General features: G+C 35.7%; 4 protein-coding genes across 6 annotated transcripts; 3 read left to right on the top strand and 1 right to left on the bottom strand.

Moving 5' to 3' along the window:
- Positions 1-7,424: 7,424 nt before the first annotated feature.
- LOC146160288 (uncharacterized) lies at positions 7,425-12,072 on the bottom strand. Of its 2 annotated transcripts, none has more exons than XM_083385361.1 (3): positions 11,925-12,072; positions 11,310-11,464; positions 7,425-8,274 (listed from the first exon to the last, which is right to left on the bottom strand). In XM_083385361.1, exons 1-3 carry the CDS (start codon positions 11,954-11,956, stop codon positions 8,033-8,035), a joined length of 429 nt encoding a protein of 142 aa, XP_083241487.1. In that variant the 5' UTR covers positions 11,957-12,072; the 3' UTR covers positions 7,425-8,032. The 2 variants fall into 2 exon arrangements, with proteins under 2 accessions (XP_083241487.1, XP_083241486.1); XM_083385360.1 differs by having other exon boundaries at positions 7,431-8,277.
- Positions 12,073-24,470: 12,398 nt separating this feature from the next.
- On the top strand, positions 24,471-42,316 carry LOC146160287 (protein cramped-like). Of its 2 annotated transcripts, none has more exons than XM_083384263.1 (13): positions 24,471-24,612; positions 25,473-25,675; positions 28,638-28,831; positions 31,069-31,216; positions 31,404-31,487; positions 32,384-32,521; positions 32,941-33,067; positions 34,900-35,113; positions 35,240-36,316; positions 36,662-36,815; positions 36,902-37,638; positions 38,076-38,239; positions 41,976-42,316. In XM_083384263.1, the coding sequence occupies exons 1-13, from the start codon at positions 24,599-24,601 to the stop codon at positions 42,220-42,222; spliced, it is 3,501 nt and encodes a 1,166-aa protein (XP_083240389.1). In that variant the 5' UTR covers positions 24,471-24,598; the 3' UTR covers positions 42,223-42,316. The 2 variants fall into 2 exon arrangements, with proteins under 2 accessions (XP_083240389.1, XP_083240388.1); XM_083384262.1 differs by having other exon boundaries at positions 28,635-28,831.
- Positions 42,317-43,103: 787 nt separating this feature from the next.
- On the top strand, positions 43,104-53,633 carry LOC146160286 (uncharacterized). Its single transcript, XM_083384589.1, has 10 exons — positions 43,104-43,240; positions 43,455-43,529; positions 46,239-46,312; positions 46,447-46,650; positions 46,721-46,883; positions 47,032-47,178; positions 48,034-48,226; positions 48,296-49,085; positions 49,286-49,375; positions 52,989-53,633. Exons 1-10 carry the CDS (start codon positions 43,126-43,128, stop codon positions 53,454-53,456), a joined length of 2,319 nt encoding a protein of 772 aa, XP_083240715.1. The 5' UTR covers positions 43,104-43,125; the 3' UTR covers positions 53,457-53,633.
- A 9,006-nt stretch (positions 53,634-62,639) lies between these two features.
- On the top strand, positions 62,640-71,455 carry LOC146160285 (uncharacterized). The gene is made up of 11 exons (XM_083385497.1): positions 62,640-62,754; positions 62,857-63,199; positions 63,707-63,821; positions 63,997-64,168; positions 65,070-65,151; positions 65,281-65,475; positions 66,095-66,250; positions 66,670-67,528; positions 68,204-68,446; positions 69,425-69,583; positions 71,178-71,455. The coding sequence occupies exons 1-11, from the start codon at positions 62,694-62,696 to the stop codon at positions 71,283-71,285; spliced, it is 2,493 nt and encodes an 830-aa protein (XP_083241623.1). The 5' UTR covers positions 62,640-62,693; the 3' UTR covers positions 71,286-71,455.
- Positions 71,456-72,089: the final 634 nt, after the last annotated feature.

Below are 72,089 nucleotides of genomic sequence, written 5' to 3'. Positions count from 1 at the left end.
AAAAAATGTATGTGTATGCAAATAGACAACGGGCGAAACGCATATGTCATCGACTCACTTTAAGTTCTAGCAACCTAAAGTCCATTAGACCAGTGCTTCTTAAACTTTTTTAGTTTTGTTCACCCCTAGCATCTATCTTCAGATTTCATTCACCCTTGTCTAAAAACAAATTCTTACCTGTTCAGTGTTCACTGAACAGGTTGAACACCCGGCATATCTGCCCAGCTCGCAAGCTATCATTGATTTCTGACGGTTCACCCTTATTCACCCCTTTTGATTGGTTCACCCATGCAAAAAAAATATTCACCCTGGGGTGAACCATTCACCTGATTAAGAAACACTGGATTAAACAATACTGACTGATAGGGTTGTTCGAAACATGTTATTTCATTTCAATACCTATACAGGTATTTCTGAGGGATACCTAGTGTCGTAACTATGATCAAAAAGGCAAAATTAATTAAATTGCAAAGTGTCATGGTGATGATCTTCAGGGTATTAGACCGAAATTAGCTTTTGCGCTGGCAAGTATATTTATTTTATATTTAAAATGTCATATAGCATCTCGGAAATGTGTATTTAAAGGTAAAAAACTACAGGTTGGATCGCAAAACATGGCTGTAATGCATAAACTAATTTGATATCGAATCGGCACCAATACCACACTAGCATCGAACAAGTAGCGATAGTATACCACTTGGCATCGGTTATCGGCCCCGGTCCGATTAACAAACAATTTTGTTTTTAACTCGTGCGCAAATATAAAAAAGCCAGCCTAATCGCGCGAAACGCAAAAACATACGTATCGTTGGTTTAAATTGTCAAAGCTTTTGGTTTGAGCAAAGTGGACATAAAAATAGTACATATTGTTAAAAATACCGGCATTTTTACACTCTAAGTTAACAAAAATTTGACTTTATTCAATTGGAAGCCGAAGACTACCTGGCCTATAACATAAAACGGTACGGCCACTCAACAGTCGTATTATCCTAAACCAGAGATGGCGAACCTTTACATCGCGCGGGTCACAAACATAACCTTAATTCTTACAAAATTCACAAGTGGGTGATATATTTAATTATATGCTTTATAAAATGCGAAACTTTGCTGCTTCGTCGTTTTAAGTGCTATGCAGCGTTTCTCAACCGGTGCGCCGTGGAAGGTTGCCAGGTGCGCCGCGAGAAAATGAGAGAAAAAATGCTACAAAAATTTTGTATTATTTTTAGAATTTGCGACTGATAGTGGATTCCAGCAATAAGACCAAAATTAGGAATAACATCAACGTCGGAATATAACACAGTTCGGAATAAGATCGAAAGAGGACCAATAGCTAACAAACCCAAACCCCTATCGGACCAACAGTCCAGTGTCAAAACAGCGTCTACAAACGCCGCCGTTTAACAAACATGGCCCTTTTAAGGCGGTGGCGGCGCCTAGTAGTTTAATACCAATTTCCTGCGGATCAAGATGTCATTTAGGCCAATTAAATCTTATACCAAAATATATATTGGGTTTTATTATGGCGTTGGTCAATTTTGGAATTCAAAGTTAAAAATTTAAATGACATATTCCAACATTTGAGTAGTTTAAAACTGTCAATGCAGAATCAAACTGAAAACACTCATCCACAGATAAAATTAAAGCTTTTCTTAAAAAATAGGAGAGGGAAAGTTAAATTAGGCTGTTTGGAGATGATTTTTCAATCAAAAATGACCATTCAGATTTATCTTTTTTAATAAAGGACTATGTCTGTAAATAAACTCTAGTCACTATTTTCTGTGAATAAACACTGAGCAATAGGACTGGATTCGTAACTCTTATTGAAGTCCCAATGGTTGACGTTGGCTCTTCGCTAACAAAGAAAGAGGAACTATTGCAACATATCTAGCGGGGCTTCCGCCATAAGACCGCGATTAAAACAACATCAATTTCGGCATAAAAAACAGCTCGGAATAAGACCAAAATAGAACTAATACCTAATACTCGTAATAACGTTTAAATCAAAATAAGACCTAAATTCGTCTGAATAAGGCCTGAATTGCAAGAATAAGGCCTTTACAACCTTTTACTTAACCCCAAACCCCACCCATAACTTCAACACTAACTCCCCTAATAATTTGAACCATGAACTAAATTCTAATTCTACCCATAACATCCAGTGCCAAGACAGCGGCGCCCTAACGGCGCCTTTTAAACTAAGGCACCCAAACGTCGACACCAAAACGGCCGATGCCAAGAAGATGTCCCTTGAGTTTTGGGCTTATTTTAAGAGTTTTGGGCGTTACTTTGTCGATTTAGGTCTTATTCCGTTAAATTTTGGATTTATTCCGAGTTAGATTTTGTTGCTTAGGGGGCTTATTTTGTGTTTCCATCGAACTCTAACTAACATACCGTGTGTTTTCATAATTTACAACACGAAAGACCTATTTAATTTTTTTGCTTTTTTTAGGCTTGTCTTATTGAGCACATCGAATTTAATAGCAGGGATGTGGAGTCACAGTCAAATTTGGGACTTGACGTACCGTAGTCAATTTGTTTTGCTGAAGTCGGACTGCCTGAGTCCCGTCCGACGTGCGGAGTACCAATTTTAAAACTGTTAATGCCGCCAACTGCAAATTGAAAAGGCGGAATAGCATATCGTGGATATTTTCGAGCAATGTATTGTGGGTGGATGAGATATATGACACCCCTATGAGGGGATTGCTGAAAATCCACCTTAATTTAGTTACGTAAATGGGTGAAATAAAGGCTGTAGGGTGGCAGCCGGACTAAGAATTTGACGAAATCGCTCATTTGGCCGGAGTCGGAACCCGACTCGATCGTCTGGTGCGCCGCTAGGTTTTGAAAGGTTTACAAGTTCGCCCTGGGGTGAAAAAGGTTGAGAAACACTGTGCTATTGTTTGGGTTGGTAATTCAAGGTTTTTGGACGATTTCCAAATTCGGATTCCCATTATCTATGTTCTCATAATAATCCATACACGCATTTTTTGAACTGCAGGTTAATGTAGGCCAGGGCCAGGGGTCGGCAAACCCCTGGCACGCGATATTGCATGGCACGCCAAATGATTTAACGCGCACGTTATATCACCTTAAGAAAGTGCAACCATTGCATCACTACCACATAATTATCATTATTATTACATCACTAACACTAGCATTAACTAAATGGTTGCACACATTGCCAGTTCATGTCACAAATAAGTGTCTTCTGTTGTATCTAATATTATTGTTGTATTTAATATTATTTTTGTCGGCGTTATACTTGTTGTTTACCACTAACCGTTCCTATTACGTCACAATGCTCCAAATTTGGCGTAACGTTTACCGTGTTAAAGCAGGGCATTTTACATCAGTGGTTCTCAAATCTCAACCGCCGCTCCGCGTCAACTTTCCTGCCAGTCCGCCAAATATGTTACAAATTTATATCTCAATTGCAAAAAGCAAGATGTTGAAGGCGGCTTGTCCATCAAATTTAGAACTTAGCCAGTTCCGTAGTTTGCTGCATTGTGACGTAACATAGAGTTAATGGTCTACGTTGGACTTTATCGTACGTTCAATGCTACAAGTGTTGTGCCCAACTGTTTAAAAGTAGTCTACAACTTGTTTAAGTCTTAAACTTTAAGTTCAGTTGTACTTGAAAAACTTCAATAGAACCACGTATAACACGTATGATATCAAAAAGACAACAGGAAATTTCTCATTACATCGAAGTTTTCGTTATTTGCTTTTAAGTTGCATACTTTTGTCATAATTACATTTTGGGTTCATTTTAATTTTTGCAGGACACCGGTCCGCAAAAATTGTTTTAAAATTTTACCGGTCCGTAAGCTAAAAACGTTGAGAACCACTTGTCTACATTAAAAGTAAGAACGTGTGTTTTTGTGCGACTGAGAAACCAACAAAAATCGAAACTGATAGTTAAAACTTCTAGGTATCGGCTTAAAAGCATCGAAGTATATTTCAAAAAAGATACGTAAATTAGATGTCAGATCACAACAGGGCTGCTGAGTCGGACTCGGGACTCGAGTAAGACCAGGTAAAACTACCCGTCCGACGTGTGCGCATGCGCAGTACCAAATTTCGAAACTGATAAGGCAGCAAACTGTAAATTGTTATGGTGGAATAGCATATGCTCGTGGCATATTTTCCATGACCCTATGAGTGGATTGCGGAATATCCACCTTAATTTAGTTACGTAAATTGGTAAAATACAGACGCTGAGACGCGATGAATCCTCATATTCAGCCCGAGTCGGACTCGGGATTTTTTAACCAATTCCGCAGCCCTGATTGCCAGTGCGAAACCAAACATAGAAAAATGTTTGGAACTCGAGTTGTTAATATTTTGACATTATTCATAAGCCGGCACACTACGTACGAAAGGTTGCCGACCCCTGATGTAGGCCTACTCGCCCTAAAACCCTTTTTTTGCACAACCAATATTAGGCAGCCCTGATTTAAACAGTAGGCTACAGTGCTATCTTACGAAGAATTGTTTTTTTACATTTATTCTTTCCTGAAACTGATTGACAATATTTCGGTATTTCTAAAGTGCAAATGGGTCATTAAAATCTGTGGTTGGTCACTTTGTGACCAGCGGGTCAGTGGTTAGACATTGTAGAGCGCACGACTAATTACCGACTATAAGTGTTTTTGTGTTTACGGTGCAATTTACGCTGTATCGGCTTATGCCCCAGATTTATTGTCTACTCGCACCAAAATAAAGTGCTTACTGGCATAAAATATTTTTATTTCATTTTCTCTGTGCGGTCAACCTAGGGTTTTGTGTACTTAAGCCCCCTATCTGCTTGTAAACGACCTCTTGTCAGTTATCGTCCTGTGGTGTTGACAGCGCTGTGCTGTCGACAGTGTTGATTGTCCGCCTACTATAGTTTGAACTGGCGACCCGACGTGTCTCCGAACACCAGTAACAATAGAAATTTTTCGCTACCATTAAGCGTTAAATTAAGGGTTAAACCACGTTGATCTGGGTTACCCTAAGGCGGAAAGAAGAGTTCAAGAACATCTGTTGTGCGATTAAGCCGTTTGGTTATTTTTGCAGTACCTTGAACGAGTTGTTTCTTGGCAAATTTTCTTAAACTTGTTTCAAAAAGGGTAAGATTTGTCAGAAAATACTACGTCCTGGTATCATCCGCAACAACTACTATTCCAACGCTCGTTGCTATTAATTTAACTAAGGACGAAACCTTTGGTTGGACAAACGAAGCCTTGGACCTTAACAAACTTTCTTTCGAACTTGCGGTCATGTTTGGGACTTGCAAGAAGCTAGCTGTTGGAGGAACTGATCTCGTTGAAAGATACGTCACGAGACGCTCCATGGCATCATCAAAGCATTTGCTTAAAATACGGAACGCCATTGATGAAGTACGGTACAAGCTGAAAAAAGCGCTGCCTATGGAGGACAAATCACCACGCAGAATTATGGCGAAAGCAATTTGCCGTTCAACATGGTTTTTACAATAACTGATTCTGCCGCGTTAACCAGATGAAAATACTTTTAAACAGGTTTTTTTTTAAGGTTTGGTTTGGGTGACCGCTAAGTAGTTTTAAGAGACCGCAAGTGTTTCATTTAAATACCAAAAAGTTGCAAGTCCAAAATTTGGGAAACCGCTGAAGAAATTTGGGGGACCGTTTCGGTCCCCCAAAACACCTTAAAAAAACACTGCTTTTAAAAATATTAAAAAAATATATAAGTTAAAATCCGAAAGGTCTGTAAATTTTTTTTTGTGTACGAATTTAAATTGAAACGCCGATCGAAAGATCTCTTGATAAATTTTAAAAGCGCTTACTTTTTGTGCTTGGAGCTTAATAGTTTGAAATCAACGCGTTAAACTTGTGAATCACGATTTAATATTGTTGTTGCGCACGAATTATTTTGTGTTAAAATTCCAAATTATTTTAAATATTTGGTACGTTTTTGGGTTTTAGTTAGGGAAGTCTGAATCAAAGAACGCACAACGCGTCTATAGTTAGGTAGAAAAAAAAACACGAGACGAAAAAATTCCTCGTTAAAAGCATAATGATTTCTCCACGCGCGACACATATGCTTTAATTCGTGCAAGTCCAAACACGAATTTAGGGATAAGCCCATTACGAGTGCAAGGGTAGGCCTATGTATTGCACAAACGTTCCAAAAGTAATACTATAGGTACACATTTTTTTTTATTAATGTACGGGTTTGAATAATGTATGCTTTAGCAATTGAATATCGATTTATTGCAATGGATTTTTCTGTAAATCTCTTTTTAACATGAGAGCAATTTCGGGTGTCTATAAACATTCAAGTAAAAGTTCTTGCACCTCTTCCACGATAAAGAATTACCGGTATTTTAAGTGTTGACGATTTTAGTAGGCACTACCTTTTAATGAGGTTAGTTAACTATACAACCAAGACGTGAAAAAGTTAGGAAGAGCTGCTAATAACAACATAAATTAATATTTTTTACCAACACACACCACAGAAGGCTTTTAGTTTTCATACTTTGGTACTACTGTCGGATATCTTTGCAAATCATGGGACGTGTAGCAAACCAGCGTCTGTATTTGTTATTTACCGTGCCGTACTGTGTTTGTTGTGCGTGTGCTAAAAGTCTGCTAAAGTCTTTCTGGCGTATTTCCTGTTTTCTGCTCGTTAACTGACTAGTTTTAATCCCCAACGCATTCTGTTTTACTGCAACGTTAGTTGTATCCGAATTCTACAAAACGACAGTCAACAATGCACGCCTTACTGGCAACACGTGTTTTTACTGCGCTGTAAGCTCTTTTGTTGAAAGCGAAATATGCTAGATTATGTGAATGTACAATAAATCTATAACCTGACAGTATGCTCTTTAAATTACAATGAAAGTTTGTTTTAGTTTCGATTTAGTGGAGTCAGATAGCACGGTGGTCATGTCTTACCTGTTGAACTATACAGACGCAAAATCTAAAATATTTTTGTTCATGTTTTCGTTAACGCTCGTTAACATTCGCTAAATTTACTAAGCTTCTTGCAACCAGTCTTAAATCCGTTTTTTTGTTTGAAGGCAGGTTTACAATATTTTTTTCGACATTTGCTTTCCACCAATTTTAAATTTTTGAAAATGAAGCTATTTGTTTCATTTTTTGTGTTCGCGATGCAAAATATTGGTCAGAATGGAAGGTGTTAACCGTTTTCAGAAGCTTAATATACATTTTGATGCAAATGATGTGACATAAAATTGCCCTGTGTCACAAATGACTTGGCACTAAACGTGATATTTGTTAAAAATGACTTTACTTGGACTTGAGCTATTTTACAAAGACTGGACTGGGAACTGTCCTCAACATTGAACCTATACTAAAAGCAGTTCAGTGGCTATGACATAATAGCACCACAGGTATAGTCAACAAAAATCAATCTTGCCTATGATCGCCCACCTGCATTTAATCTAGCAAAACGCGTTTGAAAATTAAAAGCTTTAAAGGATTTAGGGCAAGTACTTTTTTATTTCTCCATTGTTGCTACAGTATAGATTAAAGGCAGAATTGACATCACATTTTGAAAAAAAAACACTGGATTAGAAATACAGCTGATTTCATGGTAGAGCCACAGTGCATGCCTGGACTGCACATTTTGGTTCGATATTTTAAACATACTTGCCCAAAGTTAGAAATAAAGACATGCAAATTTTAAACATATAAACAAGTCTGATATACAGTAATTGCAGTAGATCAGCTTGGCAAAACTTCAAATGAAACTTAACGAATTTGCTACAAATAACACTTAACATATCCACCACAATCATCATTTTTGGCAAAGCACTTTGATTACAGCTGTCGTGTTTAATAAATGCTAAAGTCTAACCTTTGTAAAGCAAGATTTTCAACTAAACTTGGTAGCAACAGTTGTTTTTAAAAAACAAAAGAGAATCTACATTTATAAACAGCAGCAAAATTTAGCATTTGGAACAGGTGTTATTCATATTAAGACTTACAATATTTATAATTAACAGTTCATACAACTGAAAACACCTAAATGGATACAGGACAGTTTAACCAAAAGTGAAAGTGGAGCGACCACCAGGCGGCTGGGCACATCGTACACCAGATAAATTACGAACTGGTCCAAGATGAGGGTCAGCATTTTCATCAACAATGACATTTTTTTTTTCTTCATCAATACTTTGGTCTTCTTCGACTTTTTGTTCCGGACTATCACCATTTTGTTCAGATTGAGTTTCTTTTTCTTCTCCAGCATTGGCAATTATTTCACCTGTGATGGGATCACTGCGAGCTACTAACAAATAAAACAAGTTTTTCTCAATAAATTGAAACCATGACCAAAAATAAAATGAACCAGTTTGCTGCATATCTTGTCACATATTTAGTAACTAACACAAGTCTTCATATAGTCTTGTTTATTACAAAAAAAAAAAACAAGCAAAAAAATTTTAAGTGTATTTGGAACACATAGTAATAATACAATAAGGCATTTGCACTTAAACTAGATAAACATGATTCAGTTGACTTAATTTATTTCAGTTGTGACGGATTGAAGCCAGATGACCAAATAGGAGAATCGTTAGTTGGCTCACATGAAAACACTTGTGAATTAGAATGTATGTCCTTGTGCTGATTTTGATCATTTACCCGCATGCCTGAGGAGTTTTGATCACATGAAAACAGTAAAGGCTTAACATGACTTGTATCATTTAGACAGGTAGACGAATATGTTGCACTTTTTAACTGCTTTGGTTTCCAGTTTACCAGGCAAGGTGAACGGCCACTGAGTAACACATTGTTTTCTTTTGATTGATCAATTTTTGTTTTTGAACGCTGCTTTGAACTCATAATTGCTGCTTGAATATCAGACGAGAGAAGAGGTGCTGTATGGTTTTGACCCTTGTCAATTTCACAGGAGCTACCTTTTAATGTTTCTGGTCTATAATTGGATATTTTATATGGTCTCATTTTACATGGTTGTCCACTCCAGTTTGAAGTGAAATTTCTACTCGCAGGTTGCTTAGGTTTCAGTGGCTTATCAGGTGGTGAAAATACTGTACTTGTGGTATTATTGCGCACTTGGTTCTTTCTTGATGGTTTTTTAACCAACTGATCTGGTTGTTGACAAAATACATTTGACAACATTGTTGGGTTAGCTGGTTTGAATCCTGCACAACATAATGGTAAAAACTAGATCAATTGTTACTACTTTCAAAATAAGCTGTGGAAAAAACCATGATATTTAAAACCTGCTTTTTTTGGATTTTTCTGTCCAGGAACTTGGTTAGGTTCCGTGAGATATTCTGCGTAACGAAAAACAGTTGATTTTGATGTCGGATTACTTGACTGAGTTGGTGCTGTGGCAGGACGTGGCGAAACACGATCAAACATTGGAATGTTGCTAATTTTTCTAGCTGTTTCTAATGGTAAAAGTAAAGTGGGTTTAATTTGTGTTTTAACACTAAGGTCTGCCTAACTAACCTGGCCGAGACTGCTGTTCAATAGATGCATTACTAAATACAGTCGATTTAAATGTTGCAGATCCTGGTTTCGGCACAACTGCTGGGTCTTTTCTAAAAATCGAACTTGCATATGTTCTGCTAGCTTTATTGCTGGCTGGCTTTGTCTTGACTTTGCCGGATTCTTTTAAAATATATTTATTACAGAGGTTCATCAAAGAGTTAACTGGCTGCAAAATTAGGATTTTTATGTAATTTACTCACAATACTTATATTACTCTAAACCAGCGGTTCCAAACTGGGGTCCGCGGACCAAATGGGGTCCGTACAGCAGTTTCAGAGGGTCCGCAAGGAGAATTAGTCTTTTAAGTTTTTAAACATTAGTCTATGTTTTAAACATTATCTGTCATCTTTATTGTCTTTTGTTATGCTTTATTATTCGAATATAGCGTGTTTTATGATGTCTACATCTGATTAAAATTTTTGTCAAATACGCAAATTTTTTGCGCTTCCCGCAAACCCGTTTTCCCAGTCTCATAACATTTCATTTTATTTGCGCACAAGTTCGACGACAGAAGCAAGTTTCTGGAGCGTATCTCTCTTTCGATATTACTTTGTGACGTTATCTTAAAACATTTCATGCCTCGGGCAAACGAAAAACGTTGATCCGCTCCTGGTATGCATTTAGCTTACTTTATGTGGCCCGCAAAGAATATGCAAGAAATATTGTGGCCCTCGATGCAGTCAACCGTGGACCACCCTGAGTTCGAAGGTTGTTACATGAGAAAGAATCGTGACTGCACTAGTGTATTACAAGAAATATGGGTCAACTGACACTTGAAATTTTATAGGGCCGCGAAATATCAAAATCATTGCAACGGGTCCACCAGGCAAAATTTTTAAAAAAGTTTGGGAACCGCTGCTCTAAACTAAAATACTTGGCTACCATCACTGAGTTCTGACAAAATAAATTCAAATATACAAAGTATAGTATGTATATATATATATATATGTATGTATAATTAAACGATTTTTGTGCAGTCAAATCAGTATTGAAAAATATTGATGTCTGGCATTATAAAACGCAAGCCAATGTACCAAGTCTTGATGATGTCTGAAGGATTATGATTATGTCTCAGGAATATTTGTTTGGAAACAGATATCTTATACCATACCTGTCAATGGTACTTTAAATTGCCCGGAAGTCTAGTGGTTTTAGTAATATTAACAAACAAATAAATAAAAAAATTCTAGCAGACAAATAGTTTACAATGTATATTTTTGCATTTTGCTTCTGTAAATCTGAAGCTAGTACAGTTCAAATCGCAATTATACTGTTATTAACTGGCTCAGTGTTTATGTATTTCGTTAATTTAACCAACAGCAATGAGTGTGTGGGGAATTGATTTTAAACACTAAGGTTTGTTTCTTGAGAAGGAAGTACAATAAATTTGGAGAGAACATACAGGCCTGAATTATAGTAAAAATATTCTCAAAAATTAGTCGGGAAAAGATAACTAAACTGAGTCAGGTTGGGATCCACACTTGCCATTTGGGCATCATTGCTCTATGAACCGTGGCATGTTGGCTTAGAACAGAATAAGTAATATATTTCCACTCACATGCAACTTTAGTGAAAGAGGCAAAAACGCATCTTTTGAAATTCTAAATAGTTTTTTATATTGTTGTGACTGATCACCATTTATATGAAGTTTACAGACATCGTGCAGGTAAATTTGATATTTTTAAATTTAATACTTAACCCATGCTACTGCAGTTATTAGTAATTTTTATTTTAACTTAAATGTATTAACAACATTACACTGCTATACAGTTGTGTTTCTTACAAAAAAATCCGGTTTAATACCTTGGGAATTTATTTTAGTTTGGTCATCATTTCCATTAGCGGAAAAAACATTGCTTTGGTAGTTGGGGTTTCTACTTTTGTTAGGTGCTGCTTGTGTACTTGGTTCAGGAACTCCGAAAATGTTGCTTGATCCACCACCTGGAGGCCTTATAACCCTAGAAAACCACAAAATCTACAAATTTATACTTTTTTTTTGTTTGTATTTTAGAAAACTTATTTTGTTACTGTAAAAAAGAGGTTGGATTCTAGACCAGCGCCAAAAATTGGGCGCTCTTTCACTATTGTACGTAAAAATTAATAAAAAATTTTTTTTCTTTAAATGCCGCATACCACAACGCATATTGTTTGGGTTAGTGTTTAGTTGAGGGTGGGTCAAGTTATTATTAATAATAAACATAATATTACTTGACCCACCCTCACCCAAACGCTAACCCGCAACCCTAACCCAAACAATATGCGTTGTGGTATGCGGTATTATTATTTTTTTTTTGTGCATAACTTTTCACGTACAATAGTGAAAGAGCGCCAAAAATTGTTATACTTAAAAGCAGTTTGTTGTTTACAAATTCCCGCGTTAAGTAATCAAATAAATTTCTACGTATTTCCAATAAATACCTGGAAGATGGTCTTTTACAATCGTAGTTCATCTTTAGAAGCAAAGAGTCAACAATCACTAAAAGTACAAAGAAGTGTTTTGCTGCGACTTGAAGTTTAACAGTTTGCTGGTTAGAAATGGTAACATTGAATTTAATCCATGCTAAAAATTCGGAATTCGTCTGATATTTATTGTGACGTAATAATTCAAACAATTTTTCCCATTAAGTTAAAGTTTCTATGCTTCGTTTGCTTGAACAATAGTCTACTGAGAATCTAATTAAAATTAAACTGCTTTAAAACAACAGATGGATGTATCTATTTTTGTTTGTATTTTGTGCGATATAGTTTTTACCCAACCATTTTCTAAGTTGCAAGGACAAGTGCAAATGTGCGCCAGGAAAAAAACGCGGGAATGTACCTAAACTTACTGAATCTTAAATACCGTAAAACGAGGTGATTAGGGACGGTTTTGTTTGTTTTTGTTAATTTTACAAATGATACTAAATAAACTGTGGTATCAATGTAAGTTTTTTTATGTCCACATGTCTGAGCTAACTTTAAAAAACGTATTTAGATTTGCATTATCATTTCTATATCTTGACATATCCCACGAAAACCGGTATGCCTAATCACCCCAAAATTTGGGGTGAATAGGGACAATAGCGCATTTCGCCTATTAAACCTATTCAACTCGCCTATTGGTTTAATAGGGCCATTAGGCAACGAATATATATGCTTCACAAGTTCGTGTTTTTAAAATTTTATATTAGGAATTTATTGGCGAAATGATACTTCATTGGCCCAAAGTTATTGTACATTCAATTAAACATAAAAATCGCAACTTAATAGTACCGGTTGCTCAGATCTTAACAGGAATAAATTAAAATATTAAAAACTTGGGAAATTATAAAGGTTATAATTATAGATATCAGGCAGGCCAGCTAACAAGTAACGTATCAATGCAATGAACACCACATAAACAGAAACAAGCAACAATAAAAACTAATCAACACAAAACTCAATAAACAGAGTTCAACACACAATTTTGGGAAATGTCATTAATGTCTCCATCTAGCTCGTAATTCTGCCAATGCAACACTTTAGTTGTTTTGGGGGGTATTTTTTGTTTAATGTCTTCATTGTCATAAAGTATTGAATCTGTATCTTTTGGCCATTTCCAATTGAGACCACTCCTTGTCATGAAACGAATTAAGCATCCATAATTTTAAACAGATGTGATTTTTCCTGGAAAAAGTTCTTCTTCATATTGAAATATGACATAATCTTTAACGCTGTATGCACATGAATTAGCACTTTTTCTGCTGGTGGAGCCACGTTTATCAGTGGGGGAAACATCTGCAATTATTTTCTTTTTTCTTCTATTTTCCTGTTCGTCGTCACTTGAACATTCTTTGTCATCTTTTCTTGTGGCCCTGTTCAATGTATAGATCAACTCTTCTGAAATCACTGTCTTCATTGTCAAATTAAAATTTTTGAAAAAATCCAAGATGCTATTTATTCCCAATAGCATTGAATATAAAGACAATTAGAAAATGTGCGAAAGTAGTTTCAGAGGCATTTCGACAGAAAACACATTGGTGCGAGTCAGTTTTCCCGAAGGAGGTGTAATGCTTCGTTTGTTACTATCGCACGTAAGTTAAGTTTGATTTGAAACGAGCGTAGCTTGGTTTCAATTGATAAATTATATACATTACCATAAAGGCATAAGTCCCGCTCCCAATTTTTTTGTTGCTTTTCCGGGGGAACCGATGCATACTTCTTAATTTTATTGTAAAGAGCCTTTGAAGTGTCACATATTTGAAAAAGTTCCGTACATTTGTTTGAAAAAGTTCCGTCGAACTAAAGATACTTTGTTTTTCAAAATATTGTCAGTGTGGTCCCATTAGGGTAGTAAGGCAGCAAACATTTTAATGAAGGATTTAAAGTCTTCGTTATTCGGTTTAAAGTCGTATTTTATTGCCAATTGGTCATACTTTAGGTATTCTCCTTCAGAATCGAGTGAGTCTGAGTGTTCGAGTATTCCCGCATCAATGAGAGGCTTCACGTAAAATGTTTGGCTTTCAAATTTGACGCTCTTTGACACCCACAGTGACCTGCTGTCCGTTTTACTTGAATAGACAATTGGGACAGCATTTAGTTAAACCTTTCCAGATACAATAAGCGGACAGCGCCATGTAGTGCAACGGTCCCAGTAAATTTAGTCCGAATTTGCAAAATATCGCGTTTTTGTCGCTGTTTGAACAGTAAGCAATTATTATTTCAAACGGGCTACGGGTTTGTCTGACGTTGGACGCAGCTTTTTCATAACCGTAAAAATCAACTTAAAGTCATCACTTTTGCGAATTTAAAACAGTTCTTTTCAGTGTTTTCAATAAAGTGTGGAATTATAAAATGTTATCAGTAAATTTGCTAAATAGTTTAAAAAAAGTTATGTCTGTAAGACCGTCTCAAGAGACAGCCATCTCTTACAAATCGTCATAGCAATTTTCACTTTCAAAGGGTCGGCTTGAAAACTTATTTATTTCCTATAATATGTTTAGCCAACGTAAAATTTAAAAGAGTTCATAATATCGCGTTTGTTGCGGCGGTGAGCACCTTGCACTTCTTAACATTATACGGAGTTTTTATCACACAGGTCAAACAAATAGTGATACACGCCACGGGCCGTATATCCTAAACATACTTTGATTAAGCGTCAGGAAACGTACACGGAGATCGTAGAACAAAGCTTCCCGAGGACAATTTGATACTGATTGAGGCTAAAGCCTAATGCCTTCTTACAGTGTGTTTACCCACGTAAAATTTTGCAAGTAATCTCGTTTATGCGGCGGTTGAACCATAAGCATTTTTTTTATCAATTATTATTTCAAACGGGTTACGGGTTTGTCCGACGTTGGACACAGCTTTTGCGTAAAAAAACAAATTAAAGGTATCGCTTTTGCGAAGTATAAGATCTTTTATGCTCAGTGTTTTCACAACCGTGCTGCGAAACTATAAAGCGTAATCAGTAAATTTGCGAATTAGTTAGTGTAGAGTTTTTTAGAGCAATTCATATATTCGGACGTCTAAATGTTGCGTTTTAAGTTCCTAACGTGCATCGCCATGTTGCAACAAAAATACGTTGGAGGCCGTATGCGTTACCGCTTCTTTATTTAATCTACCCGAGAATTACGTAATATGCAATAATGATTAACAGCCCACAGCCTAATGAATTTTTTTATTTAGTTTACCCACGCAAATTACTGGTTAATTTCGCAAATTATCACACTTTAATTAAAATTGCTGGTAGAACTACATTAGTCCTTTATCAGTTAGAATTAAACCGGTATATACTTTATTTAGCCATTGCAACACCGAGTATTAAATCTAGTTTATATAAATACCCTGACGTCACGTAAGGTTCGATCCAAGCGATAAAATGCCTAAAAGCATAATGCGTTTCTCGAGGCAGGCGTCATCAGATAGTAGGTGGCGACCCAAATCTGGGTCTCGAAAACATTGCTACATAGAAAAACTAAGAGTAATTTACTATTTTTTTTCAGTTTTGATATAGTGCACACAAAATAGCCGTTTGTTTGTTATAGTTTTACTTAGGCCTACTTTGAGCACGGCTAGCATTAAAGATGTCCGATAATATCAGATCGCCGATACCCTGTGCCAAGTGTCGGTATTCATCCGAGGTGCCGATCCGATATCAAATGGAAAATTAATTAAAAACTAGACGGGGGTGCGGTTGTTGTATATTTTGTCAGGGGATATATTTTCAGGGCTTAGTATTTATTTTCAATTTTTACTTTATTTTAATTTTTTTTTTTTAATTTTTTTTTTAATATTTTGTATTGTGTACTTTATATTATATATTTTGTTTTTCATTTTCCTTAACTTGTTTCTGCAAGCAAAAACAGATATGGGCCGAAAACTTCCCCACTTAAAATATGCCTTTGATGCGAAAGGGGTTCAAATATGGCGTAGAATTTGGGGAATGATCGAAACATATATTTGATAACTAGAATTTACTTAGATAATGCATATGGCTATTTTATTAAATTTTGACCAGCTTACGTGTTTGAAAATCAAATATTATCATTCTCTTAAAGACTAAAAATGGTTTAACGCCTATGGTTTGCTATACTTTTGCAAACTTTCACTAGGTAATTTTTTACCATAGCTTGGTCCGAGCAATCACTGTTAAAACAGGCTTTAAATCTGTCGTTTCAAACAATATGAAAAACACTATTACGTGCCTAATACGCAAACTATTAAATCGAAAGTTTTGCTAGATAAGTTTAGGCCTGATGTTGGTATGCTGGTTGGAGCAAGATGCACAACAGGTGCTAACAGAGAGGCGTAGACTGCCTTAAGATTTCGCATTTAAACTTGCGGCGGTAAATACACCCTATTGACACTTAATTATTAGGCGAAGCTTATCGCGAAGTAATTGGTCGCCCCAAAAAATGCTGACGCCGCATTTAAAGCAAGCATTATAAATGTGTCGCCGATATTCTGCCTTGAACATCCCTACTCGACATGCTTTCCTCCGTTAATTGTACGGTGGGTGAAACTTTATTCACGGCCTTACCTCTTTGTGTATTACCGCGACAATACGATGAAATACGATTTGGAGAATATTGGAAACATCGTATTTGGAGAATATTTGCTATTTGCACCTGTTCTGTATGTTACTCCAATCCAACATATCTACACACAATTATAAGTTGTGTATAATAATATAATAACTTATGGCTTTGAAGCGAAGGGGGTTCAAATATGGCGTAGATTTTGGCAAATGATCGAAACATACATTTGATCAATAAAAATTTACGTAGATAATGCTTACGGCCATGTTATCACATTTTGGTCAGCTAGCATGTTTAAAAAGTCAATATTTTCATTCTCTCTAAATGATTTAACGTCTATGGTTTGCTATACTTTTTCCAACTTTTACTGTGTAAATTTTTACCATGCCTTGGTCTGAGCAATCACTGTTGAAACAGAGTTTAAATCTGTAGTTTTGAGCAATATGCAAACACGTTTATGTGCCTAATAAGCCACGTTTTATATTGAAAGTTTTGCCAATTTAAATCCAATAAACGCAAGATTTATTTATTTATGACGCCATGTCATGACGTAGCTTTGTAACGTCGTCGTTAAGAATGCGTTAAACTTAAGCTTTTTGTTGTTGCGGCCCTTGTATAATTATATTTGCTTAGACCTGGTGTTGATATGTTTGAATGGTGCAACAATTACAACATGTGCTAACAGAGATGTGTACACTGCCTGTGGGATTCGCATTTAAATTTGCGGTGGTAAAATATTTTGTGTTGTAAGAGCAATAGGTTTTTTTACTTAGAGAGGCCTCTTTATGAAAGGCAAGTCGCATGTGCATAGTTTTACTAGGCAAGCCACTTCCAACACAAATGTTGCACGCGCGGGACAATAGGGCGCAGCAGGGATGCCAGCAGCCGCCTCGTCGCGACGCGAGCTGGACAAAGCAAGCGAATATGAACGAATTCTGTATGAAAGTTTTTCTGCTGCTAGATGGCTGTCGTTAGCTACAAAGTGCTAAAACGCACTATTTCAGGTTTTTACCCCCCAAGCAAAGGCCCCTGGGAGTGCAGCCTCATAAACTTTTACAAAGCACCTACATACCACTCTACGCCATGTCTGAAAATTTGAAGGTTCTACGATGTCTACTTTTTCTATATAGCTTCGGACAAAAGTCGGTCTGAAACAAACCATAGGAAACCATAGGAAACCAAAAAAGAACTAGACGGGGGTGCGGTTGTTGTATATTTTGTCAGGGGATATATTTTCAGGGCTTAGTGTTTATTTTCAATTTTTACTTTATTTTAATTTTTTCTTTTTTTAATTTTTTTTTTAATATTTTGTATTGTGTACTTTATATTATATATTTTGTTTTTCATTTTCCTTAACTTGTTTCTGCAAGCAAAAACAGATATGGGCCGAAAACTTCCCCACTTAAAATATGCCTTTGATGCGAAAGGGGTTCAAATATGGCGTAGAATTTGGGGAATGATCGAAACATATATTTGATAAATAGAATTTACTTAGATAATGCATATGGCTATTTTATTAAATTTTGACCAGCTTACGTGTTTGAAAATCAAATATTATCATTCTCTTAAAGACTAAAAATGGTTTAACGCCTATGGTTTGCTATACTTTTGCAAACTTTCACTAGGTAATTTTTTACCATAGCTTGGTCCGAGCAATCACTGTTAAAACAGGCTTTAAATCTGTCGTTTCAAACAATATGAAAAACACTATTACGTGCCTAATACGCAAACTATTAAATCGAAAGTTTTGCTAGATAAGTTTAGGCCTGATGTTGGTATGCTGGTTGGAGCAAGATGCACAACAGGTGCTAACAGAGAGGCGTAGACTGCCTTAAGATTTCGCATTTAAACTTGCGGCGGTAAATACACCCTATTGACACTTAATTATTAGGCGAAGCTTATCGCGAAGTAATTGGTCGCCCCAAAAAATGCTGACGCCGCATTTAAAGCAAGCATTATAAATGTGTCGCCGATATTCTGCCTTGAACATCCCTACTCGAAATGCTTCCCTCCGTTAATTGTACGGTGGGTGAAACTTTATTCACGGCCTTACCTCTTTGTGTATTACCGCGACAATACGATGAAATACGATTTGGAGAATATTGGAAACATCGTATTTGGAGAATATTTGCTATTTGCACCTGTTCTGTATGTTACTCCAATCCAACATATCTACACACAATTATAAGTTGTGTATAATAATATAATAACTTATGGCTTTGAAGCGAAGGGGGTTCAAATATGGCGTAGATTTTGGCAAATGATCGAAACATACATTTGATCAATAAAAATTTACGTAGATAATGCTTACGGCCATGTTATTACATTTTGGTCAGCTAGCATGTTTAAAAAGTCAATATTTTCATTCTCTCTAAATGATTTAACGTCTATGGTTTGCTATACTTTTTCCAACTTTTACTGTGTAAATTTTTACCATGCCTTGGTCTGAGCAATCACTGTTGAAACAGAGTTTAAATCTGTAGTTTTGAGCAATATGCAAACACGTTTATGTGCCTAATAAGCCACGTTTTATATTGAAAGTTTTGCCAATTTAAATCCAATAAACGCAAGATTTATTTATTTATGACGCCATGTTATGACGTAGCTTTGTAACGTCGTCGTTAAGAATGCGTTAAACTTAAGCTTTTTGTTGTTGCGGCCCTTGTATAATTATATTTGCTTAGACCTGGTGTTGATATGTTTGAATGGTGCAACAATTACAACATGTGCTAACAGAGATGTGTACACTGCCTGTAGGATTCGCATTTAAATTTGCGGTGGTAAAATATTTTGTGTTGTAAGAGCAATAGGTTTTTTTACTTAGAGAGGCCTCTTTATGAAAGGCAAGTCGCATGTGCTTAGTTTTACTAGGCAAGCCACTTCCAACACAAATGTTGCACGCGCGGGACAATAGGGCGCAGCAGGGATGCCAGCAGCCGCCTCGTCGCGACGCGAGCTGGACAAAGCAAGCGAATATGAACGAATTCTGTATGAAAGTTTTTCTGCTGCTAGATGGCTGTCGTTAGCTACAAAGTGCTAAAACGCAATGTTTCAGGTTTTTACCCCCCAAGCAAAGGCCCCTGGGAGTGCAGCCTCATAAACTTTTACAAAGCACCTACATACCACTCTACGCCATGTCTGAAAATTTGAAGGTTCTACGATGTCTACTTTTTCTATAAAGCTTCGGACAAAACTCGGTCTGAAACAAACCATAGGAAACCATAGGAAACCATAGGAAACCAAAAAAGAACTAGACGGGGGTGCGGTTGTTGTATATTTTGTCAGGGGATATATTTTCAGGGCTTAGTGTTTATTTTCAATTTTTACTTTATTTTAATTTTTTTTTTTTAATTTTTTTTTTAATATTTTGTATTGTGTACTTTATATTATATATTTTGTTTTTCATTTTCCTTAACTTGTTTCTGCAAGCAAAAACAGATATGGGCCGAAAACTTCCCCACTTAAAATATGCCTTTGATGCGAAAGTGGTTCAAATATGGCGTAGAATTTGGGGAATGATCGAAACATATATTTGATAAATAGAATTTACTTAGATAATGCATATGGCTATTTTATTAAATTTTGACCAGCTTACGTGTTTGAAAATCAAATATTATCATTCTCTTAAAGACTAAAAATGGTTTAACGCCTATGGTTTGCTATACTTTTGCAAACTTTCACTAGGTAATTTTTTACCATAGCTTGGTCCGAGCAATCACTGTTAAAGCAGGCTTTAAATCTGTCATTTCAAACAATATGAAAAACACTATTACGTGCCTAATACGCAAACTATTAAATCGAAAGTTTTGCTAGATAAGTTTAGGCCTGATGTTGGTATGCTGGTTGGAGCAAGATGCACAACAGGTGCTAACAGAGAGGCGTAGACTGCCTTAAGATTTCGCATTTAAACTTGCGGCGGTAAATACACCCTATTGACACTTAATTATTAGGCGAAGCTTATCGCGAAGTAATTGGTCGCCCCAAAAAATGCTGACGCCGCATTTAAAGCAAGCATTATAAATGTGTCGCCGATATTCTGCCTTGAACATCCCTACTCGAAATGCTTCCCTCCGTTAATTGTACGGTGGGTGAAACTTTATTCACGGCCTTACCTCTTTGTGTATTACCGCGACAATACGATGAAATACGATTTGGAGAATATTGGAAACATCGTATTTGGAGAATATTTGCTATTTGCACCTGTTCTGTATGTTACTCCAATCCAACATATCTACACACAATTATAAGTTGTGTATAATAATATAATAACTTATGGCTTTGAAGCGAAGGGGGTTCAAATATGGCGTAGATTTTGGCAAATGATCGAAACATACATTTGATCAATAAAAATTTACGTAGATAATGCTTACGGCCATGTTATTACATTTTGGTCAGCTAGCATGTTTAAAAAGTCAATATTTTCATTCTCTCTAAATGATTTAACGTCTATGGTTTGCTATACTTTTTCCAACTTTTACTGTGTAAATTTTTACCATGCCTTGGTCTGAGCAATCACTGTTGAAACAGAGTTTAAATCTGTAGTTTTGAGCAATATGCAAACACGTTTATGTGCCTAATAAGCCACGTTTTATATTGAAAGTTTTGCCAATTTAAATCCAATAAACGCAAGATTTATTTATTTATGACGCCATGTTATGACGTAGCTTTGTAACGTCGTCGTTAAGAATGCGTTAAACTTAAGCTTTTTGTTGTTGCGGCCCTTGTATAATTATATTTGCTTAGACCTGGTGTTGATATGTTTGAATGGTGCAACAATTACAACATGTGCTAACAGAGATGTGTACACTGCCTGTAGGATTCGCATTTAAATTTGCGGTGGTAAAATATTTTGTGCTGTAAGAGCAATAGGTTTTTTTACTTAGAGAGGCCTCTTTATGAAAGGCAAGTCGCATGTGCATAGTTTTACTAGGCAAGCCACTTCCAACACAAATGTTGCACGCGCGGGACAATAGGGCGCAGCAGGGATGCCAGCAGCCGCCTCGTCGCGACGCGAGCTGGACAAAGCAAGCGAATATGAACGAATTCTGTATGAAAGTTTTTCTGCTGCTAGATGGCTGTCGTTAGCTACAAAGTGCTAAAACGCAATATTTCAGGTTTTTACCCCCCAAGCAAAGGCCCCTGGGAGTGCAGCCTCATAAACTTTTACAAAGCACCTACATACCACTCTACGCCATGTCTGAAAATTTGAAGGTTCTACGATGTCTACTTTTTCTATAAAGCTTCGGACAAAACTCGGTCTGAAACATACCATAGGAAACCATAGGAAACCATAGGAAACCATAGGAAACCATAGGAAACCATAGGAAACCAAAAAAGAATAACGGCAAAAACAAGATATGTCCCGAAAATAAATTTTCGGCCCATATAATAACGGCAAAAACAAGATATGTCCCGAAAATAAATTTTCGGCCCATATAATAACGGCAAAAACAAGATATGTCCCGAAAATAAATTTTCGGCCCATATAAATAGTATGTTAACAACTTTGGAGGTAATTATAAACGTTTATACCCTAAAGCAAAATTGGGCCTTGACTTCGGAACGTTGAGTGTTCATTTTTTTTGCTTGTTTTCTCTTAATAATGACGTCATTTAATATCGGATCGCGATACTTTTTGTCCAAAATATCGGGTATAGGTTTCGGAATGGAAAGTATCAGACATCTAAAAACTATCATTGTCACACAACACATACACAAGCCTCGAAAAATTTCGTTCTGTTAACAATTTGACGTTGCAACGACGTAGATTTTTGGTTAAGTTTGGTCGATAAGACATTGCAACCCAACGTCATATTTACGTAGAAGTGTCTATTCCAGACGACGTAGGAGGGGTCGGGAACCTTTTTAGCTGAAGGAGCCATAAAAGCCCAATTTTTTTGGTCGTATTTCCATGAGAGGCATATAATACTTTTTTAACATCTAGTTATAGGTTGGCAAAAAATAGTAAATTGATCCGGGCTGTTTTATTTTGTTCTCATTTAAATAAATTAGCTAAGTTTGCACAACTTTGATTACGAAGTTCCGTTGAAAGAATAGGGCATTTTGAATATTAAAAGATTTCTTCAAAAGGGGTAAGTGTCTGAAAAAATAAATAGGATTAGCGCGAAGCGCCGAAAAATTGCTACTATATGTAATTTGCTACTAATAAAAAGGAAGATATAAAGTTTGGAAAGCGGCCATGGTCGTGTGCAGTTTTATTTGAGATTCAGGCTGAGAAATGATAGCTTAGATTTTTCTGCAAACAAAACAAAAAGAGCCATCTATGGCTCGCAAGCCCCTGATCCAAGCGTTCTTTAGACATAACTACGAACATTTTAATTTACGTTTTTTAAACGTTTTAAAAACGATTCACGAAAAAATCTTATAAACTACGTTGTGCAAGTAAGTTGTTTATCCTACGTTTCTGTTGAACGTTACATTTACGTAAAAGTGTTACTCTAGATGACGTAGATTCGACGTTGTAAATTACTATGTCCAACGTACTTACTTAACTGTTTCATAGACGTTATTTTTACGTAAAAGTGTTGACTTCACACGATGTTAAAAATTGCGTTTTTCAATGACCTTTTTCATACGTTGAACATTACCGTTATTTTTACGTAAAGGTGTGGTTCAGGGCAGCGTACATGCGACGTTGGAAGTTACGTTGTGCGACCACGTTATTTATATATTTGCAGAAACGTTATGTTTACGTAAAAGTGTGTCAATTACTCAATTAGGAAGTTATTTTTGCGTAAAAGTTTCGACTTCACGGGTAACAAGTTGCGTTTCTCGATGACTTTGCAAATTACATTCGCAACAACGCTGTTTACACGCACAAATAAAGACCATAACAGCTTCTAGAACACTTATACTTGCTGTGACATAACTGACTGCAATCTTTTTACACTAGCAAGGTTTTACTGAACCTAATTTAAAGTTCAGCTTCTTCCCTAGTGTTATATTGGTAACAATTTTACCATGTCAGGCACGAGGCCTGGCACATCAACACTTTTTTGACGAAATGTGACTACCGAAATAGTCCTATAGGCTACAAAGTACAAACTCTTGGCTTAGCTCGAATCTTTTTCTTTCTAGTATGTTTTTATTCCCGTAAATTTTTTTTCATCGTTTTAGCCATTTTCATCTTCAGCCAAAGCGTCGTAGACACTTTTAATGCTCCCCATAAAATCTATCTATTTTGCTTAAAACGCAAATGTTTTATACGTGTACAAGAACATAGACTGCGAACATTAATTACCAATTTTAACAACGCAAACCACTTAACCAAGTTGATGTACGGTAGCCTAAATTTTCGCACACCTGACGACATAAACACATTACATTTTTATATGATTCACGCGCATGCGTAGCAAAAAAATCGGATCTTGAGGATTAGGCCTAGTATTTTAGGGACACGCCCAAAAGTATTTGCGGACCCTTACTCGAAAGCTCAAATGTAAATTTGTTTAAGAGACATACCGGTATATCCAACAAAACTCGCCCTCCCTTTGCCCGCCTGGTGCGCCACCACATGTTTAGGAATTCACAAGTAGGCTACGCCGATTGTAAAACACTGGCGTAAGATGACTACGTTTGCTTATGATTTATTTTGTGTACCTCACCATAAACATAATTTAACCGGTGGTTGTACCAAATCGCATGGCCTACAGTTTCAACTTAAATCTTTAAAGCACGTGGTGCTTTTCATATAATTTACTATCTTTGATTTACCATTTGGTGTCATTTAAATTGCCTAATTAAATTACTTCAAGCCCCCCCAAAATTAGGTTACAATCAAATTAATCAATCAATATTCTTGTATCTGGGGGTCATGACCCTATGGGGCTTATAACTTGGACCCTATATCTGTTCCCAAACAAGTCACTGTGTGTGTCCGAGGATTTTAGATTTCAAGCTCTGTGATTGGCTGGGTTTGTTCAGCATTGAACAGCCGCTGTGAAATAATCACTTCTAAGCTGAAACATGTAAGGTTGTAAGCTAAAATGAGCTTACGAAGCAGTATAGGAGTATAAAGAATAAAATGTGTTACTGTGTTGTTGATGTTGTGTTTAAGACCAATCAACCCAAATAATGCGTGATGCCAGGTAAGATAAATTAATTGTTATTTAGGTCTAAAAGGGGTTGGAAGTTTTTCGTCTAAATTTTTTTTTATCATTTATAAACCTAAAACAATTTTGGGCGCTGGTCAAGAATCCTACCACAGCGTTAAACAATTATTAAATCAACGCACAATATTCGGCTTGTGGTTCGGTTTAGGTTGAGGTGGGTCAAGTATATTATTATATTTACTATTTAGAAATAATGCCTCATGCGTGTGGGTAGGATTCTAGACCAGCACCCAAGTTGTGGTAGGATTCTAGACCAGCACCCAATTTTGTCATATTCTTGCTAACTCCATTTAAAAACTTTTAGAAAGAATAAAGCCAGTGTGCACTGTGTGAAAATGTACACTTGATTCTTTAAGGAAATTTGTGTGCATAATTGATTACACGTCAGTTGGTGTTGTAAAAGTAATACAGCTGAAATTGTTTAAATGGTTGTAAACACACTTTCTCAGTTTTTAATATGCAAAAATTGTTTTAATATTTATTTTAGAATTTTCACTTTAAATAATATTCAGACATTAACAGATACCATTACCTAGTCTGCATTCGGTGTCAGGTGAACACCCAATATATTTTTTAAGAAATTTGTATGCACAAAACTAAAATAGTATATTGCACATTTTACTTAAAAAAAGAAGGTTGAATTGTTAATGGATTTCCAGCCTTCTATGTGCAAAAAAAACATGATTGCACACCTGCACAAAATTTGGTGGTGAACACCTGAAAGTGATGTGTTGTGAAATGTAGACTGGACCATTAACCTGTTGTTTGATTATTATGGCCTTGTTTGTTTCTTTTAGCAATAATATATATTGATTATATACTTTGTTTATTTTAAGCGATAACACTCTTTGCACCGAAAGTGTGGTTGATTTATCTGCAAAGCTGCATAACATTGAAGATACCACTGAGAACCAAACGCCTAAAAAGGGACGGATTTGGCGAAGAAGAAATGACCCTGCAAACTGCCAGAAAAATGAAGGACCGGTTCTTCGTGCAACTGTTAAGCCAGTTAAACGGTTTCGTCCTGACTCAAGCCCAGGTTATTTCTTTAAACTAACCTGGCTTTCATACATTTAACTAGATGAAACCTAGTTTTACCACTTTGAGCTAATTAGGGTATTTGCTAATTTCAATATATAAATGTATCTAGTAAATCTTGGTATGATAAACATTTAAAAAATAGTATTTGTTTGCTGAGAAAGTGTCTTAATGGCCAATTTTTGAGTTACAAAACAGAGAACATGGACCTTGTTGTTTAGTAGTCATGGCACTGTTAAGGCTAGTACCAGTCCACTTTTCCCAATGCTTTTCTCTAACACGCTTCATGAAATCATACTGGCACAATCACTATTAGATTCACATGGCTTGGAAAGATGAATTTAAAGATTAATAAGCAAATAATATAAAGTAGGGTTGAGATTAGGCACTTGTCCCTATCTAGCTGAGTGTGAGTAAATTTTGCTCCGGGCAAGTGAACATATAGTAAATTATGTGAATCCTGATTGACCCCCCTTTGTCCATTTGCTTAGCGCCTTTTTGCAAAACTTTGATGTCATTTTTAGACTGGCAGTCTTTATTTTTCGACAATTTATACATAACATGACTGACTAGTGATTAAATGCTAATTATTGCATAAGTAGCATATAATTTGGGTGATTTTTTTTCAACTTTTTCAACCGATGAAATAAAATTTTGCCCTAAAAATAATTTTTGTCAAAAATTTATAACTTGAGAAATACATTGATTTGAACAATACATTGTTGTGTTGTAAAGTATATACTACATTAGTGTCTTTGCTTTGTCAGTCACTTGTTTTCAATGTTCTGGTGTCTTGCATGTAATATGCCAGCTCACAGGTAAACAACAATTTTTAAAAAGTCGACTACAGTTTTTGTTAATTTTGTAAACATTTTTGACTTTTGATAAGTAAGAAAATTTTGTAAACAAATTGTTTGCCCTTTGAGTAAATTTTTAACCTTTTTTGCAAAGTGAAAAAATATTCGCCCTACTTATGATACATCAGTGTTGGGATTTTGTACCTGCCCGCTTGTCAATGTGACTACAATTTGCTCCTAATGAGTGCTGGTGCCCACTTGCCCGACTGGACTTTGGTATAAAGTGGTTTTGTGTTTTTAGATCCAATGAAGGTATTTATTTACCAATCCGTAACAAATTATGTTTAACTTTTAACAGCTGAAGCCCAATTATTTTGTTAAATAGCTTATGATACAATCTTGTGCAAGAAATTGACCAAGCTTACATGGTAAAAATGGCTACGTATTCAATATTTTGATTAACAATCAAAACAGTCTTGTGGAGTAAGAAATAATTATTTAGCTAAAATTTGATTTGTTTAATAATTATAATTCTCAGGATATAGTTTTTGCTTTGAAAATGAATTAACAAAAGCTCACTAAATAATAATGGTATATTAAGGCCAAATAAAGTGAATAAAAAACCTAGCAGAAACATGCCAAATGTCATAATCTGCATTAATATGGCTTACATATTGTTGGCATCTGTAACTGTCCGCTTTTATCCCTTTTTATTTTCAAAAAGGTAGTATGATTTGTTTGCTGCATGTAGTAAGTTATATGGCACGATTCACGTTTTTTTAGCAAATTATATACTTAAACTATTCCTGAGGAATGATTTAAAAGAAACACTTTAGATTGATTATGGTATTACAGCAGCAGAAAATGTTATGAATCTAAAACTTTGTCCCGGACATTTGTAATGACTATAGATCTATGAGTGTTATCCAAAGTTTAATCTATTGATTAAATTCAAAGTATTGTGAATTTAAATACTTGGATATTTGTGGGCATGAAGATTTCTGAAAAAAGATAGTGTTGAACATTTAACTGCTCGATTTGTCTGCCCATGCATGTAAATAAACGCAATGATTTGTCTTTTTGGAATTATATATGTACACACTAAAATAGTAAGTCAGGTTAAATTATTGAAATACTACTTGGTAGGGCAGAATTCGCATGCGGCGTGACAGCATTTTCGGCGAGTGTTATATTGTCCGAGCATTTGCTGATTGGCAGACACTCACCCGAACCCCACTGGTGCTTCACATTTTATTGCAAGACCGACCCTGTACATGCTTGCGTAACTACAGCAATTAAAAAGGAAATAGCTGGTTGCCATGGGCCGCATTTGTATAATTAACATTTCGAAGAAAGAAGAGATGTTTGTTGTGAAAATAACAACTAAAAACTACTCAATAATAATTGATTTGCAGGACTTTATTCTCAATTTGATATACAACTTCCAATATGTCCAAAACACATGTTAATATGGTATATTTATCATATTGCCCAACAGCTTTCTTTAACGTTCAATTTTTATTCCTTTTGATTTTTTAGGATAAGACTACATAGCAGAGTATGATTTGTTTGCTGCATGCAGATATACAGAACTATTTTTAGACAAAAAACTAAAACGGTTGTAAAAGTTTCCTTTTTTAGTATTTAGGATTATTGTGGCACCTGTCATCACTAATAAAATAAATCTAATGTTTATTTGTCTCTGCATTTCTTGGTGATTTTATCAAAAAATAGTAGGTTAATAAAATAACTGAAGGTAACTAATCTTTTTGACACAAAAGTAAATTATGACCTAAAAACCTAGAAAAATAACCTTTGAAAAATAACCTTTTGTGCAAATAAAAAATACTAGGAATGGAACAAAGTGAAAACTTAAAAAAAGGTTATCCGCTAAGCCCATTGGGGCGATTTTGTTAACTAACTTTTATATTAATTTTATCAATTTTGATTATGTTTAAAGGTCAATATGTTTGGTTTTGCCATATGTTTTGCTATCTTAATTTATTTTAATAAACAAACACACCCTAACCAAACACTCTCTAACATGTTTTGGGCTAGATCAATATTATTTAGCAAATCTTAAAAATATTTAACACGTTTTATAAAAGTAGAATATATTCAACAGAATTATGTAAAACATATATATTTGGTTCCTTTGTTTAGCAGGTGTTTCAAACCCGCCAACACATCAAGGTCCTCATGTTCCGTCCACATTAAATGGCGACACTAATTTAGATAAACCAAAGAGACTTCACCACCATCATAGTCCACAAACAGACCAACAAAATTTGAAGAAAAAAAGAGTCCGTGAACAGTGGAGTGTTGAAGACAAAAATCACTTTTTTGAAGCAGTTGCTTTGGTATGAAAGTTCTATTTTAATGTGCATTTTTATTGCAATACTGTTAGCAAAATATATTGTTTTTTTTAATAATAATTTAAACTGATATTTCTCACCAATTGATTCATTGGTAGTTGGTAAATTTTGACCAATAACTTGCCAATAATTAATACTATGAAAATATTTTATTCTGATTCCTTAAAAACAAACAGTTTCTTTTTATCACTGATCGTTAGTGTGGTTCAAAAAGTAATTTCAGTTGACCTCTAATTTTTACCTTTGTCTAAATATTATTAGGTAGCCATAAATTGTTTTCTTGGGCTACCATGTAATGCTATGGTCTGCAATTTCCTTTAAATGCGTTAAGTTGCTTTAAATTGCTATAATGCTTTATATTATATCGTTTTTGTATGTTAATAAATACATGATTTAATTAAAACAAGTTCTAGGCGTTGGTTGCTCTCTTTTGAGTAAATATATGTCTAGTACTACAAAATATTTATCAACCTGTGGAATTTCAATTGAATAATACATTTTGACAGGCAACCAAATTCTCCACATAAATTAGCAATAAACTTTAATAGAAATGTATAATATGTATACTGCAAAAATCAAAGTTATATGAAAAGCACATTCGCAAGCACAATTATACATTTGGGAGACTGATTAATTAAACCAAGTCTAAAGCAATGCTCCGCAACCGGTGTGCCGCGACATGCCGGAGGTGTTCCTTTTCAAGATACATCAGTCTTATTAACGCAAAAAATATATATCTTACCATATTATACCCTATTACTGGAAATCAATATAACCTATGTTATCTTCTATGACCGGAAATCAAAATATGTTTAACTGACTTAACTACCATAGTATAAACATTAGGGATGTTCAAAGTGGAATATCGAATCCTTGAATCCCATCTGGATTCGAATCCAATTCTGTCGTTTATTTCGGGTAATTGGAACCAATATAATTTAATGTTTTACCGCGGATTGTTGCGCCTAATTGCACAAACGCATGTGGTAAGTTGGCCTGTCGCTGCGGCGACCAATTTACAGTGCTTGCTTTAAATGTAACCTGGTAGTGCAGTGTCAGCATTTTTTCAGGCGACCAATTACCGCGTCTCGCGATAACATTCGTCTAATAATAAAATTTTTTTTTTTTATTATGTACACATGTTAGAAAATTGTTTGGGCGATTTATTGCTGTAATTGTGGGCCCTGTAGGGTAGATTAAGATTAATCCCTTCCCCAAACAAAATCAAGGTTAAATAATTTAATAAAAATATACTAGGATTCGCTATTCTGGATTCGTTATTCTAGATTCGAAACCTATTATTCTAAAATACCTTGGGATTCTACTTTGAACATCCCTAATAAACATACAACATTTGTTTTCAAACTCTACACCAAGGTGGAAAGGGAGAGGGAGAGGGAGAATATGTTAAGCAAAAATACAAAGCACTAATATTAGGTTTAATATTTCGAATGCTTTCAAAATCCATCTGTTCTCTAATCAGCTATTGCGAAGGGGTAGAATTTTTAGGACTTCGAAAGGCTTAAGAAATTTTAGGTCTTCATAACCGCAAAATGAGAAAATAACGGAATACCGGTAATACATAATTTTTTGGCGCCTTCAGACCATTTAGTTTCAAATTGCTACTTTTTCTCTTGCCTGCCCAGGATATTGCTGCTGTTTTCTATTGCCAATAGACATATATTTCGTAGATGTGCCGCCGATTTGTTTTAGCCCTGTTGGTGTGCCACAAGTGAAAAAAGGTTGCGGAAAAGTACAGTTTATTGATATTGCAAGTTGAAGTTTATATATGTATCTAGGTCTATCTAAGTCGAAGTTCCGTTCTAAGTCAGAGTACTGTTTGTGCACATTTCGGAAAGTATTTTTGTTTCTTAATATTTTAAATAAAGAACTGAGACACAACAAAAATATTTTTATAAAACAGACTAAATTTGTAACAATGTGATTCACATTAGGTTTCATTTTTCTCAAATGGTCAAATGGTCAAATGGCAGATCTGTAGAATGTTAACCAATTGAAAGTTCATTGTCTTATTACAATATATAGATATGTTAGCAAATTATTTTGCTATTTATTATGTTTTGTTACTAAAGGGTTAATTATGATTAGCCCCTTTTTTCAATATTTTTGATTTGTCTTCTAGATTCAAAACCTATAATTATTTGGAATACCTTTAGGATTGTACTGTGAACATTCCTAAGATTATGACATATTTTTATCAGCATGGAAAGGATTTTGAAGCAATACAAAGGGCAATTGCACAAAAGCATAAGAAAAAAGGTGATGACAGTGCTATTAAAACAAAAGATCAGGTTCGGCATCTATATTACAGAACCTGGACTACGGTCAGCAAGTTACTAAGTGAACAAGGTAATTAAAACATAAAATATGTATATTGATAAGCCAATGTCAGAACTTAGAATGGCAATCTTGGAAAACAAAATAATTACAAATACTAATGTTAAAACTGCTCCATTTTTATGGTGTACCGTTGTTTTATATATATATATATATAAGTTTATTAATAGTAAAACTAACATGTGATGTGTATTTTCAGTTAATAGCCACCATGGGAGCAAAGCGTTACAAGAATTAAATGCAGTAATTAATTATGGAGAGTTATGGAAAAGATTTGGTGGCTGTAAGTATTTTTAAAACAATCATATTTTTTTCATGATATATTTATATTAAAATTAGTTACCATTTTATAGTTGTCTTAAAATAATTTAAAGATAATTAGATACTTTTGATGTGAGAATGGGTTTCATATTAAATAAATCTGAATTTATATACTGGAGTTAAGTTTTCCTACACTTGTATTACTGCATTTATAAGTATCAAACGCTGTGACCCGCCTCCGCAATATCATTACTTAGTTGGCAACGCACATGTGAAGAGGTTGCCCACCCCTGATCTAGAACAATCCGGTGTATACCACTTTGCGGTTATTGCAATGCTTAGCTATGCAACAAAACATAAGAAAATAAAAGGCTGGTGTCCAAAAATTTTACACAAAACACTGATTTGTTTAAGTGGTACTTAAAGATAAATAAACCAGCACCTTACTTTTCACAGCACTGTATTACCATTATATATTTGGACTGTTTGGCTTAGGCCAGTGTTGTACAACCTGCAGCCATTAATAGTAACTTATCACTGTTAGAACAGTAAATAATCTTTATTGCAGCCACAATAGCCAAAACGTTGTTATAACACACCAGGATGTCGCGACACACAAAATGAGAACCTCTGATATACACAATGCCCTGTTCTTAGTGTCATGTCTTGTGAGAAAAATATGGGCTCAACATTACAGTCAGTTAGTAGAAAATGCATAGGATTAAAAATGAAAACAGATTACTAATTGAATCAAAGAGCTTGTTCTATGTATTACATTTCCAAATAAAACTTTTGAATGTTGTATTTAGCCAGAACAACGACACATTTTGTCTTTTAAAAATAATTGAGATTTGTATTTTTTTCTATTTTGATTGCACAATGTTTCTTCTGTAACATTTACCATATTTTACTGATTAGATCTACTGAAAAAGAAGGAGATGCTAAAGCTTACAGAGCTTATCAATTTTGGTTCTACCAGTATCCGGATTAAAGGAAAAACATACAGAATAAAGACCCCAGCCTGTAAAGCTTTAAAAAAAATCCACGATAAAGAAGGTATAATATGCATCATAAAACAAGTAAAGGCGTAGATTCCTAAATTTGTTAAAAAAGAGTAAATATTAGAATTATTTATAATTATTAGAATTATTCAGAGGGATGAAACATAGCGGTTCTACCAAACTTTACAGAATTACAGTATTAACCAAATTTTGGGTAAACCTAAACCCTTTTGCTGACTATCAGTCAATTCTTGTATACAAAACCAGTTGAAAATTCATTGTCATTTTACACAAGAAGTATTTGATATTTAAATTATATATATATTTTTGTGTTTACTGTTATTAAGTTTGTAATATTGGAAATTTAGTAACATGTTAAAACTCCACAGTACACAAAAAAAAATTTGAGATATATATGTTGTAAAAAAATATAAACTGTAGAATTATTTATTGTTTTACTTATGATCCAATAAGCAACGAAAGGCAACATATCAGAGAGTCGCAGGGCAAAGCTTCCATTAAGGGTTGTCGTTGATTTTTATCCACTAACAATGAAGGCATGGCATAATGTTCACCTAATTGGACACAATCCGAGAATAAGGTAGTATAATAAAAATTATTTTTGTGATTTATAAAGGTAATCAAATTTTATGAAAAAATATGGTACGGTAAAATTAAAAGATTATTTGCCAAAACCTTTACTTATTGAAACATCTTATGAACATATAATATATTTATATACAATATTTATATATATATATATATATATATATATAAACATATTTTAATGCTGTTTTTTTTTAATTTTAAAACAAACTTAGTTTTATCACTAACTAATGTCAGATTCTTGACATTTTATTCCAATCATGCCCCCCTCACTATATGTTTTTGCTAACTTTAACTACCTTCAATGCAAAGAATCTGGACTTTACACAAAACTTTGACTTTGTGTTATGTTCTGGCCATGTCAAAGAAATCTTTTAAGCCATGAGGCGCTGTGTAATATTTTCACATTTTTTAGATGGTCCACAGCCTCGATTTGTGTAGATTTGGACTTGTTTATCTAGTTAATGCTTGCTATTGGTGTTAGTGCAAATATGTAAAGTCTTTACAATATGACCATTGTATCTTATTCTTCAGAAACACCTATTAAACTTTTTAACCAACATAAAACAATGTCTAATTTTTTGTACTTTTTGAGTGTCGGTACAGGTGCAACCATTCAGGTGTGGAGTCAATAGTAATTTTTTCATAGATCTGATGTATTAAATCTCCCATAAAAGTTTTTCAATCTTAAAACCAAATAAACCCTATTTTTTATTTTGCGCTTTTAATGAATTACTTTACTTCAGTTGCATAATATAACAGCGGGCCATTCAAGAACAATATGCTTGTAAAGATTAAATTATGTCATAACTTTGGACATCTTATTTAGAAAAATGGATTTCCCCCCCCTAACAAAATTCATGGGTCCACGCCTGGCCAATACAATGCCCAAACCGAAATTGATGGATTTGCAAGTTTTAAAGTTTTGATCAATAACCCTGAAAAGAATAATTCCAGAAGTTTTAATATAATCTATTTTGCTTATTTGAGCATAGTAATACCTTCATGTGGTATTGGATCGGTTCACTGTACATTTAGTTTAAAATATTGGGTATAAGAATCAATGTCATGTCCCTATTCATGACCGAATAATTTATTCAAAAGTTTCACTTTCTTCTGGCAGTAATGTTACCTGGTATTTTATTCCTTTGGTGCGTAGCTTTGAGTATACTGAATAAGACTAACACGTTTGGCTATTTTACCTGGTCTACAAACAATCCTCAATACATAGCTTTGGTATGGGGACATATTTGCTAGGCATATTTAGTTAATTTTATTAACTTAAAAATTACAAAAAAATTAGGGGTAAAAATACATTGGGTAATATAAAACATTGTTTTGTTTATCCCATTCCTATAGAATCGATTAGTATAAAAAAAAAATATATCTGAAAGCATAAAACAGCTAGCAAAGTAATGTCATTTTTGTTTAATAAATCAATGTTATGACACAACTCAGAATAAAGACCACTGCCAGAAACTTGGTTGAATAAGAATTACTCGATGGTTTCTAACAGTCTTGGAAGACTTTTTAATATACTAATTTAACAACTGTTGTATAAACCAGCATAACTTTACTCAGAGAAAAAATAAAGATGATTGATGGCTAATTGGTTAGGCTAACAATATCATTTTTACCGAAAAAGAAAATAATAAAAAAAAATAGTTTAGGTGTGATCGCATTGTTTTTTTTCCACCCCAACTTCAGCTAATTTTTTTTAACCTTAAGTGACTCTAATTGTAATTTGTATTGTGGCGAGTAACTTAACAGGTAAATGTACCGGTATGTTTTTAGTTTCCTGTAGTTTGTGTAAAATGTTTTATTTAGATTCAACTTACCACTGGCATGTAATCTATCGGCTGTAATGGCTCATCTCAATAAAAAATGGAGAAGTTTAAGCGCTAAAATGTTTGAGGTTGCAACATTGGGTCATTCGCATCTTGAAACCAATAATCTTGCAATGACGCTTGATCCAAACAGTTCTCTGGAAATTCACATACCTCCTGATGTTGCAGTAAAATCAAAGATAGAAATTCACAGAGTAAGTTAAGACAATAATGTAAATTTTATTTGTTAATTGCTTTAGGTTAATTGTAAGCGTAATAGCCTGTACGGTTAACCATTAGTGTGAAATCAATTTTTTTTTTCTATTTAACTTGTTATTCAGATTGTTACTACAAAGATGAACTGTGTTGTTTCATATGCAATGGAAAAACTTGTCAAGTGCAAATTTTCAATAAGTAAAAAAAAGATTAATAAACCTCTTCCTGTAAAAGTCAGCCAAAATGATGCTGACACATTCAATAGCTCTGATGAAGATGATGTACCGATGCCTCAAGTCACCTATGACTCAGAATTACCTGACCATGAAATAGAGCCTATTTACAAATGGCCCATTTTGGATGATGCTTGCATAGTAAGTTCAACCAAGGAATGTGGCAATTCAGAAATTTGCTCAAAATCTCAAGACCAATCATCATACTGTGATGCCATCATTCCGACTTCCTCAGAACCTACAAAAACTTTAAACAGTGTGCATCCCACTGATACGGCTGCATCACCAACCAAATTTGAGCCAAGTCCTGGTGTGGAATCAACAGACTCTCAATCAAGTTCTGATTCTATTTTAGCTTCGATACTGCCTTTTCAGTGTTCCCCAACTTTTGAAAAAGACTCTGCAATTCTCAAGGATAACGATAAATCACCACAATGCATTAGCAAACTCAACACTGCCGAACCACAAATAAAACTTGTGCGCATAACTTCTCCAACGGACGAACCAACCTCTGCAAAAGAACAAAGTGCCACAAACAACAAAGGCACAGATGAAGAGGGTCCCGCCTGTATAACAGAAAAGCAACACCTAATTGAAGCAGCTAGCGACACTGAAACAAGCTCTTCATTATCAAGCTGCAGATTCTGGAACAGTGAAAGTGTTGGTGAAGTGACACTAGCAGAAATATATTTGATGCTTGGTAAGCCAACGCATTTTAAACTCTGTTATAACTGGATACGCCAAGCAACTGAAGATCCATCAAGCATTAGTGCAACCGTAAAAAATAAATTTTCTGTTTCAACTGGTATAAAAGCACTTATACAAAGTGCTTCATTACTCAAGGAAAAGTTAGGTAAAGGTGTTTCTGACTCTAACCAAGACACCAATGCTATGTGCTCTGAAAAGCCTCCGCAAGAATTGAAAATGAACAATGTTGGTGTTCAATGCAATATTTCTGATAAAGATAAGGTAAACAGTTTTACATCGTATGGATTTGGAATAAGAACATAACCACAACTGACCATACTTTTGTTTTTACTTGGTAATTATTAGCACTTTTGCGATTTTACTTGGTAAGCGATTAAACCATCCCTGTAACGTAAGCATTCCGTCTATACTAGCCTTGTTTTCCAACCTGGACAAAAAGAATTGATGTTAGACTGAAAAAAAATATCAACTTTTTTTCGGAATCTAAAACCCACAAAACCTTTTGTTATGTTTTTTAAGAACAAGAATAGGCGCTCTGAAAAAAAAAGGGTCCCGTCAGTTGAAAAAATATATAATTGACCTTTGTTGTTAAATTTGTTTTACTAGGAAATACCTTTAACACCTGGTCCTAGCACTTTACCATCAACAATAAAGAAACCTCATTCGAGAGGAGCAAGTAGGTTGACTACCATTCCGTTGAACTCCGCGGAAACAAACTTTGCTGTCCCTCATACGCCAGTACGAAAACGAAAATTGCTTCGTGAGTAAACATTTTTTTTGTCTACAATATATATTTCCCAGAATATTCTTTTGCAAACTATATCGTCGCCCGTTCCTGTTGTACAGAGACCGGCCTGGGAACTGAAAGACCAGCTGTAGATGGCAGTCCTAACGCCGAAGAGATTCGCCAGTTGGTGCAAGAACGAGTTGACGATGTCCAGTTTCGGCGGCAAATGGAAGCACTCAACCGACGGATGGATTTATTTCGACCGCAAAATCGTAGTCGTAGCCGTATTTTAAGAAAACCGTTTGTTGTACAACGGACTATGATGCCGAACGCCGGCGAGGTGCGTAAGATGATGAGTCTTTCGATTGTATCTTGCGGTGCTAACAAAGTTGGTTTCGTGCCGCAAGCTTCCGTATCCACTTGCGTCTTTCCTGTACATTCTACTACATCACATGCGTGTTCCAGTGTCACAACACCAGCAACACAATCCAAAGCTGGAGATTCGCTCTTCGGAGAGGCTATTGGTTTAAAAATACAACAGCTGCAGCGAGACAAAGACGACGTGCCAGAAGATGTCAACGTACTGGCAGAAGCTGCCTTACAAGCCGGTGTAGACCTACAAGTGTCAGAGAAACAGACAGACAAAATTGTTTCGACCTCGTTTTTTAGTAATTGTGGAAAAACGATAACGCTGTCAAACAATGAAGGCAAACTTGATAATGTTTTATCATCTCCTGACGACGATATCCCTACTCGACCCATCACACCCAGTATGGATTCCTTGCTGGAATCGTTTAACGTTGACTCCAATTCCGCAAATGCAATCCCCCTTTCACCGTACGCTGACCAAATATTGGTATGTTTATATTTCATCTAATGTCAAACCCAATTGATGTTAAACTTTTACCCTGTATTTGTTCTTTTATGGCAAAATCGGTGGTTTGAAGTCGATAAAGTAAAACCGTAATATTTTTGAAGTAAAACTAAAACTACCAACTAAAATTAAAATTCGTTGAAAACTCAGACAAGTAACTCGTTTTTGTGCAAAATTACCTAATTAAAACAATAAAAGTTAACCAGGTATACAGTATGCTTACTGGAATGGTTTTTAATTTTTTATTACACATATTTAATACACAATTTTGTGCTCTCAGAGGCATAGTAGCCAGAGTAGCAAGATAAACTTAACGAAATTTTGCCGGGTTTGAAGGCTAAAACATTTCTTAACTTTCTCTCGATGAGCTTACGTGTGTCACATAAAGGACGTCTTTTTTAATTTATAATGTTAAATAGGAAAGCAGGCCGTTGTCCATGCCTTCTATGGACCTTCAACTTGGTCATTCAAGGTCACGTCCATCTTCTCCATTGAACTCGTGGTTGAGCAGCGATATGTATCCTGCTTCCCAGGCCAGCTTTGCTCAACTAAATACTCCACAAAGAGTAGTCAGCGACAGCGAGTAAGTCTGGTTTACTTTTCTGAACTAAATTGTTCGTGTTGTCGTCAAACTATGTGAATCGGTTATAATTTATGCAGTGATGTGCTTGGAAAAGTCATTATTAGTGAGGTCACATATAGTTACGAAAGCACGAAACAAAATCATATTAGGGCATAAACACTGCATTTTTCATTTAAATAACTACGTCAGGAATTACCAAACTACGGCCCACGGGCAAACCCGCAGAGTAAATTTTACCGGCCCGCGGCATATTTCATTAATGAACATAAAGTACAGTTGAAATGTTGTCTGATACCAAAGCATACTAAATTTGAAGACCTTTTTTGATCGGCGATTTACTATATATATATATATATATATATATATAGCTAACTACAGTTCTAGTTGCATAGCAGTTTACTATTTCATTCGTTTACCGATAATTAATAATCCAGTAATAAAAGTTGACACAAAATTTTATATATGGCCCGCGATCGTCAATCCTTTATGTTATCCTACCCTGATACTCTCTATCGTCAGGTCATATAGTAACCTGGCCAGTTAGGAAAAAAGTTTTGTAACCCCTGCCTACCAATAGGGCTATTAGGTTTAGCCCAAATGCAAACTTTTTGCCATATTTTTGTTTCTACTTCACTTCTTTGCATCAATGTACAACAAATCGGCTGCTAAAAACTCCCAATAGATTAATTTACTTCAAAAGGTCGTTTTTTTTCTTTAAATTTGTGTTATTACACTTTACCAACCCCTCAAAATAGAATTTCAATAAAAAATATATGTACTAGGTTCGATATTCTGAATTCGTTATTTAGATTCAAAACGTAGGCTATTATTCCTTTTTTAGTGTTGATTTGGTTATTTCTACCGGCTCGCGTGTACCATATATTGCTCTAATGAAGATATGATACAGTTAAAATGTCGTTGAATAGAATTCCAAACTAATATTTTATAATAAAACGTTAACTGAACGACAGTTTAAAATGTCTGACTAGATTTTTTTTAATTTTATAAACGATTTATGTGCATTTTAATGGATTTTGACTTAAAAGAGTTTTCACAAATTTTGACCTAAGGTGTAAATTTTGACAAAATCTTGACTTTTTTTGACAAGGCCAAAAATAATCGCCCTACTGATCAGGAATTGAGGTTGGCATTTATTTTGCAAGGGTCAAGGTGATTTTTAACATCACACATTAAGTGCAACATTGAATGTAATAAAAAAAGAAAAAGGCGTACTACGGCCGTATAACGCAAAATAAAGGGAAATGAACTTTCGTAGTGACGCTATAGTGGCTGACAAACAGTGTTCCCTCTAAGGTGCGCAACTGCGCAATTGCGCAGCTACAGGACACAATTTGCGCAGTAGAATTTGCTTTTGCGCAGTACAATTTCCTTTGCCGCACTTGCTTCATTTTTTAATTAAAAAGTAAAAAATCTTTACATTTCTCTCGGTCCAACCGTTTTTAGCATTTTGCACCTTCCAGTTTGATTATAGCTAGTACAATATTGAACTCTATAATCATTCTAGATTTTCGTTTGTGACGTAACATATGTGTCAGCTGTAAGTTACTTCGCCTTTAACTAACTAGTTTTCGTTATCCATGTGTTTCTTATCTGACACGAAAGCAAAATGTCCGTACAGGAAACTCAAGCTAAAAGAAAAAAAAAATGAGTTTAGATTGAGTTGGTTGAACCAAAGAAATTATATCTCTTTGAACACAGCAGTGAAATGTTCAAAATTAATTCTGGAACCTGAAACCGGAATTTATAGGCTAAAAAAAAACTGCTAGACCAGGGGTGGGCAACGTGCGGCCCTTTTCCATTTTTTGTGCGATCCTTATGATATTTCATATCCGCTTGTACTTGTTTTTTTTTCTAGTTAAAGCTGAAAATATGAATTAGTGTTTATTTGATGTGCGGCCCTCCTGTAAGCTTTACATTTCCTAACTGGCCCTTGTGTTAAAAAGGTTGCCCACCCCTGACCTGTGCTATAGACTATCTGAAATCTACCAGTATTCCGCATCCAACAATGTGATAGTTTGTAAAGTTCGTCAGGAAGTGGCACCTGACAGCGATTTTGGAAAAGGCAATATATAAAGTGAATGGAAAGTGGACTACCTAAAACGTCATTTGAACCATAAGCTCGACATTGAAGCATTAGGCGTATTGGCTCAAAAGCGAAATTTAGAGGTGAGGGGAGGGGAGGTAGTTGAGCTTTTTCACCACAACGCCAACTGCAGAAGAAAGTGACGTTTTAAAAACTCCGTAAAGTGAAGTAAAGGTCCTCATAGATAGTGTCCTTCTTAGTATTAAACTAAATTCATCAATATTGTCCTGTCAGGTGATAAATAATCATATGTCAATAAACTATTTTTTCGCGTTGGTTGGTACGATACCCTTATTAAATTTAAACTCAATTCCAGTTACATATTTGCGCACCAGTTAAACGGGAAACAGAATGTTTTCTAGGCTTAGCTGTTTGATGACGTCACCTTTGGATTTTTTCACTGCGCAGCTATAAAATTATCCTGCGCACTAAAAATAATATTTGCGCAGTAGAAAATTTTCTTAGAGGGAACACTGCTGACAAACTTATCTGGACTAATATTGTATTTATACTATCAAACGATAGAGATTTCTTTGCATTTTAGGGCTGGTAATCGCTTCTATCGACCCCACCCACAGATCCGCGCCTGTAGAAAACAACTAGAGATCGACCGATATCGCTTTTTCGGACCGATACCAGATTTTTAACTATTTTGCCAACCGATATAAGACATCGATATAGATTTATTTATATATCTGGAATATAGTACAAAAAAAAAAAATAAATAAATATTATTTCGATTTATCTACTTATATTTATTAAACTCTTATTTTGTTTATTAACTTGGCATGCGCTAAACAAAAAAAATGCCCCCGCAAAATAATAGAAAGTTAGTTTTATTTTCAGGTAAAACTTATTTTGGTGTTAAATATTGGCCGTAATATAACTCAAAATTTAGAGATACCTATATATCATTTTTTGCAAAATATTGACCGATATAATAAATAAACTATGTTGCACTTGCGGTCCATCTTACAAAAGCAATTTTAACATTTTCACAAAAACAAGATATTTATCCAGATTATAAAGTAGTGTTATTCCATATATATATATATATATATATTCATTAATGGGTAGTGTGATGATACGTACGTACCCGATCTGGCCTGAAAAAGGTTATTTTAAACGCTGGTCATCCTAAACATTAGCCTAGTCATCCTAAACATTAGCCCACAAATTAAATTGAATCAAATTTATATGAAGCGTGTCTAATTGCGTAATTAATTAAACACCAATTTGTTTTTTTAGACACCTATATGATATCAATAACGCTCTCAAAAAGTATAAACTGAAATATGTATCTATATACTGCATTACAGCAGCCCTAAGAACTATAGTGTGAGATGTCTTCATAACTCTATATATTTCCCCTGCAATATATGTATTCATTTATATTTCTTAAAAACAAATCATACTTCATATTTTTGTGAAATTATCAATCGGTTTATGAAATGTTTGGGAAATTTTTATATTGTCTATAAACTTATAACGGCATCATCAGATTTTTTCTTTATATAACTTTCACATCTTCTTAAACAGTGTTTCTTCACCTGTTGTTCCCGGCCCAAAATTGCGGGGCCGTTTGATTTGGTTAGGTTTGTCAATACCAAACAATATATTGTTTTACAACAGGGATTCCATGGATGGACTAGTTTTTTCTCCTACAAAGCGACCTCGGTCGTCTTACCTGGGCGTCACCTCGATGTCACCTCCTTTTTTAAACGACCCTGATGTTGATGTCCATTTGCAAAGTTTAATCAGCGAAAACAGTGTCGACCTTATAGCTAAGTTTCAAGACCTTATCCAGCAAACCACGTGTGATGACAGAGACAGTGGAGCCAGAGTCGATACAACCAATCACCGCGACAACGATACCTGAAAGACCTGCGAAATTTATAATAGTGTGAAATTTTATTTTTATTTTACCAGTGTTTCTTCGTTTTTTCCTATTGTTCTTACTATTCAACGATCATATTTCCTCTTTGTTAAAACTTTTTTTTTTATATATTTGCAGAGTATTTTTGCATCGAAATAAAGTAGCATAAATATGCTGTGATCTCTCGGGATTGCCAAGTTGTTAGTAGTTAAAACGTATGTGTACTATGTAGGCTTAAAATCAAGATTAGCAGTTTTTGAAAAAACATGCACTAAAATGTTGAATTTGGAGATAAATATTATTTAACAAAATCAAATTAAGTTACCAAGTAGAACTACGGAAACGAACGTCAAATTTGAATTTTTTTTTATATAGGTAGCCCAATTCTGCCGTTTTGTGAAGTATTTCAAGTAGGAAGTTAGTGTAGCTTTTTGTTGAAAATATGAGAAAACAACAAGAAACCATAAACTGGTTATCCTTAAAAATATTGCTGTATGGCCAATCGAAATAAAACATGTTTGTTGAACAATCAGTTGGACCGATTTTTTCTGCGATTTTACAGTCCTAATTCTGTATGGTGACTATAAACTGACGTTTGTTTAACGTACGTCGGTAGATAAACGACATGTAAACAGTTTATATTTCGTGAGCTCGAGTCAACCGCTTTGTTGCCAGTTCAGGCTACCTAAAAACTTTTGATTCAGTTCCGCTTGGGCTTCTTCAAATTTCACAAATTTAATCCAAATTTGTTAAACACAAAACAGGTTAACAAAAATACGGACACTTTAGTTCGACTTCCTAAACAAAAAAACGTGACATAAACAAGTAATTTAAAAAAAATAACCAAAATTAACATACCACGGTTGACTGGTTTACAATAATTACTTATTCATTGCTTGATGGCTGATGCTTCCAATATCGTTTAACTTTTACTTTTGCCATGTGAACATGGAAGTTGAGCAGGGAAGCAGTGATCGTAGCCCAAATCCATCAACAAGTATAGATCTTTTACTCGCTGCAGGTAACAAAGTAACAATGTTTAGTGTACAGCAAATTTTATAATATCAATAATAATCTTCCCGTCAAATTGACACCACAAACCCGGAAGTAGGAAGTGAATTTCAAAAAGTTTGTTTTGTGAATTGTACAGCGCGATTCTTTAAATTAATTTACAGTTCATGTCGGCGGTTTGCTATAAAAGTTTATTTCTAAAATATAGTGTAATTTTTGTTAAGTTGAAGCAAGTACTGCAAACTACAGTGTTCCTAACGTATCACAGAAACAAGTTGAAAGCAGCCTGATACCAGCAGGTAAAATTCTGTTTATTCTTTCATGTATAAAATAGTGCTACTTAAATTAAGTGAAGGTGAAATAAGGTGATAAATCGGCGCAGGTCTAGAATCCTACCACAGTGTTGATACAATTATTAAAGCAATGTACAATATTTCCAAGGGTTAGGGTGTCAGTTAGTGTTTGTGGAGGGTGGGTCAAGTATTAATATTTAACAATATTACTTGACTCACCCTAACCCAGGGGTTTTAAACTTTTTTCACCAAGGACCCCTAAATTTGTTTTGCTTCGCGTGGACCACGGTAGGCAAGAAATTTTCAAAAATGACTTCATGAATTGACGTCACAATCAAATAGACTTAGGAAATATACTGATTTTTCATAAATCTATGTCACAATACAAATAAATCTATGTCGGAATACAAAAAACGACTTTCAGAAAAACGCTGATGATTTAGGTAAAATGGAGTCTAAATACATTCAGTGATAACAACTTTTAACCATTTTTAAAACTTGATTGCTTCTTAAATATACACTAATGTTTCAATTTGGCCTTCATGGAATTTGGCCTTCATCCCTCAAGGGGTCCCTGGACCCCAGTTTAAGAACCTCTGCCCTAACCCTAAGACTAACCTGCACCCTAACCCAAGTATGTATGGTGTGGTAGGATTCTAGACCAGCACCAGGAAATCTCGACTTTTTTAAGTAAAACGTTCATATATTTAGCAAACGAAACAATAAACATACTTTGTACATAACTTTGTGTGAAAGATATAGTACTGTTACTGTATAACAAATAATTGGTTCACAGTTAACACTATATATAGTTAAAAACTATTCTATAAGCAATTACAAAGGTCCACTAGAGTATGTAGGTCCCAGTGATCCAGTTTGCATTTTGTGATATAAAATGGTGTATCTTCGTGGAATCCAAAATCTTTGACAGTAGATTTCTGCTGCTCGAAGTTTAAAAACCCTGATTGAAACACAGGATCAGACATTTTTTAGGAAATATATATTATGCCTACACAGCCATTTTTAGTTCCTGTAAGTAAAGTAAAATACTATACATAGTAAATTAATAATAAAATTATTAAAAAAATTAAAAGCATATGAGAGCAGTACAGATTAGGTCAAATGTTTTAAAACAAGCCTGTCATAAGATGGCTTGAAATATGTAAGGTGATCTTAATGTAAAGCAGCACCACGCAAACTATGCAACCTGACGTGAAATTTGATAACAAATAGTTGGGACAGGAAGGAAAAAAAGGAAAAAGAGAATTGCTTCTCTGAGGCCATGCAATTATGTGAATAATGGGTATCGAATCCAAGGTGAAATCATTTTTTTGTTTATCTTTTCAGGGTTGTTCCTAAGCAAAAATTTACACTCGCCAGGCGGGCGAGTGGCTATCAATCAGCACTCGCCCAGACGAAATAACACTCGCCAAATTTCCGGGAACGCCGTCTGCAGATTTCCGTCCTAGCGCGGTCATATCATGGGTTATCGTTAACCGGTCTCATAGTTTCTATACGAAAACATTAGTTTTTTATAAAAGTCTGGTCGTTTATGTCCATGCGTAGATCAACAAATTAATGACCCATAAAGCAGTTTACGCTTGAAACAATGTTTTTTGCCGAAATATTTGTAACAATCTTTCGTGAAAAAATTAATACTGACAATTTAGTAGCCACGGCCTGCCCTTTTTCCATTGTTTTTTTAATGCTCGCGCTCTTTTTTTTCATATTCTGTTTTTTCTGTGCTTGAAGGGCGTTTCACCGCAGGTTGCTTCGCAACACAAACAAAACGCCACATTTCGCCTAACACTATCTATAATTATTGTTTGAACAGCAAATAATGTCAAAATATTTCTAAATTTACAACTAAACCATTCATTCGAAAAACATTCACCAGAGGTTATGTGCTGCGCGACGCCCTATAGTTTTCAATTTTCCAAGGGCGTCTGCAATGGTTTCGATTCGTATCTTAACATAATTGCGATATAAAATATTTACAGACAGTTATATTTTAGGCTTTGGCTTGGTTGACCGACGTCCGAAATGAACTAACTGCAGCAATTGCTTATAATTCTCTTATACAAACAATTCAATAAATACAGTAAAGTAAAATTCTTATCACTGGGTACATCGCAAGTCCAATAAACTTTTTCAAAGGCGCCTACGACTGGGTTAAACATTTAAAAATTAACAACGTTTAAGTTAAACAAAAAACCTCATAGTTTTACTATTACTTCGCTATGCATATATGTATTTTACTTTGCTTACAGGACCTGAAGATGCCAGTGTAGGTAAAATATATAGTCCCTAAACAATGTCTGATCCTGTGATGCACTCCGGTCTGTAAACTTTGAGTTTTATCATTATGTGACAGGTGCACACCCAATGTTATTTTAAGACATTTTGTATGTGCAGCACATTGGTAAATTTCACACCTAAACTTTGGAAAAGTTGTTGTAGGATTTCAGACCTCTGGTTTGCATATAAAACCTTCATTGCACACCTGAATTAAAAGTTTGGGATACCCAAGAATTTTGCGAAAGGTGGCATGAAATTTAGATCTGAGCTGAAATTTATTTAGGACAACAATAAATGCTCTGTTTATCACTGTTATTAGGAGTCTGAAAAAATTAACCAAACTTACAAGAAAGCCTTGGTTTGTATTTTCCAATTAATAACAGTTTGATTTATTTCTAATAATATGTAATATTTTAGAAAACATTCACAATGGAGAAGATCTCAGCAGAAACTTACCCGGACCTGATTCAAAACAAAACTTTAAAATACTGGTTAGCTAAGTTCCTATAGTATTATGACAAAACTTTAGCTATGTTTCAACAACATATTAAAACTGTCATACAGTCATACTAATATTTTATAAATGTATGTTACATTGTTCTGATACCACATTTTATCAAAAAAGGATCTATCTGGTGAAGGTGAAGATGGTGGTGGTGAAAGTGAAACTTTCACCGTGGAAGATGGAGTTGAAGTTGTGATACAAGATGAAACGCATACGTCCAAGCTGGCTAATTTGCTTTCAACATCACCAATTGTCTGGACTGAGGATGGTGTATTTGCCTGGATGCAGTATGTTGTGCAACAATTTAACCTTGACTCCAGCAGGGTTGGTGCTTTTATACAGATATTATTGTTAAAAGCAATCCAGCCAAATCTGTCAATTTTTTGCATTACAGTTGAAAAATTTGCACATAAATGGCAGAGAATTGTGTATGTGCAGTCAAACAGAGTTTGAAGAGCGTGTTCCACATGGGGCAATTATGTGGGCCCATCTTCAGCTGCTTATAACTGCTTATAGGCAGCAGAATGGGAAGTCTCATGATGAAATACTTCAACCAGGTTTGTTACTTTCTTTCTGTTTTCTTATTTTGCTTTTTTTATTCAACCACCCAAGATGCAAATTACAGTTAACAAGTCTTTTATTTGTGTTTGTGTTAAATCAGAAAACTTTTGATCTTTCACCAGACTTTCAAATTTATGTTTGTAGAAGTAGACAATGTGGTTTCATCTGGAGGTAGTGTTCAACTTAGCCATTCTCATTTGAATGATTTTGTTAAAGTAATTGATCAAACAGTACCAGTTTCAACTGAACTAAGAAAAAAGCCACGGAATTCCAAGGCATCTAGTAGGATTGGTAAGTTGATTTTCAAGTAATATTGTTAGTAGGGATGTTTAAAGTATAACCCCAAGGGATTCTAGAATATCATGTTTTAAGAATATCATGTTTTTTTTATAATCTTATCCTGGTTTATTTTTATTAATATTGTTTAACTTATTTTTTTTTCGTGGAAGGGGGTTGTATAATATACCCTATAGTGACAGCAATTAATCGCAAAATACTTCGCTGACAAACTTGAAACCTGACATGTGTATTGTAATAAAAAATAATTTTCTTAATCTTTAACATTCTGAACAACATCGCTATTTGAAGCGTTATGCATAACTACACACACAAAAAAAACCTAAAACAACTACTAGTTTGTTGGAAAGACTTTGCCTGTATAGTGAATGCAATATATACTTCAGCAATTTAATCTATGTAAAGCATTTGTCTGTGTCAGTTCTACTTTACTTTAAACGAGAACTGTTATGCATTCAAATATTGCAATGAAAAGAATATAAAGTTAATACTGCCAGCAATGCGTAACCAATACCCAATGCATGACCAAAGACAATTACGCTGTGGGCAACTCGTTGAATTATAGCCTTAGGTTGACCTGGAGTAAACCTGTAGCACATTCTGCCGACACCAGCATGTTTTATGGATTGTTACCTTTTGCAAAAATATCATTTAAGGAAATTGCGAACTGTTTGTGATATTACATAAATATTATGTAGGGCTATAAAAACTTAGCTATTGTTATCTGTTTAAAAATATTTTTTTTTGGAATTATATTTCTTCCGAGTATTTTTTTACCATGTATATTGTACAGTATACACCCCTGTCAACTACATAATTTTACGTTTTTTTCTGTTTTCTTTAATATAGGTAGCTCTTATTACCTATGGGAATTTTTACTCGCTCTGCTGCAAGACCCACTTTCATGCCCGCGGTACATACAGTGGGTTGATATTTCTATGGGCGTTTTTAAGCTTGTTGACTCCCGATTCATTTCCTGGCTCTGGGGACAGCATAAAAAGAAACCAGACATGAACTATGAGACTCTTGGAAGGGCGTTGCGGTGATTATTTTTTCTCTTTTGTTTTGCTATATGTTATTCTATTTTTAAATATTTTTTCTACTTTACCAGCCATTACTACCAGCGTGGAATTATGCGCAAAGTGGATGGTAACCGACTAATGTACCAGTTCCGGCGGCTTCCTCCTGACCTTAAAGTTATAATGGCGGTAATATCAGTTGAAACGAGAATCAAGGCACAAAGAGCTCTTCAGGCGTTGTGTGACGAAGAGTGGCCTGAAGCATCCGGCGCCAATAAACGTCATTTTGCAGTGCCTTATATCCCACCGTTGTCAGAGGGTGCCCCTGCACTTGCACAACTAATACGAAACCTTGAAGCGCATACTCCTGTTCAGTCTACCCGGGTCATGAAACGAGTTATTTTGCCCGAGATTCAACAGAAAGTGGTTCACGTGACTGCCGACGGGCTGGTGACTGGCTTCAACTTCAGCGGTGGTCCAGCCTCAAACCAAAACGTTGCTCCCAGCACGTTTATGCAATTAAATGCCGTCAACGGATTGGAAAGCGCCCCAACTTTGTTGTTGAATACGGCCGGTAACAGTGTTGTGTTACTCCCTCAAACTAATGACAATAGTATACCATGTTACAGCGAGAAACCCTCTTTTTCCGAACACAAAAAAGATCAATTAGCACAAAGACAACTCGTCACTGAGAAAGCTCTTAGACGTTCTGGTGAATTTACTGAGATTTGTAATGACGTAAATAAGAGCGTTGAGCCGCCAATTAAAACGGGAACGTCCCCTTCTGCAATTAACTGCTCCATCACAACTACGGATTTCAACGATAATAATGTCACCTTAAATGAATACGGCCAAAAGAAAGTTCAGACTTCGACGATATGGGTAACAATTTTGGTTATGGTTAAACAATAAACAATATTTTATTTCATTTTACTCAAACGGAAAACGCCACACGGCATTATGTTAATATAAAATAACTTTAATTTAGCATTTATTAAGTTCATTTTCTAGGCAAATTTACGTATTAAATACGAAAAATGCAGGAAATTTACCTTACAACTTAAACTAATTATCATACTCAGGTGCCAGATACTTGCGTTCTAAACAAACAAAAATCGCCGCAGAAAATATCTCGTGAAAGTACGCTCTTGATCGAAGTTGTGCAAGACGAGGTTAGTAACTGAACAATATAGGCATTAAACATTGGGGTATTCCATGTCAAATCATCAAGCCCTTGTAACCACCCGTCTCAGATTTTCATGATATTTACATTGTGCTAAATATAGCTCAAAAAAATAAGTTTGCCAAAAAAAATTCGAAAAAATTCCAATCCGCTAAGAAGTTATGGCATTTTGAAGTTTGGCCACTAGAGGGGGTTTTTGGACACCCAAAAAATAGAAATGTACATTTAAACGCTGTAATTTAAGTAAATATGGAAGTAAAAGTATGTTTCCTACCATTTTTGGGGTCAAGGAATCCATTTTTGGAGTCAAAATTGCTTTTAGATAAAGTTGAGGCCTAAGGGGCACTTAAAAGTGAAAAAAATGTTTATGTTTCGAACGAAATGGTGAAAGTCTGCAAATATTTAGAAACCCAATTTTTTATTCGTTTATGTTTTATAGCAAGATCTGTCAAATAAGCCTAAAATTAATCTTTGGACTTGTTGAAAAAAGGTTTTATAGCCAAAATGGAACTCATACTATTTTGGTTACAATTCCCCTGATAAATGTATTCATTGTCTGCGCTTTTGTACTTATGAAAGCTCTTTTTATATTTTGTATGATTTTTTAGAAAGGATTAACAGAATATGGCTCTGCAGGAGAAATTAAGATGACTTGCAGGAAATTTGTTTGAGCAATATGATTCAGCTGAACAAAAAATTCTTCTAAAACTATTATATTGGCCCACATTGTTAGAGCTGTTCAATCCTTTAGACTAACCACCGTTTTTGTCCTAGATTTTTATTTACTTCATTGATACTATCTGTCTATTGCCTAAATGTTTTTTAAATTTGTTACTTGGTTACCTGTTGCAGCCTATATACTGATTTGTGAACAATCGAAGATGTAACCTGCTTCAGTGATTTGCTGCATCGGAAAAGCTACCTGGGATGACTGTCACAATTTGACATACACCAAGTCTAAGTCACTGTTGAACATTTTGGATATTGATGAAGAAAAAGGGAAGTGATTTTGTGGAGAGCTGGGTTAAGAGGAAATAAGCACTCTGCTAAGACTGTATCCAAGCATCACCATGCGATGTTTGACTAGTGTTTCAAAAGAAAAAAACTTTCTTGCTAAAAATATGGAAAGAAATAATTTAAAAACAAAACCGGCATGTAAATTACATGCCACATGCTACAAGCAGCTTTTAAGTGACACCTGTAGTTCTTCTAGTTGCTAAAGTTTAAAAATTCTGAAAATCCATCATTTTCAGGGGTCACAGTTACGCCATTATAACGCATTGGATGACAGCTTAAATGCAACTGGTGTTTCACCTTTTAAAACACATAGCTTGTTGTTTGCTCATGTTCTTGGAATAGATGCTTGTGATCTTAAAGAAAGATACACTGACAATATTGTTTCTCAGCATGAAAAACATTCCAATGATTTAATGAAAATGCTGTTTGACATCAAGAATTAAACTATCCACACCTTTTTACCGGACGCATTGTCTGCTGTACCTCATCTTTATAAAATATTTATACTTTTTTCTTGGTTTCAATTGAAATCATATTTTGCTGCTTCTTTTTCGGGAGCACAAGTATACCCTCATTTTTCCTTAATTCATCTGCGACACGAATCAAATATTCACATACATCAAAATATCTTTAGCTTTTTTGATTGACCAAGATTGTGAGGTTAATGTTATCACCTGTATATTCTTTTGTGATTTGGCACTGTGGATAGTTTCTCCCTCAAACAGCATTTTCATTAAATCATTGGAATGTTTTTTATGCTGAGAAATAGTACTGTCAATCATAAACATCTATTCCAAGAACAGAAGCAAGCGAACTTTGCAAGCTATGTTGGTTGCATGAAGTGTTATTTTCGCTGTACTTAGTTTTGCATATTTTGGCAAACTATGTGTTTTAAAAGGAAACACCAGTTGCATTTAAACTGTTATTTAATGTGTTTTACTTGCGTAACTATGACACTGAAAAACAATGAAGATGAATGTTTAGAACTTAACTCAACTAGAACTACAGGTGTCGTTTAAAGCTTAAAAGCTGCTTGTAGCATGTGCCAAATGAATTCCAGGCATATTTTTAGCAAGAATCAAATCAATCTTAACAGTGCCCTTGGATTTTCTTTTCCCCTTCCAATGAATCTTTCCACTTTTGCAATGAATATGGTTTGCAGCACTTTGCTGTTTTTCTTTCAAAATACTTGTAAAACATTACATGGTGATGCTTACATACAGTCTTGGCAGAGTGCTGATTTCCTCTTAACCCAGCTCTCCACAAAATCACTTCCCCTTTTCTTCATTAATATCCAACATGTTCAACAGTATCTTAGTCTTAGTGTATGTCAACTTGTGACATTCATCCCGGGTAGCTTTTCAGATGCAGCAAATCACCAAAGCAGGTTCCATCTTCGATCGTTCACAAATCAGTATATAGGCTGCAGCAGGTAACCAAGTAACAATTTTAAAGAAACATTGAAGCAATAGACATATAGTCTCAATCAAGTAAATAAAAATCTAGGACAAAAACGGTGGTTAGTCTAAGGATTGAACAGCTCTAACAATGTGGGCCAAAATAATAGTTTCAATAGAAATTTTTGTTCAGCTGAATCATATTGCTCAAACAAATTTCCTGCAAGTCATCTTAATGTCTCCTGGAGAGCCATATTATGTATCCTTTCTTTAGAATCCTTTCTAAAAAATCATGCAAAATATAAAAAGAGCTTTCATAAGTACAAAAGCGCAGACAATGAATACATTTATCAGGGTAATTGTAACCAACATAGTATGAGTTCCAATTTGGCTATAAAACCTTTTTCCAACAAGTCTAAAGATTCATTTTAAGCTTATTTGACAGATCTTGCTATAAAGTTTAAGCGAATAAAAAATTGGGTTCCTAAATATATGCAGACTTTCACTATTTCGCTCGAAACATAAACATTTTTTTTCTTTTCAAGTGCCCCTTAAGGCCTCAACTTTATCCAAAAGCAATTTTGACTCCAAAAATGGATTCCTTGACCCCAAAAATGGTAGGAAACATACTTTTACTTCCACATTTACTTAAATTACAGCGTTTAAATGTACATTTCCATCTTTGGGGTGTCCGAAAACCCCCTCTAGTGGCCAAATTTCAAAATGCCATAACTTAAAAAATTTCAATTTTTGTGATGATTTGATATGGAATACCCCATTACGTCTGTAGGGACCCGTGGTACAGGGCCTGTACGCAAATATAAATAAAGAACTTTGTTCAGATGGTAAAACAGTGTCAATAAAGCATTGCGCCATTGCCGCAAATTTGTGTCTGTAATAATATATTTTTCCAAATCAATGTTATTCCGGGCGTCTTCAAGAGCGTCAATCAAATCGGGGAGTGCTAACAAAATCGTTAAGCCTTTCAAGTCTAATGTGACATGAATTAGTTTAAACAGAAGAGGCAATAAAATACTGTGTATTTTAACACCATGAAATTTTATGTTCGGTTGCAGTTTTGAGAAACGTTATTAATAGATTTCTATTACAATAATGCACCTTTCATAGGTTTTTTAATTTCATACTTGTGTTCACAATGTATACGTTAATTATGTTTTACATATCTAGTTACCGGGAGAAAGTATGACGAACGAGACCCGGGCGCCTGTTGATATTTTTGTGCGAAATTTCCTCAACAACGCCGTCGATCGCACCATCTTGTCCTTACCGCCCACCCAGGTAAAAACAACTAAGAAAGGCCGCGTAGAGGAAACGCCAGTTAACAAAGGGAATCCAGGAATTTTGCGATCGTATTCAAAACGACAAAAGATATCTTCCCCTTGCAAGATTATACCTAAAGTCAATTCGCAACGGAACGACCTCGTCACCTTGCCACTGTCGATGACAAGCTCTGGTGACCACATTTTGACCTTGCCTGTGTCAGGTCTAGACAAGTCAGGACATGACGTATTAAGTGGTTCTGCACCGTCTAAAACAAACGTGTCGTATTACGTGAACGTTTCTGGTGGCCAAATTATCCTAACCCCACAATGTTGCGATAACGTTTCTTCAGCCAACCGAAATACATCGTCATAATCCTCGACTGTTTTATTTACTTCAGACAAATCCGCAAACTTTTTGATGGTTACGCAACGCTCATAAATATGTGCTCGACACCAAAGTGTTAACTTTAAACTTTTTTTCCTTGTAGTCAGGGTAGGCTTGTTATTTCCAATTGATTTCTCCTTAAATTATGTCTACTTTTTCTTTCAATTTTTCGAAATACAATACTATTCAACCAAAAGAGCTCCTCAAAACAAGACCATTTTGAAAAAAAAGACAACTTAAGAAGCGACACTTTTTTAATATTGATTTAACGGCAATTTGGTGGCGTTCTTCCAACTGAAGAAAACCTTTTACCGTGACAACTTACACAACGAGTAACAAACGACCGGTCCGCGTGAACTTTCCTGCCGGTCCGCCAATTATTTTACAATTTTATAACTCAATTGCAAAACGAAAGATGTTAAAAGCTTGACTTTATCAGTTTATCGTGAGTCACAACGCTGCAGGTGTTCTGTTCAACTATTTAAAAGTAGTCTACAACTCGTTTCAATCTTAGACTTTAACATCAGTTGAATGTGAAAAACTTCATTAGAACCACGTATAACACGTATGATATCAAACAGACAGCAGCAAATCGCTCATTGAATTGAAGTTTTAATTATTTGCTTTAAAGTTCCACAGTTTTGTCGTAATTACGTTTTGGGTGGATTTGGATTTTTGAAGGTCCACTGGTCCGCCTGTTTTGGAATTTTACCGGACCGTAAGCTAAAAAGGTTGAGAACCACTAACCTGGCAACTAATACACAAATACGATTGTCAAATTCAATGATATAATTAATGCAACAATGTGCCACGCCGCCAAACTTAATTTAGAAATTGCGTAATAATCGTGACAATAGACGCCAGTCACGCAGCAACTGTATTGAATTCCAACTATTGAATAAAAAAACTAACTGAGGGTCGAATTTTTTACAGGGCCTAAGGTTATAGCCTTATTAACTTAATGGTCAATCCGGCCCTGCGTATATGCGCAAGTAATCAACCCAACTACTGCTCGACCAATTACACGCTATAATGACGAGCAATTACATTCGCTTTTTAACGCAAGGAAATAAAAAGAACGTTAGGTAATACTCTTCAACAAGTTGGAAAAACAGACCAACGACAGCAAACTTTTTATATCCGTTGTATGGAAAATGTTGGCTGAACAAAAAGTGGAATAATTTGGTTGACTTATCGGGACGCCGGTACAAAGGGGCATATGGTAAAGCCTAAACCAGAGTTTTTTTTCGCTAACTGTGGGACGCGGCCCAAAAGTGGGCCTTTGAACACAAATTTAAGTGGGCCGTGAGCTACTATTTGTTATTTCGCTTTCGTTATGTTGTTGTGGGTCGCGTTATAGCCCTACAGCACATTCATTGTACTATATTTTATAATGGCGTGGCTTAGAGTTTTTATTTAGACTTGTTTTTGCGTCATAGGGCCACCATGCGAGGGACCCCCAAATGAGGAAAGTTGAACAGTGTAAATACATTTTTTTGCGTGTTTCGCGCGAACGTTTTTCAGTTTTTATTGAATCTATTTAGCCCATAAGCACTATGCTTTAATTAACTTTGGTATGTTGCGTCGTGCGACTTCAGAACGCTACAAAGTCAAATATCTGTTAAGTTAGACTATAATTTGGCGATATTTTAGGATTATTAGAATGCATTTTATGTGCTTTAGGCGGTATAATTAGCTCCATACCCGCGCTCAAAAACAACAGATTTTTAGGACAAATTGTTTTATGACGTAACTTTGTCAGGTTTTTCTAAATTTTCATACCACTCTAAACAAACTCGTTGATCCGCCCTGTTTTCTTATCATTTTAACGTATAGTGGGTCTTCAATAGCCCTTGAAAGAGCATTTTAGGCCGCGACAAATAAATTTTGCCGACTATACTGGCCTAAACAAAGGTGTTTCAATGTATTTGGGCACTTATTCCTAAACTGTATTCCGCGCAAGTTTTTTTTTAGACAATAACCTGTCCTACAGTATGTTTTACCAATATGTATGCAAACGAATGTGGTCCTTGTCTTGAATGCACGCTACCTATTACAAATTATTTAGACATTAGTACAGTATTTAGCGGAGGTCTCCAACGGTAAATTAAGCGTATTACTAAAGGTTATAGTGTGTTCATAAGTCGTATCTTAGTTAATTTCGTATTGTCGTGGGAACTTCATTCTGTTGTCCGTTTATTATAGCTATCGGCTCATGTACTTTGAAACAGGCCATAATCTATATTTTTCTGACATTGAAACAGACCGGTATCTTAACTAGCGATTTTTTACGTCTACAACCAGATATTGTAGTTCTGCTTGAGAGTTGGCAATTAAGGTTGTATCGTCTGCATTAACAGTTGTTCACTACGAACCCCTTTATCTTAACACTACTATCACACACTGTCACACGTCCAACGAGATTCGCATCAGACGTTTAGCGGACTCCAATATCTAACCATTCAGAGCATCCGCAATTAGCGCGGACCGTCCCTGATTAGTGCTAATACAACGAGCGTTATAGCGAACCGGTCATATGTTTCGGGAAACCCAATTCCTTTAAACCAGCCACATTCGCTGATGCATTACAGCAGGGGCGGGCAACGTGCGGCCCTTTTCCATTTCTTGTGCGGCCCTTCACCTTCTTCCAGCTATTTTTCCCTAAATAAGGCTATTTGAGTGTGCACCATGTTGGAACTTTTGCTCTATCCGCTTCCTGTTTGAAGTGCGATGTAACCCATAAGCTACACCGCTACATTAATGTAGTTGAACTTGAGTGGGAAGCATCTATTACAAAACAATCTTCATTCATAAAGTTTTACTTGTGTCACGTTGTTATGATAAAGAATTGTTTTGCAACAATTACACTTGTCTGGTACGGTCAAGGTGTTACAGACTTTTGCCATGCATATTGACTGAGATGTTATGTTTAACAGCTGGTTTTGAATTAGGGCTGTTAATTAAATTGTACTGAGCCGATCCCTACGAGAAAGGCGTCATTGGAATTGTAGGAAAAGTTATTTCCGAACTAACAAGCACATGTGTGTCTGCTATATGATTTCATATCCGCTTTTACTTGTGTTTTTCTAATAAAGCTTAAAAATAGAATTAGTGTTTATTTGATGTGCGGCCCTCCTGTAAGCATTACATTTCCTAACTGGCCCTTGTGTTAAAAAGGTTGCCCATCCCTGCATTACAGTGACACAAGCTTTGGCGTAATCTATAAAGCAGACGTAATAGAGTGCTTTTTTGTTTTCCGTCATATTTTTAATGATCCAGCGTATAGGTTCGCATCGCATATCACGACATACTCCTTTTAAGACCTGATTGGAATTTTTCTCTCAAAGTATTACCTTTATTGCCTAATCCAGTCGTTTTCAATCAGGGTTTCGCGAAACCTTAGGGTTCCGCTAGTACATTCCAGGGCTTCCGAAATTTCTAAATTGTTTAGCTAATTGCATGCATAAGACATCCAAATTATTGCACTGGGGTTCCTCGAGCCAGTGAAATGCTTCCTTAGTGTTCCACTTCAGCAAAATGGTGGAAATGCACTGGCTTAATCTCTCCACTTATATTTCTCCATTTTAAAGTTGCCTGATCTCTCAATTATGATATACAGCAGAATTTTACTGGCATATCAGATGAGGGCTATGGTCGATTGTTTTGTGGCATTGGCGGGTCTCACCCTTCTTCGGTACGATGATAAAAAACGATTTGGTCAAGTCTTCAGGCCATTGTTTGTTCAGGCAAATTCAATTGCATAATTTGTTTACCAGGCTTGTCCAGTTGCTTTAATTAGCTCTTCTCGTATGGCTGTAAAACTAGGTATATTTGAATGTTTTACTTTACTTGTGGCTTTTTTACCTCGTCTATCAGAATTTGTGGTCCATGATTTTATGGCTTCAGATTATTTCGATGTTTAGAGTCCTCCTTCTGAAATTCGCAATTGTCTCACAACCGCGCTTTTTAGCCTGGTCATTTTCTGTAATTACGGAGCCATTTGCCGCTTAACCACTTTTAATCTGTTAATTATTTTGTTTGTTATTTTCTTTACAACAGTGCTTTCGAACAAGTGGATCGTGACCCACGAAGCATTTCTAAATGTTACAGTTTTCTATTATAGATCGGGAAATTATTGCATTTAATTACCATTACCTAACATTTATGCAACAATATCACAATACGTAACAATTAGATGTGTTGTGTTGTATCGCATTAACTATTTCAGTACGTACTTCAGTAGTAAAGATGCAGGTTTTATGTAACTTTTGTTTGGTCATATCTCATTGTGGGTCGCACAATAAAACTTGCATTAAAAGTCGGTCGCGAACTAAAAAAGGTTGGGAAGCACTGCTTTAGAAAAACAAAGGCATCTTTTATTTGGTATTGGTTACTGCTGTTCTCAAGTTGCCCCTCTTAAGAACTGCAGAAAGCGTTTTTACCTTGTTTCAATTGGCTATTGATTTCTAATAAAATGTTAGTCTCTTCAAATTTCTCTCATTCGCCTGATCTTTGCCTTGTGGTTTTTAGTTTTGCGCTAAAACACACTGAAAAGCAAAGCATGATTCGCGTGAATAAAAAATCGCGCCAAAAAAATAATATAATAGTAGGACACGGCCTTGTAAAAATAATACATGTTTCACCTGAACGGTGTAACGGCAATAATTATTTTACCTGAACGATCGTTGTAACATACTTTCACCATATAGCAATTGACAACCAATTAACGTTGTAACGTTGAAATGGCAAAGCTAAAAACCTAATTTACCAAAAACGCAACGAACGTACGACAAATTTTTTTAGAGATACGCGATTACCACCGAGCTCTGGGTTTGTGTTTAGCCATTGATTCGTTATTGCTTGCATTGGTTATCTGATATCACTTATTTAGACTAAATAAACTGATTGTCTATCAAAATAAAATTTAACCTTTCGGTGAGCCAAGAATTTATAGAGTAACAAAAAAATGTTTATTTTGTAAATACGACAAGTATTCGTTTACTGGGACTGATATATATATATTGACTTCTTTATAATTCCTTACACCGAAATAAAGCTAAGTACATGCCGTGTTTGTGTCGTAATAAAATACTACTGTGTAATGCCCTAACATAGCTGTCTTAAAAGTAAATGTTGGCTGCGGTTACAACGCGAAATAAGTGACTTAAAAACTTAAGCTAAGGCACTCCAGTTAAGCTCAATTTCGCATATCGGCGAACACACAGTTGATCAGCTTTTGATAGGGCTTTCAAAACAGAAAAAGCAGCACCCATAAAAGGAATCGCCGAAAGTGTGGTTGACCAGGCAAACGCCCTTCTTAGCCGTGGGCGCACGGCCGCGCGCCCAAGCCAACGCAAGCTACCTTGCAGGGCGATTAGCTTGGCATGTGGCGGCAGCTGTTTTCTGATCCGCCTGGTTGTGTTCGCGTGCATTGACCTCACGCAAGTGCCTCTTTACAATAGTAAACGCACTTTCGCACATACACGCGGCACGTCTGCCCGCACAACAGTCGGCCCAGTCAGACGCGGGCCTGGTTTTATCAGGACGTACCGACTTAACTGTACAGTTTGGTCCGGCGTGCTAAAAAGGAAGTATAACTGGGCTGGCTTTCTAGAACTGAATGTAAACTTTACAGTGTACAAAATGTGCCTAACTTACGCCAGGGGTCAAGAGACAGTACCTGTACCTGACGAATGTTCACGCAGTTAGCCAGGCGAAACGCCTTGTATTGTACCATACTTTATTGACACGTTTGTTAGGTAACAAAGTTGGTTTTAGGTTTGCTGCGTTAGTTTTTTGTAACCTATACTAGAACAAGGTAACTTTGAATGTTAATGCATAGTGTGAAAAGAACAACGGCAAATCGACACCTTGAGCTTGGATTTTTCAGCCATATTGGTAAAGTGGCCAACATATTTTATGTTGTTGAGAGGCCCAGTTCAGTAAATACTAGAGACACGCATTCAGTGTTGCTTGATGCAACTATTGGCCCAATACAAACTTAGTCTAAGGTTTGTGTAACCCGCCATTGCCGTTTCGTTCAGTATATCGCGTTCAACAAACGTTTCGTAGTTAAAACTAAAATGATGGCTGTATCCATGAAGATACCTGGCTTATATGTTTATTTGAACCTTAGACAGTTTCAGTATTAAAACCTGTATATTAATTAACTTAAGTTCGGTTGATATTAGCAAGTTATGCTTTTGGGGAATTATTTGAAAGACGCCATGTACAAAGGAACGTTGTACATAATTACTTGTATAGCCGTATATTATTTCATTTCCTCATCGATTTTTGGTCTGTTACGGTTGTTTGATTGGTTAACGCAGTCGTCGTTAAACCTTTCAGGGCTTTAGGCCAATAAATAGAGCAAAAAATAAACAAATTACAACGGAAGATTTTTTAGTCATCCATCGTGTTAAAAGTATCAAAAACTGTTAAAAAGTCCACGAAAAATGTCACGTCTAACCCGCCATTCTGACGTCATCCGTATAACTTGTGGGCTGCTTAATTCTAAATGCTTATAGCGTTTGCTGTGAAACCGGGTGTAGTGTATATCCAAGTGTAGACCGAATTTAAACTAGGGTATCCAACTGACAAAAAGTAGACGAAGGTTATACAAAGTAGGTCAGTATTAGTGCATGTCACCGCTGTGACAAAATACATTTTTTATGTATCCTGACTAGTGTTGCATTTACAAGCTGTTAGGAAGGCACAGTCTTGACCTTTCTAAAATCCCCCTGTTTTGCGGATAGAGATAGATATTTTTTCACTTAAAAACGTGTTTAATTACATTTAAGGAGGCAGTGAAGTGTTGGCGAAAAGCGTGAAAAAGGCGTTTGTTTGGTTTAAATTGTAATCCACACGTCGTCATCCTTACTACTAATGAAAAGTGCAATAAAACTACTTTGAGAAAATGCGATAGCCGTGATAGTTAATATAGTTCAGTGTTTGTTTGTGTTTATAAGTAAGGTTGCACCTGGCGAGCGAAGCAGGCCCGATTTTTTTGGTATACCGGCATTTCGTTTAAACTAAGTTCTTATTACATTGTCGAAAATAAAGAATGAAAAAATGTTAAAAAATATATGTCCAATATTTTTGAATACGTTTTCCGTTTGTCCGCACACTTGGCAGCCTTCCACGGCGCAACGGTAAAAAAGCGCTGATAAATTTCAAAAGACAACACCAAAACGTAAACAAACCGGACGTAAATAGATCATTTGCACGAAGCGCGAAAATTTTTTGCACTAACGTTGTTAAAATAGTCAAAAAGTATTTGAAATGGACTCGTGTCTAGTTTGTAAAAGAGCCGGCGATCCGGATGAATTACATTGGCAGATCCGGCCCGCGGGCCGTAGGTTCCCGATCCCTGCTTTAAATATACAAACTTTTTGCCGCGTATGAAACGGTGAAACGCAACAACATCCAACAATTTTACAATAGAAAGCCAATTATTACGCCAGAAACTACTACAAGTTCGCATTACTAAAGTTGCCATTGAAGCCTAAATGATACATTGTATAGTGATGTTTGTACTATTTTTTTGTAATAAAAAAAAACTGCGGAAACGTACTTTTATGTAACGCCCCCTTATGTGCGTTCAGCGCCCCCTAAATGAGAAAGAGGTCCAAAACGCCCCCCGAAAGTTTTCTGACCCAACTTTGTGACGTTTGTCCTAAATTTTCTTCTTTTCCCCAAACAAACTCCTTGGATACGTGGGCAGTAGTTCGGGAAATCGGGTTAACGTTACCTACCTATTGTCACATGGTTAGTTATATCTATATTGTCGTGCATGTGTCGAAGTTGCCATTTAAAGTTTGCTTTGTAAATTCAAAAGACCGTGAGGTTACTGTTGTGAACACGAGACAAGACTTTGATAGCTTAGTCTTAGCCAGGGTGATCCAAACCCAGGCCCGCGGGCCACATATGGCCGCAAACATCATTTTCTGTGCCCAGCGAAATATTGTACAATTTTAAGTTGTAAAAACTTTTTTCATTCGCGTATCATATGGAGATTTTAAAGATATTTAAAATATATATCTAACAAAACATAAATTAACCAATCAGTTTACAAAGAGAGCGTATAGTTAGCCTATTGTTTTTTTTTTAAACAATGCGTGAATGGTTTTCGGGTTCCGTCTGCTGGCAGTATTGGGCAAACTGATTTAGTTAATTCTGCTAACGATTTGTCGCAGTTGTATGGCCATCGTGTAAAGCTATCTTTCGAACATATTTTCGTTGACCCAATACCGACGTCTCCTAAATTAAAAGTTGTACGAGTCTAAAACAATCAAGTGCTTCGGTTTTCGGACTTAGCGTCTATTCTTTTTAGCAAACTCCTTTTTAGCAAAAAGTTTCAGACATTTTTCGGACCTCGCGTTATGATGTAATTTGTCCGAAAGATTGTATAACCTTAAAACCAAAATTTGGAATTCGTTTGTTAGTGCTCGATAGAGTGTCTGCAAAACAAAAAAATAGAACTTTGCGTTTTTACCTGTTTAAAAAAATCGCAAAAACCGACTAGTAAATTGGCAAAACAGTTGTGTGTCCTTTATTGGTGTTACAGTGCTATTTTGTTTTTGACGTTTTTGGTGATTGTTGTTTAAATTTGTACTCGAAGTAATTGTACACCTTTATGACGTGTAATACATTGCGAAAAGCAGTTTGTCTTTGAAACAAAAATGATTGGTGCGCAAGTCTTGGTTAAAGTCAGTATCACAAAGAAATGACCCCTAACCAGTCTTGCTAGTGCAGCGTTACGTAGAAAGATTAAATTTGCCTATTCCATTAAAAAAATCTTTATTTAAAGCGTTGCTGAACACTAAATGTTAGTAAAGTGTTGTAAAAATGCAACACCAGAGGCCAGGGTACATGCAAGAAAGTTTACACTAAAAAAAACAACTGGTTAACAGACCACAGCTAGGCTGTCCAGGCGGTAGGCCTCCAACCCTTATAAGTAACCTGCGAATAGATATAAATTCACAAAAAAAACGAATATTCAAATGCTGTAATCTGTCGATTTACTATTGTGGCTCGCGAAATATTCATTTAAAAATTTATTCCGCGATGAGTATAAGTTTGGTCAATCGTGGGCTACAGAGGTAACGCTGTTCGGCAATTGTGAATATGAATAAACTGCTGTTGTCAATATTAACTATTTTTATAATTTCAGTTCAAACGTTTTAAACCTAAATTAATATCGACCAATATTTAATTACCAAACTCATGCCCCGTTGTAAAAATCCAAATCCCCATCAAGTCAACCAAACATTTCGTACAAATACAGGTAAGTTATTTTATGCCTTAATAATTTACGGCGATATTGAATAATAATTTACGGCGATATCGAAATAATTTGTCACGTTCACATTAAACTGTGTACTTCAAGGTTCACCGGCGCAAAATAGATCAACTGTCGAAGAGGAGGAAAACCTTGCAGAACCGGAATCCCTTTCACCTCCGGATTTAGAAATTTCCGATCATGGTGACAATGTGGAAGACGGTGAAGCTAATGATGCATCTCAAATTACAAATCCCGATTCGATTGTAGACCAAGCAGAATCCATTGAAGGTGATAATAAAGATTCGGATTTTAACCAAAATCCAAAAGACGGTTACCATTATTCTCAGCAACCGGATGAACTTAAAATGTTATTAATGAAAGACCTTTCATACGGAAGAAAAAAAACTTTACCGTCTTTGGGAAACCACAATCCAAAAATACTGACATGGTAAAAACTAAGCATATTTTATATGATTTTTGATTATTATTAAAATGAAAAGTATTGTAAGACCGACATGTTTTCCATTGTTTCATGTACGTCGTACTAAGAGGACATGCCAAAGATCCTTTGTTACTTTTCATGCTTATAAAATTCCTTATATTTTGTTTTAAACTAAGTGTGTTAACCTTTAAGTGTACAAAACTCGCCAACAGTGGTTGATAACCCCAAAAGACTATCGCCATGGGGTTTGAATGTATTGCGGAAATCGTATCTAGTTATTTAAACATATTAAAATACGTCCAACCAATATAGTTAACTGTGACGACTAATTTCCACTGCCATTTTTTGTTTTTTACCACCCTCGTATTGGCGCTACAACAGAGACCTGGTGTGAGTTTACGTCAAAAGTTCATCATGCCTAAAATAGAGCATGCGAGGACCTTTATGGGACACTGGGTCGCGGCGCTCGCTACTTGACCTGTAAGGAATACAATAATATAAAATATTATTCAGGTTTCGTCGTCGTTTTGTTTTACGTGAAGGATTCAATGCTTCGGCATCACATGTTATCAAGCAATACGAGAAAGATTTTCCTAATTTTGCGATGTTTCCTTTACACAACTTTCAGGTAAGTCTTTTTTAAATTTGTGGACGATTGCTGCCCGGTGTCAGTATAATACTACCTAGTGCTGTCATTAGAATATTTATTTATGGTAAGGTTTCCGATTGGGCGTTCTTCCAGCAAGCGGAATGATAAATCGTTCAAAATATGCTTAAAATGTGTTGTCGTTTCATTTCGTTAGGTCGGGCATTTTCTCAGACGTATCTTTCCAAACATCGAGCGTTGCAAGGTCACATCCAAGGGCAAGAGGACATGGGTTTATCGCCACCTCTGCATAAAAGAGGATGACGCCAAACAAGAATCGGAAGTAAACGAATCACCGAGTCCACCAATGCAAACAACGCCCGAAACAAGTAAGCCGTTCTAAATACTGTAGGTTATAATTTGCCTCTGTAGGTTATATTTTGCCCCGGCCGGTCATACCTTAACGCAGACAGAAAAATCGTTGACCATTTATAATAGTTTCTGTATGCCAATAGCATGACGTTTGTACAAATAAATTTGATATTCTATTCCGAAAGCATGTATATTTTTACGAAGCCCCGCAAGCTGGCTTGTCGTAGGACCCCGAGTATAGGCAGCCACCAACTGAGTGATTTAATCATAGTTTTGATGTGCACGCCTTTAATACGCCAAATGTTAACCTAAGCATTTACGTTTAATAAGTATACGGCGCTTTATTATCGTTAAAATACTTAATTGGGCGTGTTTCTGGTGACAAACAAGCCACTTTGATATAGCGCAGGAAGATTTCCATTTTCGGGTTCTGTCTTCATATAGTGCCTTAACTGTTTCTTAAAAAAGGTTTAATTTCACTTTTCCTTCTAAGGTAAAGGATAAGCCAGAACGCGGTACAGTCTTTTCCTAATTGAGTTGTTGCATTCAGTTAAGAGGCCGCTATTATTTTCGCTAAGACAGGAAGTGCGAGAGGTCAGCTATTGCGCTGAGCGTCTATCCAAAAAAAAAAAAATACGTACATAACCAGCATAAGACAAAACAAAGAAGACGTATAAAGGATAAGTTATCGTTTAGGTTTGTCTACAGTCACGTATAGGTTTGTCTACATGCAGCAGTTTTTGCAATACCCAGATATAGTACGATGGAAACGAAGAATGTTAGCATATAGCTAATAAAATAACTACAATTCGCAATAAACAGCTGTGTTTTCTAACGTTATTCATTGCAACTAATGAGATTGTATTATAGTCCAAGTCATCTAGTGGCTTAATTTTTGTTTGTGTTCATTGTTTGAAGCTGTTGATTTACGGAGATCTTCAAGAGTTAGGCGAATTAAGTCCTTCGATAACGACTACGACTGTACCGTGGACGATCATAGGTAAGTTTTATCTTTTCAAAATTCTGAATATCCAACATAGAAATATATTTTACAAGAAAAACTCTTGTCGTTTTTAATTAAAAAAAAAATCTTCCGGGCTGTACTGTCCTAATAAATAGATCGTTACAGTGAAAAGGACACTACGGATCCTCGAATGGGGGCTAAACGAAAGGTACGGAACTCTGGAATTCTTTATAGTCTGCTTTATCCTCGCCGGGAGGAAAGCCCTCTTTACGGAAAAAGCGATACGCGCCCTTTTACGAGAAAATCTGCGAGCTACCACGCAAAGAAAAAAGTTCCGTGCAAGGCTAGCATAACAGAATGGTAATTTGACCCATATGTTTTGTTTTGCTGTAGAGAAATGTTCATATGTACACCTGTAAAAAAAACAACAATATGTTTACACAGAAAATAAATCTTGGAATTCAAAATATCATAACAACGGCCTGATGTAATATGCCTGTAATTTCGTGCGTGCTTTTATGTATGTCGCTTTACTCTAAAAATAAGTACATTATCTTAAAATCCACTAGAAATGTAGACTAAAGAGGTTTTAAACGGTGAAAATTACACTGCAAAATGGCACCACAAAATATTAATCGAACAATAACTTTTGTCGCGACAAAGAAGGCGATTTAAATTACAACGTATGCGATAAAATTAAGTAGATTGTCCCAAAATGTTAAACGCACCTTAGTATTTCTGTTGGTAAGCTTTAAATATCTACAAAATTATGTTTGCAATTGGGTGCAAACACACTCATTGCAAGATTTTCTTCCCGCCCATCTCACGGTCTTTCACTTGTCACATTATTAGAAACCAAACATATTTTCACTTTTTCGAACCTGTACCCAGGGATACCTCTTATTAGGGTTTTGAAGCTTTGTGTAATTGAGAAGCTAATTTTACCAAAATGGTTTTAAACTTCCTGACTATTGGACAGGCTCCGCGAACATTATGAGTATGCTGAGGGATTTTACGTCAGAAGTCTGGATGTGATGAGGCGATATAACAAAGATCAAGAATCGTACGTTCAATACCTGACTCAAGTTGGAAAGTTTATAAAGGTTGTTTTTCCGAACGCCAAACACATGCGCAAGTAAGTCATTTTACACACGTTGCTATACTTTTATAATGTCAAATCAAATTTGTTTTATATTTTTCGTAAGAGAAGGTTGCTATCTTAAATGCTGTTACAGAGCTTTTTTGTTATAAATCTTTGTGTACGTAAACTCTGACCAAAATTTATTTGGAACTGTTTAATAGAACTTGTACGAACAGGCTGTTTAATTTATGTGAACTCTTTAGGTCGCGTGATAATGTTTGACAAAATATAGCGACCGTTTTAACGTTGTATTTAAATAACCGCAAAGGTTAAATAGAAACCGCTTTTTAGGTTTTCTGGTTAAAAGTATTTGACTTATTATACCGAATGTTTAACTAAAAAAATATAGTTTGCTGCCTAACTAATCATTAATGCTATACTTATTGGCACAACCTTACACGTTTTTGTAACAGGACGATGAGGGGTGGCAAAAGAGAATGGGTATACCAAAATATTCGATCTAAAAGCGAAGATTACCGCTCACCAGTCAAAACAAGCTACAGGCCATCTATGGTGCCTATGAAGTCATTTCACCAGACACAGTCTGCGAATAATAAGGACGAAAATGGTCATAACGATTTCAGCGACATTACATTGCCAACGCTGCCATCAGAACTGAGCAGCATTTACGCAAATGAAGATAACGTTTCTACTTGTATCTCGGCGAATGAAAGCATCACTGCAACGAATACTTTATACACTTCCAAGTTTAATGTGTCCGGTAGAGCAACAAGAGGACAAGTTGTGTGGCGTGACGCAACACTACCACCAGCAACAAACAAGAATCCTCAAAGACGGTCCGCACTGGAGTCCCACATTGACAGACTGAGAAATACAATAGCAGACAGCGAGGCAGACTCGAAAATAACCAAATCTTCTGCGAACATATTAAAGCCTGAAGAGTCGCTTATTCTTCCTAAAATAGTACAAACCAACTCTTTGCCGCAAATGAGTAAGGTGTGGTCAATAAAAACAGCTGTGCCGATCCGTGGCGGCCAAAGTGTGTCCGTTATTCAACGAGAAATCTCATCGAAACGAAAACTACTTGGTGCTGCAGAAGGAGAAGTCGAATCGCCTAAAGTCAGTATCATAAAACTGGATAAAAATGCTAAAGTGCGACGAATTGAAAATGGTTTTAATCAGTCGTGTTTGTCAGATGCGAAATCTGAATCAAAAACGATCAATACACTTCATAATGAAGGATTGTGTAAACCTGCTGTTTTACCTATACAAACTTCACCCAAAGAAATGGTGCAGTGGATAGATTTAAAGGTACTACTTTTGTAATACTGTTTTACATTACACAATTGAAGTAGATTAGGGTATCCACAGAGGTTCTGGAAATAATTTTAATTGGTTTTTAACGGTATTATCTTATTGTCCGTTTAAAATCTCACTTTAAATTCTAACGGCGAATTTAATGCCTCTCCTTTATCAAATTGTTCATATTAAGGAATGTACTTAATTAACTTATTGTCGTTTATCATCAGTAAACTGAGTTAAAAAGCTATCAGATAGTTTTAAAAATAGCAATACACTTCTAGAAATATTTAAAAAATTTTGTACAATGGGACACAATATATCGGTTTTCGCAATTTCAAAATCTCGGATTATTTCATAATCCATCTATGATAATTTCATGATTTATTGCCCAGACGTTTTAAAGAAGCGATGTTATTCCCACGTTTCCAAGTATTCCTACAAGACTAGTAAAAAAAGAATACCCGGTTTTAGGTGTCCCTAAGTTTTCGAGTAATAACAGTTTTTTTTTCTTTATGGACAGCTTGATTTTAAGCTTAAAGATCGGTATACAACATAAAAACTGACAAAGTAATAGTTTATTTTTCAAAATTTGTTACTTCTAATGGCCAGCACAACCTTTTAAAGTTTGGAACCTTTTTTATTTTTATTTATAAATAATTCTTAAAAAGTAATGTTTTTTGAAAGAATTACAATTCTCACCCTTCGGGATGGGCGGCAACGCCAACAAGACCCGACAAAGCACGTCTGGACTTTTTCGAGTGGGTTCTCTTCGAAGACGATACTTTGTGTGATGGCGTTCGCGTGTTTCGTGAGCTGAGGATCTACGACGATTGGTCGGTGTCTATCCACGTTATGGGAAAGAAGGTTTATGCAGATGAGGTTGGGGGAATAACCGACCTCAAACGCACCTGGAAGAGCATCGATAAGGTATTGTTTATGTACTATGAACGTTATGCAGTCACCACATTATGCACTCGAGGACGTAGGAAAAACAAAACGCGGAATAACGATTACAAAAAAGATTGCGCCAGAGTTTGTTTCAAATTAACGCTAACAATTTTTGTGAATAATGTTTGACAATGTTGCCTTTATTTAAAGCTAAAAGTGTTTTCGGTGACTTTTTCAAGGTTTGAATTATTTGAAGTTAACGCAATAAAAATGATTTGCGTCGCGGTATAGCACTATGCAGGTAATGTTGATAAGTTTCTTCTAATTGTTTCGAGACCAGACCAACACCAATGCTTGAAGTTGTTTTGTCGAAGCATCGACGCGAAACCCTCAGGCGCATGAAGCAAACATTTAAATTCCAGCAAACTTTTTAACCTTTTAGAGTGCAATAAACGTCCCAAAAACTTCAACCCAAATTACCAGTGAGCTATGTTGCACTGTGTTGCCAGAGGGGAAACGTTAAATTCCTTATAGCGTATAATGTAACTTAGCACAATTCCTTCTGTAGGTTGTTATTACCCACAACTAATACAAGCCTGTTTTATACCACAAAATATCTTAAGGTTTAGAAACAGTTTATTGTGCCGCCTGACGCTTGTTACGTGACCTCTAGGTGTGTTTAGGCGACGCATGTTGCTTTTGCTTTGTTATTGTTTTGTTTTTTCTGTGTTTGTGTCTAGCAGATATACATACGCTACCTAGGGAAACTTGTATTTAATATTGTGGATTCGTTTTAAAAATTCATAAACCAATTTTCAAAAACACTCTTATGAACGACTTTAGTAAAGGTCTATCTGCCTACCTGAAGCAGCACTCCCGCGTACCAAATGACAAAATCCCGACAACGATTGTTTATTAACAACTAAATATGGATTTTTCTTACTAATTTAGAATATTAGGTAGATCAAAGCGTTTGCACCAACTTTAATTCGTTATTTTGCTAAAATAAATGTTTAGGTGATGGAGACGCTTGCAGATGCAAAGTTGTGTCGAGGTTTTGCTTCTCATCGGCTCAGTGACATGACGGTCCATGGAGTTATTGTCGCAAAGCCAGAGATATGGTCAAAGCGGAATATAGACAACGAAGAACTTCGACATCGCGCCATTAACTGTCAGGTATTGACTTAACATTTATAAGTTGAAGAGAAATAACGGAAAAAGTCCGATTGACTAAATTTTCTGTAACCTGTGATTTACGATCTGAGGTCGACTCTGAATATCAAGCAATGTCCAGTATTGAACCACTATAGCAGTTGTTCTCCACCATTTTCATCCCCTTGGTCCCCTTTTCCTCTTTGAAAAACTTCCCAAAGCCGTCATGTCAAACCAATTTTAAAACAAATTCAACATCCAGATAATTAGCACCGCTAAATTTATCACAACAGTTCGTATTGTGCAAAATTTAAAATAATAATATATGGTTTAGAAAACTAAATTTTGTGAAAAAAGCGGCGCTATATTTAAGCACTTTAGTTTTCCCTTGCAGCTTCGCTGTGTGTAGGCTATATGACTATTGAGTACAAATATGTAACCAGTAATCATGCAAGGCTTGTCAAAAGGTGTCTTTTGTCACCTTAGGCCAGTGTTTCTTAACCTTTTTTAGTTTGGGGCGCACCTAGAGACATTTGAAAACGAGGCGGCGCACTTTGCGAGCGAAGCGAGCGCGAAATTTTTGAGGTGTACCTGTATTTCTCTTAAATTGTTACCATTTTATATTATATAGGCTTTACAGTTGCATATCAAAGAGACTCCAGCCTTGAGACCAAAATAAAAACAACGTCAACTTCGGAATAAAAGACAGTTAGGAATAAGGCGTTAAAAAGACGAAATCGGAATCAGAACTAAATGGCAAAAATAAGGCCAATACAACCTTTTATCTAACCCCAAACACCATCCATAACTAACACTAACTGCCCGAATATTTTTAACCCTAGCCCAATTGCTAACAACACCAACTACCGCCTATATAAGCCAAAACAGAGGCGAAAAATCCTGGGCTAAAACAGCGGCGCCCAAATGTCGACCGACAGCAAACGGCCAATGCCTATAACAGGTGACCCCCAATCATCCCATACCCTTTCGCTACAGTACTAGGCGTAATTTTTGTCTTATTTCGCTTAATTCGACATGTTCAGGTCTTATCTAGACTGTTTTAGATATTATTCTGTCATTAATGCGAATTTGGCGTTACTATGTCGGTGGTCCTAGTAATATGGTATTATATGAATTATCTGACTTAGATATTGTTGCTTTGTAGGCATTCCTGTGTTTTCTACTTAAAGTACTGTGGAATCAATGAGCTAAGCTTAATAGAAAAGTAAAAATACATGTTTTATATATTAAATTTTTTTTTCTTTTGCTCGCGGCGCACCTGTCAGGCGCACCGGTTGAGAAACGCTGCCTTTGGCAGTTGTGCCACAAAAACTTTTTGGGGGATGGTGTGATTGCGGTGCACTATATACCTTGCACCATGAGCGTTTTTTAGGCGTCCTGATTTAAAAAAATTCCTATTAAACGTTTTTTCATCACTTGAACTAATAATTAAATTCAGATTTATTTATGCTAATGTCGTATGTTTTGTTCTATTTTATAAGTTCAGTGAAAAAGTTGCTTCTCCAAAGCTTCTCTTAGGGCTTGGGTCGCCACGAAATAAAGGTTGAGAGACACTGTCTTGAAGGATTTCAGTTCTTACGAATTCACATTGTTACAGGTTCTTCACCGCCTAGACGACGTTTGTTGCACCAAATGTGGAAGAATAAGCATGCTCAATCGACAGAAAACGACAATTGGCAAAATATCTCAACGGACTGACTCGTGATAAATATTACGACATCGGCTGCAGTATATGTTCAAGCACGACTTCCTATTAAGTTTTCTTGCGTAATTTATTTCTTTTAATTCGATGTTTGTTTTAAAAAAGACGAAAACTACGGCTTACTGTAGATCCATAAGTTGTGTAAAAAATTTGACGGATGACATTCTTAACTGACGGACGAGCTACCACACATGGTATAGTAAAGTATAAATCTCACGAAGTTCTTAGCCTTGCCATTTTAAAGCAGTTTAGATCAGCGTTTCAAAAATTATCCAATCGTTTGCATTTGATATGTACATCAGAGTACTTAAGGGCAGCTTACCGGAATCAGTTAATCAAGCAAGGATTTTTTGCCCGCCGATATGAATCTAGCTTCTCAAACTTTTTTTCTTGCGACCCCAACGAAGGATTTTAGTGATTTTTATTTATCAAAACTAAGCATGAGAAAACTAGCAAAAATCAAGTACATATAAATATATACAAAACACAGCGCATGAAGCTCAGATTAAGTTGAGTATTTATAAAATGCTAACCTTAAGAAGCGGAAAAGCTGATACTCTTAAATTTGTACTAATGGTTAAATCCTAAGAAACTTGTGTTTTTTCTACAAATTTAATCGAATCTCGGGACAATATGTGAAACAGCCACTCGAATTTCTCTTTCGACGTTTATCTTGATTAATATTTAGAATTTTAATCACGACAAGGACTGAAAATCCTGGGTGGGTGGTGAACAGGGGCTGATCCAGGGCAGCAGGGGAAGAACACGTTGCCATGGCCCTGCCTAAATTCGAGTCTGAATAAATGT

Source organism: Ascidiella aspersa, chromosome 3 (assembly GCF_963924565.1).
Source record: "Ascidiella aspersa chromosome 3, kaAscAspe10.2, whole genome shotgun sequence".
Taxonomy (NCBI): domain Eukaryota; kingdom Metazoa; phylum Chordata; class Ascidiacea; order Phlebobranchia; family Ascidiidae; genus Ascidiella; species Ascidiella aspersa.
Note: the sequence above shows the minus strand (reverse complement) of the source record. Positions and strands in the feature narration are given on the sequence as shown.

Excerpts from the sequence above, each read along its gene's own strand:
- LOC146160288 (XM_083385360.1), bottom strand. The coding sequence starts at position 11,956 with ATGAACTACGATTGTAAAAGACCATCTTCCAG. Across the intron at positions 11,465-11,924 it reads TGTAAAAGACCATCTTCCAG|GGTTATAAGGCCTCCAGGTG; the intron begins GTATTTATTGGA and ends GTGGTTTTCTAG. Across the intron at positions 8,278-11,309 it reads AACTAAAATAAATTCCCAAG|TAGCTCGCAGTGATCCCATC; the intron begins GTATTAAACCGG and ends TTTATTTGTTAG.
- LOC146160286 (XM_083384589.1), top strand. The coding sequence starts at position 43,126 with ATGCTTCCAATATCGTTTAACTTTTACTTTTGCCATGTGAACATGGAA. Across the intron at positions 43,241-43,454 it reads AGATCTTTTACTCGCTGCAG|TTGAAGCAAGTACTGCAAAC; the intron begins GTAACAAAGTAA and ends ATTTTTGTTAAG. Across the intron at positions 46,313-46,446 it reads AACAAAACTTTAAAATACTG|GATCTATCTGGTGAAGGTGA; the intron begins GTTAGCTAAGTT and ends TTATCAAAAAAG.
- LOC146160287 (XM_083384262.1), top strand. Across the intron at positions 31,488-32,383 it reads ATGGAAAAGATTTGGTGGCT|ATCTACTGAAAAAGAAGGAG; the intron begins GTAAGTATTTTT and ends TTTACTGATTAG. Across the intron at positions 37,639-38,075 it reads CGTACGCTGACCAAATATTG|GAAAGCAGGCCGTTGTCCAT; the intron begins GTATGTTTATAT and ends AATGTTAAATAG.
- LOC146160285 (XM_083385497.1), top strand. The coding sequence starts at position 62,694 with ATGCCCCGTTGTAAAAATCCAAATCCCCATCAAGTCAACCAAACATTT. Across the intron at positions 66,251-66,669 it reads AACGCCAAACACATGCGCAA|GACGATGAGGGGTGGCAAAA; the intron begins GTAAGTCATTTT and ends TTTTTGTAACAG. Across the intron at positions 69,584-71,177 it reads ATCGCGCCATTAACTGTCAG|GTTCTTCACCGCCTAGACGA; the intron begins GTATTGACTTAA and ends ACATTGTTACAG.